This window comes from Pogoniulus pusillus, chromosome 16 (genome assembly GCF_015220805.1).
Source record: "Pogoniulus pusillus isolate bPogPus1 chromosome 16, bPogPus1.pri, whole genome shotgun sequence".
NCBI lineage: Eukaryota > Metazoa > Chordata > Aves > Piciformes > Lybiidae > Pogoniulus > Pogoniulus pusillus.
The window spans coordinates 5,018,826-5,089,411 of NC_087279.1; the positions used below are offsets into that span (position 1 = coordinate 5,018,826).

A 70,586-nucleotide genomic window follows, 5' to 3' on the forward strand; every position below is an offset into this window, starting at 1 on the left:
CCAGAGGGACCTGGACAGGCTGCAGAGGTGGGCACAAGCCAACCTCAGGAGGTTCAACAGGACCAAGTGCAAGGTCCTGCATCTGGGTCAAGGCAATGCCAAGCACAAATGCAGGCTGGGCAGTGAGTGGCTGGAGAGCAGCCCTGAGGAGAGGGACTTGGGGGTGCTGCAGGATGAGAAGCTTAACATGAGCCAGCAGTGTGCACTTGCAGCCCAGAAAGCCAAGCAGAGCCTGGGCTGCAGCAGAAGTGTGGCCAGCAGGGCCAGGGAGGGGATTCTCCCTCTCTACTCTGCTCTGCTGAGACCCCACCTGGAGTACTGCATCGAGTTCTGGAACCTCCATTACAAGAGGGATGTGGAGATGCTGGAGTGTGTCCAGAGAAGGGCCACTGGGATGCTCAGAGGCTGCAGCAGCTCTGCTGTGAGCACAGACTGAAAGAGTTGGGGCTGTGCAGTCTGCAGAAGAGAAGGCTGCCAGGTGAGCTTCTTGTGGCCTTGCAGGACATGAAGGGGGCCTACAAAAAGCTGGGGAGGGACCTTTTAGGCTGTCAGGGAGTGATAGGACTGGGGGGAATGGAGCAAAGCTGGAGGTGGGGAGAGTCAGACTGGACATGAGGAGGAAGTTGTTCAGCAAGAGAGTGGTGAGAGGCTGGAATGGGTTGCCCAGGGAGGTGGTTGAGGCCCCATGGCTGGAGGTGTTTAAGGCCAGGCTGTGTGAAGCTGTGTGCAGCCTGCTCTAGGGTAGGGTGTCCCTGGGCATGGCAGGGGGGTTGGCACTGGCTGATCCTTGTGGTCCCTTCCAACCCTGGCTGATTCCATGATTCTATGCCAGCAGCCTGGGAAGCAGTGCTGCTGCTGGGAGAGCCGGGCTGGCTGAGCCCTAAAGCCTCCAGCACTTTCAGGACTTGCCCAGCTTTCCGTTCAGCTTGGGAGAGAAGCGTCTGAAGCGTTTGACCTGCCTGGCTGCCGGCTCCCGCCCGCGGGCAGCTGCTCAGGTGCCTGTGTCTGCCCCGCTGCAGGGAGCCCTGGCGGGGGCACCGCTGGCACCGGCCGCGCCTGTCCTCTGCGCAGGAGAGGCCCGGGGCAGGGAGAAGGGCAGGGAGAAGGGCAGGGGCCCCGCGGCACCTTCTCGGCTGCTTCCCAGCCCTAGGGATGTCTCCAGCCCCGGCGGTGGATCCGGGCGGCTGGCGGTCAGTCAACAGCCGCGGAGGGGACCGGGCTGACGCAAGTGCTGCCCACGGAGAGCAGCTGTGTGGTGGTGCTGGGGGTTTAGTCACTTTCCCAGGGCAGCTTTTGTCGCTCACAGCAGTCCCCAAGGCTGGAAGTGCTCATTTCAGTGGTGCTTTGCTGTCACAGAGTCAGTCACAGAACGTTAGGGGCTGGAAGAGACCTTAAAAGATCATCTAGCCCACCCCCCGTCAGGGCAGGCTCACCTGCACCAGATCACACTGGGAGGCCATACCTGCCCCTCTTCCACCCCACCTGCTCCATTTTCCTCCCTATTCCCCCCAAACTCAGAACACCTGGGCTACTTTGGAGTCTCCTCCCACCCCAGGTGTGGCCACTTGGCCCTCCCTGCCCACTCCCCGTTTTAAGCCACTGCAGGAAAGGCAGCAGCCCCAAGCTGTGCCCGACTGGGCAGAGGGATCCTCCTCCCGTCGCCGCTGGTGAGTACCTGTGCTGCGCACTGGGTGATTGGTGAAGGGGACAAAGGCCGGGGGGCCTGGTGGCCCCCCGGTTAGATAGGAGGAGAGCTAATGGCTGTTCCAGCATCATCCGTGGGTGCTGGCTGCTTGTTCTTTGCAGCTGCAATGCTCTGCCCTTGTGTGTGTCCATGGCGGCTGCTGCTTTATGAAGGTAAACGAGCCCTGACACAGACAGGAGGCTGCTGGCGTGGCAGGGCTTTCCTCTGCATCGTCTCATCTGTCCCGAGGAGACCTGGCAGCGTTATTTCACTGAGTCAGGGCCTTCTCCTCCTTGAGTTATTCCAGGAGTGTGTTAGACTGAACCTTGCACCAGTGAAGCTGCTGCTTTCCCAACATCTTTCAAGAGAAGATAAAGCAATTGCAACACTGGGGATTCAGAGAGGCTTTCCAGAGCTTTAGCCCCAGGAGAGGGCTGAAGTGGTGCCCCAGTAAGTTGTTTTTCTTCTGAAGCTCCACTTGTGACCTCAGAGTAGTAAGCATGGGGCTGCTGAATCTGCCCTGCCCTTCTGAGTGAACACAACCTATGAGACAAGCAGGAGTGCAGATACACAGTCGTACTGGGTGCACACACTGCTTACCCACCTAGACCATAGCAACTCCACCTCTCAGCCCTCCACACACACCACTTTGGCACATTCCTCCTCCGGCAGCACATCCCAGCTCTGGATGGCAAAGTAAATCCTTCTTTGCAAATCATTGACCCAAGAGGTCATAAAAATTCTTTTATGATCTGTCAAGACAAGCTCAGTTCTTTACATGCACCCTAAGTCAGCATAGTAAAACTTTTATGATGTTTTTAATAACAAGAGCTACTGCACATGAGCAGCAACTAATTTTTAGAGCCTTGATAATTTCAGCTGAGATGTTTGGGTTTTGTTTTGTGGGGTGGGGTGGGGTTTTTTTTCTTCCTCCCGTGTTGGAAAAACACTTAGGTGAGTGCTTTCAGAAGTTAATGCCTGGAGCAAACCTTGCCCTGATGTAGTGGTCTAACTTTTGCAAACCCTGAGTATTCCTTGAAAGGAGCTCCTGCACACCAGACTGCTTCCCTGGCAGCATCTGTGCAAATGCAGAAGCTGAGCATCAGGCTCATGTTTGTGAGAGATTTGGACTTTTAGTCTGCACTATGACATTATGGCTTCAAGAAAATGAAATGCATCGTTGGTTGCAAAGCTCTCTTAAGCATGAATGTGTGTGCCCTTAGTAAAACAATCAGGGTAAGGTGAACTGAAAAGCCTTCCCTGGTCAAGGTTTTAGATGCAGCAGGGAGATGGAGGCTGGGATGTAGGAGCATAACACTGCCTATCACTGCCAGTTTGTGCTGGGCTGCGTTTGCACTTGGTTGTGCCAACTCATTAAGTTGCTGCGTCTTTATCTCGGGTCTAAGCCTCCAATTTAACCCTCCTGGCTCATCCTCCTCTAAGCCACAGGGCCCTCGTTGCGCGTCTGGAGCCCATGCCCCGGGGTTATAGCTTCTGGCTGTGTTTTGAGCGTTGAGCCGCAGCAATGTGCCATAAAGTAACTCTTCCAGCATGCTTCTGGCTCCAATTTCTCAGCCCTGCCTTGGGCTGCCAAGAGGAAAAGGGGAATAATGAGGAGTTGAAAGCAATATGGCAAGGTCTGAGTTACCCTCCGATGCAACTGCCGCCTCTGCCTGTCCCCACGGCCCTGTCTCACCCCCCGATGCTGCCAGCAAACCCAGACAGTTGCATGGGGTAACTTTCTGACACTCCAGGCTTGCCACCAGCCCCGTGCCAAGAAGCAAGGAGGCAAAACAAGCCCTGTGGGGTGCCCTTGGTAAGCAATGCATCCGGAATCCCAGCCGCTGCCAGAGGCAGGGGAGGGAGTGGTGGGGGAGGGTGTGGGCAGGTGCCATCCAGAGGCGCCTGAGCAAGCGATTGATGGTGTTGCTTCAGGAGGCTCAGCCTGCTGAGCACTGCAAACATGGCTTTGGTCCTCCAAGCTTGCTGTAGCAGCCTCGAGTGCTGACATCCACCACTGCCCGGCGCCAGGCAGCTGGGGCCCAGGCTTTCTAAAGCTGGGGGCGTTATTCCTGTGCTGGGACCCTCTCTCCTGCTGCTCTGGGAACGAGAGGCTTTAATCAGTTCTCTCAGCTGTAGCACCTGTGGGTCCAGGCTGGGCAGAGCTGATGGGATTTGCTGACCTGGAGAAGGGAATTAGATGGGTTTTTGGTTGCTTGCTTATTTGTTTTTTCTATGGAAAATCCGTTTTTCTCTGAGCTCTGCCAGGTGTGAGCTGTCCTGCTTTAACCTGAACCAGCAGTGGAACAGGGGGACACAGTCTCAAGTTGTGCTGGGGGAGGTCTGGGCTGGATGTTGGGAGGAAGTTCTTGACAGAGAGAGTGGTTGGCATTGGAATGGGCTGCCCAGGAAGGTGGTGGAGCCACCATCCCTGGAGGTGTTCAGGAGAGGCCTGGATGAGGCACTTAGTGCCATGGTCTGGTTGACTGGATAGGGCTGAAGGATGGGTTGGACAGGATGATCTTGGAGGTCTTTTCCAACCTGGTTGATACTATGATTCTATTCTATAACCTGGGCAGTCCTCAGATAGGATCATGGAATCAGCCAGTTTGGAAGAGACCTCCAAGATCATCCAGTCCAACCTAGCACCCAGCCCTATACAGTCAACCAGACCATAGCACCAAGTGCCCCATCCAGTCTTTTCTGGGAACACCTCCAGGGACGGTGCCTCCACCACCTCCCTGGGCAGCCCATTCCAATGTAAATCACTCTCTCTGAAGAACTTCCTCTTCACGTCCAGCCCCACCTCCCCCAGCCCAACATGAGACTTGAGGATGTGCTGGATGCTGTCCCCTTGCCCTTCAGTTACCTGGCAGGAGTGACTGTGCCCTGATTTCTCAGCACAGCAGCCAAGGGTTGTTACTTTCCTTGCCTGCAATGGAGCCTCAGCCATTTTGTTCCTTTTCCTTGCTCATGCACCCAGTGAAAATTGTAGACTGGTGGGGGTTGGGAGTGGGCTCTGCAGATCATGTAGTCCAAGCCCCTAACTAACACAGGTATGCTCATATCAGAGTCTTTTCCCATTTGGACTTAAGTTTGCTTGGAGCTGTTCTACACTGTCGCCCCAACTTAGAGGTTCACATGTATCATCTGAGCCCACCTGGTGGCAGAGGCATGGGATCTGTGTTCCCATGGGACATTCCCATGCAAACTCTGTCTCTGCTCACTGGAGCTCCTGGCTGTTAACTGTGTTCATGCATGAAGAGCAGATCAGCTCCGGCACACGGGTGTGAATTGATCCTGGGACAGCCAGCACTGATTTTCCAGCCCTGACAGCAGCAGGGAGCAGAAGGAGAGAAGGGGTTGATTTAGAGCAGTCTTTTTCACAGATCATCTGGTTTGGTTTTGCTGTTGGGTGTTGTTTTTTAATGAAAGAATAAACATTCCTCCTGTTGAGAAACATGTGAGTGTGAGGGAAGGAAACCCTTCCTCCCTGGGGTTTATTCCTGGACAAAGGAGGTGGAACAGCTGAGGGATGTCATGAGCTGTGATGTAACATCTTGGGTGCTGTACCACAGATAAACCCAGAACCTGGGTGCTGGGCTGGAGGGGATGCTCCAGGTCCTGGTCCAGATTATGAGAGCAGAGATTTTTGGGCCCTTGGCTAGGTCCAGCAGGGCCTCCTGGGAGAGCAGCTGGAGGGCTGGAACCAGCAGAGCTGCTGCAGTTCCATGCAGGATTTGGCCTTCTTCCCTGCAGCAGGAACGCTGCTGATGCTGGAGCACACAGCAGAGGCTGGGAATGCTCAGGGGAGCTTCGGGGAGGAACTGTTGCTGTCGATCTGTTAATTAAGATTAATGTGCTAGCTGATAAGGATGACTCTGCGCCAATTGCTATTAGCAGCCAAGATCCTGCAAGGCAGTGAGCAGCACGTTCCTGCTTCCTCAGCAGTTGGAGGCCTCTGTGGTTCAGCCTGAGGTTTGGGGCAGAAAGTGAGGTGCTGCACTGCTCCCCGAATGCTTGAGTGCAGTGTGGGCAGGCTTGCTCTGCTGCTGGGATGCTTCAGAGCTTGCTTCTATGCTGGCTTGGCAGAGGAACAGGTTTAAGCTTCTCAGATGGTGTCAAGGCAAAGCTTTGCATCCTTTCCTCCTAGGCACTGGTGTCAAAATTTCTCCACCCAAAAAGAGACAAAAATTCAAGGGGCAACAGGCACAGCCTGGAACCCAGGAGGTTCCATCTGAACATGAGGGAAATATTTGTTCTGAGGGTGCCAGAATCCTGGAGCAGGTTACCCAGAAAGGTTGTGGAGTCTCCTTCTCTGGAGAGATTCCAAACTCCCCTGGACACTGTGATGCTGGCCATCCTGCTCTGAGTGACTCTGCTGTAGCAGGAGGGTTGGACTGGAAGATCTCCAGAGCTTCCATCCTACCCCCACCAGGATGGGATTCTGTGAAATGAGATATACTGTGTAAAAACACATGGGTGCATCTGTAATCTCATTCCCTCTGAGTTGGGGTCTCTAAGGATGCTGGAGGTGCCTTATGCAGCAAGATCTGATAACCTAGGGCTTTATTTGCCTTTGTCACAACTAGTGGGGCATCATTTCTTGCAGCAGTGCCACAGCCACTGCTTGCCACTCACCTGCCCCAGCCCAAAAGGGACCTACCAAGTCAACAGCTCTGCAATCCTCAAATTAGGGTCAAAAATGTCAGCGCTGCCACTGGAACTGAGGCCTCTTCCATGCCTGCAGGTGAGCACATGCTCAAGGCTCCAGTGCATTGCTGCTTGCCAAGAACCTAATTTTAATGTTGTTTTCCCACTCCTCTGCCTTAAAAGCCTCCTTCTGGTTGGTTTCTGTGTCTGGTATCAGCTAGATTCAAGGGCTGAACTTTGTGCAGTCCCTGGCCAGCCTGACATGTTTGTCAAAGCTTCAAACTCCAGCTTTTGGACACTGCAAAAGGTAGAATTCAAAGGGGGGCTCCCTAAATCCCAGATGAAATCTCCCTGCCTCGGTCCCTTCCTGCCTTCTCTCCTTCCAGCCCTGACTGCTCCTGCAGTCACTTTCATCTCCCTGCTGTTCCCTACGAAGGCCTCTGGCGTCAGCCCTAACGAGTAACTGCTAATTAACTAATTAACCCGTAGCATCTCCCAGCGCCTGCCAGCAGTGCAGGGGGCAGGGATGGCAGCCATCCTGCCATGTGATGCAGCAGGTGAGTACAACTAGCGAGAGGAACAGCATCGAAAAGCTCCTCTTGTGTTGATGCTTGCTGGTAGTTAGGACAAAGATCCTGTTCACACAACATGGGACAGCAATTTGCCTTCACGGCCATGGCCCAGAGTATCCTGGGGTGCATTAAGAAATGTGTGTCCAGCAGCTTAAGGGAATCCTAGAGTCAGACAGGTTGGAAGAGACCTCCAAGATCATCCAGTCCAACACAGCACCCAGCCCTATACAATCAACCAGACCATGGCACTAAGTGCCCCTGACAGGCTTCTCTTGAACACCTCCAAGGATGGTGACTCCACCACCTCCCTGGGCAGCCCATTCCAATGCCAATCATGCTCCCTGGCAACAACTTCCTCCTAACATCCAACCTGAACCTGCCCTGGCACAGCTTGAGGCTGTGTCCCCTTGTTCTGGTGCAGGTTGCCTGGCAGAAGAGATCAACCCCCACCTGGCTACAACCTACAATCAGCTTTACCTCTACTCTGCCCTAGTGAGACCATACCTAGAGCATTTTGTCCAGTTCTGGGCTCTCCAGTTCAGGAGGGGTGGGAATATGGTGCAGAGAGTCTGGTGGAGGGTTACAAGAATGACTAAGGGAATGGAACATCTGTCTGGCAGAAAGGCTGAGAGCTGAGGCTGTTTGTTATCAGGAGACTGAAAGGAGGTCTTACTAATGTTTACAGACATATGAAGTGTGGGTGTCAAGACTGGGCCAAGGTCTGTTCAGTGGTGCCCTGTATTTGGATGAAGGGCAATGGACACAAAGTGGACCAGAGGGAGTTCCACCTCAACATGAGGAAAAAGATATTTCTTGTGAGGATAACAGAGCTCTGGAGCAGACCAGCAATAGAACAAGGGGACACAGCCTCAAGTTGTGCCGGGGTAGGTATAGGCTGGATGTTAGGAGGAAGTTCTTCCCAGAGAGAGTGATTGGCATTGGAATGGGCTGCCCTGGCACCGTCCCTTGAGGTCTTCAAGCAAAGCCTGTCTGAGGCACTTAGTGCCATGGTCTGGTTGACTGGATAGGCCTGGGTGCTAGGTTGGACTGGATGATCTTGGAGGTCTCTTCCAACCTGGTTGATTCTATGAATTCCAAGTGGTATTGCAGACTGCCCAGAGAATCTCCTTCTCTGGAGAGATCCTAGACCCACCTGGATCTGTTTCAGGGTAGCCTTGCCCTATGTGATCCTGCTTTGGTAGGTGGGTTGGACTCAATGATCCCCAGAGGCCACTTCCAGCCCCTACCACTCTGATTCCATAATAACATCACCTTGGTGGGAAGAAAAGCCATTTTTTCTGCAGAAAAGTAATTCACTTTACATCAAAGGTAGAAGCTTTTGGTTTTATCTTTTAAACTTAAGGGGAAAATCTGATCTTGGAGCCTCTGTTATCCAACTTTTTTTTTCCTCTCAGTGGGCACTCATCCTGCTCCCAGTCTCCATCACTTTCAAAGCTGAGCCAAAGTGCTCTTGACCTGAGGGGCTGGAGTCCTGTTGAGCACAAACACGCACAAGTCCCACAGGCAGAATGAGATCTCCTTAGCACTGCATCCTGCACAGATCAGTAGCTCGTGGTGACTGTCGGCTTCTTTCAGCCAGCCCTAATTGCCTAGCAACGTTGTGCTGTCTCTTTGGATGCAGCCTAATTTGGTTTCTGGTCACCCAGAACAAAACCTTGTGTAGGCATCTGGCAAACAGTGTGATGGGCAGGCCATGGTGGTCTGCTGGAGCACCAGGCACAAAGATTTTGTCAGCAAAGTCTGTGCTCATGGCTGATTTTGGGGTCTTTGTGATGAAATTGAGTTTAAAATTCAGGTAAGGGGTCTATGTAGCCTCCCTTCTGCCATCTCTAGTGGTGTTTAAGAGGAGGCTGCATGAGGCACTTGGTGCCAGGTTTAGTTAATTAGGTGATAGGTTGAACTTGATGATCTCAGAGGTCTTTTCCAACCTCATTGATTCTGTGCTGGGTGCCACCTGGGCTGCAGCTGAGCCTTCCAAGGAATAACCGTGGGTTTCAGTGAGAGTGTTTGTCTGGTCAGGTGATATTTGGACATGATGGACCCACAATTGGGTAGATGTGGGGCCTCGTGTGCAACACAGTGTGTACATACTGCTGGTCCTTCCTCTGACCCTCTTTCATCCTTGCTTTCTGGCCAAAGGCATGGGAGAGCATGACGATAGCTGTGACGGCTGCAATAGGAGAAGAGAAGAGGAGCAAGGAAAAGAGTGATGTTTCTCTAGCCCAGGGGAGCAAAACTTCCAGCTCAAAAATCTGAGAAATGTGGCAGCTTTTCCCTGCCAGCAAACTCTTCTGCAGTTGCATCAGTGGAAGGGTTTTAGTCATAGCTGCTCTTATGCCTGTGAGTAACTAATAGCGATGCCCAACAACATGCTTGGCATAGGGGAACTGATTTAGTGGAAAGTTTGAGTAGCACCATTTTTTTTCTAAAAGCAAAGCTCTGACCTGGCAGGACAGGTTATGAAACCTTAATTCTGGCGTCTGCTGACTGGTAAGCACTCAGCTTTGAGAGCCAAATACTGGCCCTCACCCGTGCTTCCCATGCAGGATCTGCAGAGGCAAAGCAGTCAGTCTTTGTGAAGGAAATGAAGTGCTGGTGCAGAAAGGATTTATAGGAGGTAGCATGTAGCACAAGCTGGCAATGCAGCAATGAAAAATGCAGTGTGAGACGTGGAGGGGTGCAGGACCCGGGGCTGAGGCTCCCTGTAGTGCCCAGCCATAAGCTGTGTGGCAGCTCCTGGGGCTGGGGGATAGCTCTGTGCCTGTACCCTGTGTGGCAGCTGCAGTGTGAGATGTGGAGGGGTGCAGGACCCAGGGCTGAGGCTCCCTGTAGTGCCCAGCCATAAGCTGTGTGGCAGCTCCCAAGGCTGGGGGATAGCTCTGTGCCTGTACCCTGTGTGGCAGCTCCTGGGGCTGAAGGGTGGCTGTGTGCCCACGGGAAACCAGCTGTCTCATCCCACAAATGGCTGTGGTCCTCCTGATGATGCTCAGCACTGCCCAGCTCCCTGGGGATCTGCTGGAGCTCAATGACTTCAAGTGCTCAGTCTGGGGGTGTTAAAATTTCATTATAAGCAATTTCATGTGGATGGGTGAGAGCCCTTTGCTGCTGTCACTGAGCTCACTGTCTCCCACCAGGGATGGCTCATGCCACAGACTTCTCTCCCACACTGAAATCTTCCCCAGAGGTGCCCAAGTCCCAGGCTTGGAGCCAGCTCTCTCATCCAGCACCAATTGAGGAGCTGAATTTAAATCCTGAGCCAAAGTCCCGGGGTGCAGTGATTGAAAGGTTTCCTTCAGGCCCATCCCAAACTGAAACCTTCAACCAAAATGTCCCCAGCCAGCACAGGAGGTCTGTGCCACCTCCTCTGCCTGAGCTCTCCCATCCCCTCTGCACAGCAGCTTCGGGTCCCATCCTGCACAAGTGCAAACCCCTGGCACCAGCTCACTCTCCAGAGCTGGGCAAAGGAGGCTTTGCCTTGCGCAGTGCCGTGGCCTGGGGCAGTTCCTTCTCTCAGCACCTGGGTTTTACCCTGCGCTGGCTGCTCACAGGGAGGGGAGGCTTCAGGGGACAAGGGGCCGGGTTCTGATCTCACCATTCCAACCTCACACTCAAGAGTTACTACCAGTAGTATTTCCAAGGAAACAGGGACTCACGCTCGTATCTTTTATGTGATTTCTCACATCCGGAGGTTTTCACGTGACTTTGCTGCCTATTTTTAGCTCCTCAAACATCTCTGCCAGGATGAAAGCTTTAAAGAAAACCCACCCTCAAAACAGATGAAAGGGACGTTTGCTTTAATGGTGAATTTGTCGTTGTGACCCCCTCCCGAATCCCCACGTTTCAGCAGCCTGGGGGGAAGCGAGCACAAGCCCAAAGCTGCAGTTAACCCTTTCCTTGTTTGCCCTGCCACCCACCTCCTTCCAGCAGCAAAGGCTTGTTGTAAAACAGAATTGTTTCTGGAACCAGATCCACCTACAAGTCATTTAAAAGCCTCCTACCTCAATTTCACAGGTAAAATGTTAGTCTACCAGGAATTGAGAGGAGGCATTTTCCCTTCCATCTGCTCCTGGGATGATTTGTGGGAGGACAAAACCCACCTTGGCTGTTTGTCTTTGTGCCATGAACTTTAGTGTGAGGTGGGTGGTGATGGGGATCTGTTCTGTCCTCATGGGCTTGAGGTGGCTGTGGGCATTGGCTTGGTCTTGTCCTGCCTGGTCTGTGCCAGGAGCAGAAAAGATGCAAAATGTGGAACTTCTGCCTAATGACTTGCAGAAAGTGGGTTCAGCCTGGTGCTTCACACCCCCCCCAACCCACCCAGCATGGGCTCCTGCCAAAATGGAGCCTGTTCCTCCCCACTTCTGCCAAGACTGTGGCTCCTTGTGAGCCCAGTTGGCATCTTGAGCTGCTCAACTTCCAGCTTTCCAAACCAAGCATTGTGCAGTGAAAAAGTTGTCAAGCCCTGGGACAGACTGCCCAGGGAAGTGATGGAGTCACCATCCCTGGAGGGATTTTGAGGATATGGTGTTGAGGGACATGGCTTAGTGGTGACCTAGCAGTGCTGGCTTGATGGTTGAGGAGAAAGTTCTTCCCTGAGAGAGTCATTGGACACTGGAATGGGCTGCCCGGGGAGGTGGTGGAGTCGCCATCCCTGGAACTGTTCAAGGCAGGATTGGACGTGGCACTTGGTGCCATGGTCTGGCCTTGAGCTCTGTGGTAAAGGGTTGGACTTGATGATCTGTGAGGTCTCTTCCAACCCTGATGATACTGTGTGATACTGACTTGAAGATCTGGAATGTCTCTTCCAACCAAAACAAACAATGATTAAGGAAGTTGAACATCTTCCTTCTGAGGAGAGCCTGAGGGAGCTGGGGCTTGTTAGCTTGGAGAGGAGACAACTAAGGGATGAGTGCCAGGAGGCTGGAGCCAGGCTCTGCTGGGTGATGCCCAGTGACAGGACAAGGGGCAACGTGTGGAAGTTGAGGCATAGGAGGTTCTATGTGAACCTGAGGAGGAATTTTCTCCCTGTGAGGGTGACAGAGCACTGGAACAGGCTGCCCAGGGAGGTCATGGAGTCTCCCTCTCCGGAGATATTCAAGAACCATCTGGCTATGCTCCAGCATGATCTGCTCTAGGTGCTCTGGCAATGGGGCTGGACCAGATGATCTTTTGAGCTCCCTTCCGGCCCCTGACATTCTATGGTTCTATGAAAGCTTAACAGTTAGATAGAATTCCCAGTGTCCCACAAGCAAGCCTGTGCCAAATGTACAATTTCACGTGGAATGCTGCAGAAGGGGCAGGATTGCACCCCCTTTCTGCTGGGCAGGAAGGCAGGGGTGAGAGGTGACCAGGTGAACGGCAGTACATTTCCTTCTCTGCCTTCACTCCTGTCTTCTGCACTTGGCTTTTAAGGTGAACTGCAACCGGCGTGAGATGGGACTAACTCAGACGACTTACTGATGCTGGAATAAGCTGGATTCACAGGGTCTGTGCAGCTCCAGTTGTGTATCGTTAGAGGAAAGCACTGCTGGAGGGACAATGGCCACTTTAAACCATCACAAATCAAATGCCGAGCGCAGCAGGCAGTGGGAGATAGGGAGGGAAAGCTGCCAGAACAAAGACACAAAGCCAGCCTGAAACTTGAGAAGCTGTGAGGTGTGAGAGCTCCAGCACAGCTAGGAAAAGTTGGACCTGCTTGCTCGGGACTGGCTCTGCACCATCTCAGTGAGTGAGGCTGGTCAAAGCAGGAAGAGGTTCAGTTCTGGAAAGGGACCTGAAGCCACACCGGGGTCAGAGCTTGCCTGGGTGATGGGGAGATGCTGCTGCTGCCAAAAGCCTTCCAGAATGTGATGGTGGGGGATGAACATCTCCCAGGAGAGGCCAACCCACAGGAGTCCTGTGCTGGGGCTGCAAGGTTTATGTAGGGTTGTTACTGATGTTGAAGGTGGCATCCAGTCTGGAGCTAGGTAAAAACTGTCCTCTTGTACTGGAGAGGAAAGCGAGTCAGGGAGGTGAGAAGACAGCCACATTTAAGGAATTTTGCTGCACAGACCAGATGAAGTTTCTCTTCCCCTACCTCCTTCCAACACTTTGGGACGTTACCACAGTGAGGAGCAAGCAGCTTAGGAGCACAAGGAAGAGCAACCACCAAGCATCCAGCAGCACGTCTCACCGCAACCCCTGCTAGTGTGCTGGAGGGGAGAGCCGAGCTGGAGTGCTGCTGTTTGTCCCCCTCTCTGCAGAGTGCAAACCTCCAAGTGGAAATTCAATTCTCCCCCAGCCCCTGTATCTGGTAGAGCAGCTGTAAATTACACAGAGTTGTATCCAGCTATTAGACCGAGAAGAAAAGTTGTTTGCTTTTTCACAAACTTTCATTTCCATTTTTGTCTGAATTTCAGCTTGGTTAGCACTTACTGACCTGCCTTATCAGTTAAAGCTATTCCTAGCTTAGGCATTTCAGCAACTGGCATCGAAATCTCAGGCCAGCTTGCTTGGTTTCTCTCCCCAGAAAGCTCCAACCACAGTAATTTGCCATCAGCCCAGCCCCGGTTGCAGCGCCCTGTGGTTACCACGTTGGAAGCAGGCGATGTGTGAAGTCCCAGCTTGGGTGATCCCTCCCAGGGATCCCAGGGCCACTGCCCACAGACTGGGACATCCAGCAGATCCTCCCTGTTCACCCAGAGCTACACAGAGCTGGTGCACCCCCCACGACAAGCCCTGCTCTGAAGATGGCAAATTGATGCCGGATGACTCAGGGCTAAATTTGTTCTCTCTGCAGCCCATGGCTTTCTTTGGGCTCTGCCTGCCTGGTTTCTGCCTCTGGCTTGAAGGTCAGAGCCGCGGGGCTGTCCTAACTGTCAGGATAATGGCAGGAACCTGTTCCTGGTGGTGGAGAGGGAAGCATGAAGGCTTCAACATTATGAGAAGCAGGCAGGTAGGGGCTGCTGGCGTGCAGGAATAACGCAGCTGAGAGCCGGAGGAAGCTGCAGCTGGACAAGCAATTGAGGCTGCTCCAGCTGTGGGAGGTGGATAATTTATAGGTCCTCTTGGTATTTGCTTTTCTTTTAAATGCTGCTCTCCAGGGCAAAGGCTCTTTTGTCAGGCAGCTCTGCAGAAAGCCCTAAAATCCATGACAGAGCAAGGTTTAGACCTGCCTGCCTTTAGCATCTCATTAACAGGGCTGCAGTTGAGGGCTGTCCTTAGACACAGTCCAGGCAGGTTTCTGCTGAGCATTGCCTCTGTGGATTACCTCTCTGTCTGGGCAGTCAGGATGAGGAGAAGGCTCTGTCTTCATCTTAGAGGTCCTCGTGACAGTCAGTGTTCTGCATCTCTGGTCTAGGGCCAGTCCCTTGCAGGGAAGGGGCAGCTGTAAGTGCTGCTGAGTGCTGCAGATGTATTTTAACCTTTCCATGCTAAAGCTACAAAGCTGTGGAGACCCCGTGGCCCCTTGTCACACACTTCTCTGCCAAAGGAACAGAGCTAATTGAGACGTGACAGCTTGTGAAAGCAAACTGCTCCTCAGAGAGGGAAGCTGATGAGCAGATGCAAAACCTGCTGCTTTGAGAAGCTCCTGGAGGAGCACCACAAGTCAGTGAAGGTTTTTCCCACTGTGGCTTGACTGAACTGGGTACTCCTGTGTGCAAAAGAGGGAATTTGGGCAATGCCTGGTGGAGCCCTGGACTTTTTGGTGGTCAGGATGACTGGTTCCTGGGAGAAACCTTTATTGGGCACCAAAGGATTGCAGGGGCACTAGCTGATGTAGGCAGATGGCACATGGAATCATAGAATCAATCAGGTTGGAAGAGACCTCCAAGATCATCCAGTCCAACCTAGCACCCAGCCCTATCCAGTCAACCAGACCATGGCACTAAGTGCCTCAGCCAGGCTTTGCTTCAACACCTCCAGGTGACTCCACCACCTCCCTGGGCAGCCCATTCCAATGCCAATCACTCTCTCTGCCAACAACTTCCTCCTAACATCCAGCCTAGACCTCTCCTGGCACAGCTTGAGACTGTGTCCCCTTGTTCTGTTGCTGGTTGCCTGGCAGAAGAGCCCAAACCCACCTGGCTATAGACTCTCTTCAGGTAGTTGTAGACAGCAATGAGCTCTGCCCTGAGCCTCCTCTTCTGCAGGCTGCACACCCCCAGCTCCCTCAGCCTCTCCTCACAGGGCTGTGCTCCAGGCCCCTCACCAGCTTCATTGCCCTTCTCTGGACACCTTCCAGCACCTCAACATCTGTCAGGTGATTTGGAAGAGAAAGATGAGCAAGGTTGTGGGAAAGGAATCCTGAATGCCAGGAGAAATGGTGAACTCTCTGTGTCTGAGGTAAACTAAGCTGAGCAAGAAGAATCTCCTGGCTGAGCTGGATGAAGGATGGACTCTTCAGCAGGGCTGTAGGGAACCTGTTTCTTCCTTCAGGATCATAAAAACATTGAAAAAACCAAACAAACCAACCAGACTTTAAAAAGCTTCCAACAGTTTGAAATAAGGTAAGGTTATAAATCTTCAAAATCCACTTGATCCACAGGGAGTTGTGCAGAGGGACCCTGTGCCAGCTGCTGTTTTCCCACCGGGTCCCGGCAGTCAGGCAGCAGAGCAGCTACTCAGCGTGTGCTGGTGCCACGCCAGCAGTGTGCTATCAGGATGACATCCTGAAGATAAACGACTCCTATTATTGCCTTCATTCCCGGGCAGTCCCCCGGGGCCCAAGCACAGCTCCAGCAGCTGCTGCAGCCCAGGCAGGCTGGTAGCCAAGGTGCACAGGGCTTCTCTCCACACTCCTGCGCCACTCTGTTGATCATCCAGGGGGTGTCTGCAAGGGCTCTCCACCTGATCCCCCTCCTAAAATCGGTACCCACGCTTTGGGAGAGTGCTGAGACTACTGCACAGTGTCCTTACCAGGAACAAACCTTGATGCCATCATCCTCTCAGATGGGAGATTGTGTCTTGGTGGGGGCAATATATTTAGGAGGGCTCATTGTGGCAGGACAATGAATGATGGTTTTGAAGTAAAAGAGGAGGGGGTTAGACTGGATATAAGGAGGAATCGTTGGATACTGGAATGGGCTGCCCAGGGAGGTGGTGGAGTCGCTGTCCCTGGAGCTGTTCAAGGCAGGACTGGACGTGGCATTTGGTGCCATGGTCTGGCCTTGAGCTCTGTGGAAAAGGGTTGGACTTGATGATCTATGAGGTCTCTTCCAACCTTGGTGATATTGTGATACCCTGAGGGTAGTGATGCAGTCTCCCAGGTTGCTCAGTGAAGTGGTAGATCCCCATCCCTGGAACCATTCTAGATCAGGTTGGTTGGAGACGTCCCTGCTGACTGCCTGAGGATGGACTAGATGACCTTTAAAGGTCCCTTCCAACCCAACTATTCCATGCTTCTATGTCACCTTCTGTGGCAGGACCTTCTGGAGGTGTTCTGTGTGGCACCTCCTCTGCCAGATCTTTGAGGTCTCTTCCAACCACTTGATTCTATGGAGAGTGTCTGACAAGGAGCTATGGGTTTGACTGGGGAACTTGAACAGCTCTCCTGTGAGAGACCTGGAGAAGAGAAGGCTGAGAGGGGATCTTACCAGTGTCTATAAGTATCTGAGATGCCAAGATGAAGGTGCCAGGCTCTTTTTGGCGGTGCCTAGTGCTAAGGCAAGGAACAGCAGGTACAAGGTGGAACACAGGAGGTTCCACCTCAACACGAGGAGACACTTGTTTATGGTGAGGGTGACAGAGCACTGGAGCAGACTGTGCAGAGAGGTTGTGGAGTCTCCTTCTCTGGAGGCTTTCAAAGCCTGCCTGGATGTGTTGCTGTGTGACCTGTCCTAGATGATCCTGCTTTGGTAGGGAAGTTGGACTCAATCTCTGGAGGTCCCTTCCAACCCTTAACATTCTGTGATTCTGTGACTGCTCTGAAGGATTCTTATAACAGATGTGTGCTGGACGGGCTAATCCTCTAGTTGAATGCTGCAGCTGGCAGAGCAGACGTAGGCAGCACAGTGGTGCTGTGAGAAACTGTGATGCTGTTATTTGCCACCAGCTCTCACCTCATCTATCTTTTTGCAGGGTAGAGCTGCGCCCCGCGGGCATCTTTCTCACCTACTGGAATAAGAGAGTAGGTGAAACTGGTTCCTGGCACTGTATTGTCTCCAAGGAGTGCACAGACAGAAGATGTGCTGTTGACTGTCTCTTCCCAGGTAAGCCCACTGGAGTGCTGCTGGTCCGTGTTGTGCATGGGGGTTGGGCTCTCCTTTATCCTGCCCAGCACTGACTGCTCTCCTCATTGCTGACCAACACAAGATGTGGGGGGAGGGGGCGTTGAATGTGAAGTGCTGTGCACAGTCCCATGACTGTCTCATCTGCAAGAAACAGCAAAAAGCATGGCAAGAGTTCAGGCTTGTTGCCATCAGCATGGGTGGAAAACTGCTTGGGGGTTAAATGATCCTCACAATGATCAGATTTAATGAACATCTGGAACTAATGTGCCTTCATTGGTGCAGGATGAATCCTTCATGGAGGTAGGTGCTGCCTTGTCTTCCTAGAAATAAAGAGGCTTTCTGTACAAAATTGAGTCCAGAACATGGGAGGTTTCACTTGAACTTCAGAAGGCTCTGCTGAGAGAGTGCTGGAGCCCTGGAACAGGCTGCCCAGAGAGGTTGTGGAATCTTCTTCTCTGGAGTGTGTCCAACCCTGTCTGCATACTGCCCTGTGCAGTCTGTGTAGCCTGCTCTAGCAGGGGGGGTGGACTAGATGATCTCCAGAGGTTCCTTCCAAGCTCTACTCTTCTGTGGTTCTGTGATTTGGTGATTCTGGCTTTCAGACCCCTCTCCAGCCCCATGTAAGCTCCTAACAGGTTCACACACATTCCTGATATGTAGTCTGAACTAATGGGACTGTACAGGTGGGCTGGGGTTGGTGGCTCTGCCAGACAACTGTGTCCCTGAGTTGGCTGCCATCCACGTGTGACTGTGCTACCAACCTCCTCCAGGATGCTTCCTTGTGAGCTCTGGGGGTGGCATGAGCAGCCTGGGCTTAGATCCAGCAACCAATTTATCTGCCAGCTAGGGGCATGGGGCCCAGCTCCCCACCCTGAGGGCCAGCTTCACATCTGGGGGATGCTGAGAGCTCAGAGATGTATCAAGTGATCTGAGGCATTTAATTCTATTACTCTCAATCTCTGAATAGCTGCTTTAGACACCCTTGACCTTCTGCTGCAGAACAGATCAAAGCTAAATCTCTCTATAGTGATACACTTTATCTGATTCCAAGGGGAAGCAGCCAATGAAATACTTGTTTTGAAAGTGGTGTTTTGTGTTGTGTGCTATTAAATTGTTGACACGTGGCCCTCTGGCTACTTGGCATTGGTTACACTCAGACACTATCCACAGCATTAATCTTATTTTGCCTGTCCTCCTCTTTATTCCTTGATCTTCATATTATGCTGTTTAGCAAATCTGTTGAAGGCCAAAATCATTTCAAGAGCAGGTTTGATAAGCCAGTGGAGAGCACCACAGAGCCACACAGGAATGGTGTCTTAAGTCCCAAGCATTGGGACTCAGAGCATCTTGGAGATGCTTAACTAAACTTTGCTCCTTCTTCACTTCTAGAGAGTGATTTGCCATTGGAATGGGCTGCTCAGGGAGGTGGTGGAGTCACCATCCCTGGAGGTGTTCAAGCAAAGCCTGGATGAGGCACTTGGTGCCATGGTGTGGTTGATTGGCTAGGGCTGGGTGTTAGGTTGGACTGAATGATCTTGGAGGTCTCTTCCAGCCTGGTTGATTCTATGATTCTCTCCATGGATTCACATTTCCTCTGGTTACAAGCTGAGGCAGGAGGGGTTTGTACTTTCAATAGATAATTGACTTTTGGAGCTGGTTTTCATGCACCCTTCCTTTATGGAGCTGCAGGAGGAGTGCATCAAGGGTGGGCACTTTTAGCTGTGGTGCAGAGATCTGCAGGTGCAGTAGGATGGTCCTGGACATCCCCATCCCCTGTACCCATGGGGAACATTGCTTCATGGAGAAGTGGTTTGGTTGATCTTTCCCATAGCTTGTACTACAGTCCTTTGACCAGGTCACTTGCACATTTCAACAACTCTGATGGTTCAGGGGTATGGATGATGCCTCCCTGGGCACTGAAATGAGCTGTCCAGGGAAGTGGTGGAGTCATCCACCCTGGATGTGTTTCAAGGTCGTTTGCATGCGGTGCTTAGGGATATGGTTTAAGGTGAACCTTGTTGAGTAGGGTTATAGGTTGGACTCAGTGATCCTGAGGGGCTTTTCCAATCTGGATGTTTCTGTGATCCTCTTCACCCCTCCTGTTCTCTCTGTGTCCTACGCTTTGACAATATTTCCTGGGCTCCTTCTGAAGGAGATATTTCTTCAGCAGGACTAGAGCACAATTACCACTTTGTCTGGTGTAAATCCATTCAGCCATCAGCAGGGAGAAAGAGGTTTCAGTGCCTTTCAACCATGAACCAGCAATCTGGAGAGAGGGATGTTTGCGACCATCCCTTTAAGCTGCTGCATGCCTTGGAGGGTTTATGTTGCATGTTGAGCTGGATTTATGCTGTGTTCTCTTGTGATAAACCACAAGATTTGGTGGGGAATATGGAAAAATGAAGCCTTGCTGTGTTGGAAGTGCTCTCTTGCATGCTTCCTCACTGCATGTTCTTGCTCTTTGTGTTGTAGCAGTGCCTAGATTGGAACCAGGTGAAAAAATGTGCTCAGAAAGCTCCCAGTGAAAAAAAAAAGGTTATCTAAAAAGTGTTTCATTTTGAAAGTCTAAACAATCAGCATTGTTAGAGTTTTCCATCACTATCTTTTTTAATGCAATCTCAGGATTTCCCCCCCTGCCCTGTACTTACCAAAGGCTCAGCTTTCAACAACAATTGATGGCTCCTGGGACAAAATTTTCATTAGGAGAGCATGGAAAAGTTCCAGAGGAGTGGACCAGAGTTTATGAAATGGAAGCAAGACTCTTCATGAATTTTTTTTTGTCCAAGTTTGTAGTCATTTCTGGTGCAGTTCCAGAAGCTCCCCTTAGTACTGCTGCCTGCACCGGCTGAATGTGCATCACCCCCAAAGAGCTGCAACCAGTAGCATCTGCACATGCAACTCTCCAAATGACAACCTGCCTCTGTCACAGAATCCCAGAATCCCTTCGATGGGAAAAGACCTTCAAGCTCCTCAAATCCAATCATTAGTTTTACACTGACAAGTCCTTGACTAAACCAAATCCCTCAGCTCAACACCTCATCACTGTGAATCTCTACGGTTGGAAAGGACCACCAGGATCATCCAGTCCAACCTTCATCACTGGACGATAGCCTCAAGCACCACATCCACTCTTTTTATTAGGGAGCCTAACAATTTTCCTAAGGCTGGAATGTGTATTTATACTTTCAGTTGCTAGTAAACTGCCATGTGTATAATGACAAAACAAAATATTCCTGACAAGATAAGAAGACCCAAATTGAAAAATCTTTCAGGACTATGAAGAGCTGAAGGACAACAAACTGGAAGTCCTGATCTAGGGTAGGGTGTCCTTGCCCATGGCAGGGGGATTGGAACTGGCTGATCCTTGTGGTCCCTTCCAAGCCTGACGGATTCTATGATTCTAAGTGTTTAGCACTGCCTTCACAGTATCACAGTATTATTAGGATTGGAAGAGACCTCACAGATCAAGTCCAACCCTTTACCACAGAGCTCAAGGCTAGACCATGGCACCAAGTGCCACGTCCAACCTTGCCTTGAACTGCCCCAGGGGCGGCGACTCCACCAGCTCCCCAGGCAGCTCATTCCAGTGTCCAATGACTCTCTCAGTGAAGAACTTTCTCCTCACCTCCAGCCTAAATCTCCCCTGGTGCAGCCTGAGGCTGTGTCCTCTCGTTCTGGTGCTGGCCACCTGAGAGAAGAGAGCAACCTCCTCCTGGCCACAACCACCCCTCAGGTAGTTGTAGACAGCAATAAGGTCACCCCTGAGCCTCCTCTTCTCCAGGCCTTGTCTCTCTTTAACTTGTGAGCAGTTGAAAGTATAGCTCCAAGGGAAGGAATTTGCAAAGGCAGCCTTATGCTGCAGCCACTGTTTTACATTATGTTTGTAATGACCCTCAGTGTTTACACTGTTGTACCAGCAGTCTAAATACATGTCCATGGTTTGTTTCTTTTCTGCCTCCTGTACATCGAGTTTGGCTAAACAGTTGTCAGTGCCATGCTGGCCATAAAAAAAATTAAAGAAACAAACTACCCAACCTACAGTGAAGCTGAGTAATCCTTTAGGCAAGTGGGTACACTTAACATCTCCTTGTTCTGGGGGTGATATGCACCTTTAGCAGACATAGAATCAGCCAGGTTGGAAGAGACCTCCAAGATCATCCAGTCCAACCTAGCACCCAGCCCTGTCCAATCAACCAGACCATGGCTCTAAGTGCCTCATCCAGGCTTTTCTTGAATACCTCTGGGAATGGTGACTCCACCTCCCTGGGCAGCCCCTTCCAATGCCAATCACTCTCTCTGACAACAACTTCCTGGTGGGGGATAGGTTGCAATGGATGATCTTGGAGGTCTCTTCTAACCTGGTTGATTTTTATGACACGGGGGAATGGAGCAAAGCTGGAGGTGGGTAGGTTCAGACTGGATGTGAGGAGGAAGTTGTTGAGCATGAGAGTGGTGAGAGCCTGGAATGGGTTGCCCAGGAAGGTGGTTGAGGCCCCATGGCTGGAGGTGTTTAAGGCCAGGCTAGATGGGGCTCTGGGCAGCCTACTCTAGGGTAAGGTGTCCCTGGGCATGGCAGGGGGGCGTGGAACTAGATGATCCTTGTGGTCCCTTCCAGCCTTGACTGATTCTATGCTGGGGCCCTGCCACATAGCAGGGAGCAGAGCTCATGCTCCCACAGGACTACAGAAGGAGCTAAATGCATGGCTTTTTGGAAAGGAAAAAGTAAATAATTGTGGTGGAGTGCCTGGTTGAGTTAAAAGTAAATCTCAGGAAGCAAGAGCAGAATGCAGCTCCTTACATCTAGGTTTAAAACTAATTGATGGCTCTCCCCGAGCACACAGACCTGTCTTTATATTGAGCCCGTAAAGAAAAGTTCCCTGAAAGTCACAGGAGACAAATAATCCTTCAGGAGTCACTGCTGCCACAGAATTATATTTTCAGTCATTTTTCAGTTGTGTGCGTCTCCATCCTGTCACATTAGTTTGCTAACACTTCCAATGCAACAATGAGACAAACAGAGCATTGTGCTGGTCCAAGCCAAACATTCATCTCTGCTTGGCACTGCTTCAACAGGCCTGTCAAAACTCCTCTCGAGCTGGCCAAAGCTCATTAACAGTGGTTGGATGCGTATTTAGCATGGAAAAGAGCTTTACCCGGGGCTCTGAGCAGGCAGGAAAAAGGAGGGATGGTAGGAAGCGGAGAGGGGGATGTATTCCTTACAAAGTGTTTGTACCCAGCTTTGGGATAAAAGGAGAATGTGAATATCTATTGAGGGAACAGCACTTCGAGGCAGCTCTTTGTACAGAAGAGAAGGGAATTGCAAAATCCCTGGGCCCAATGCCAGCCTTAAATCTGCCTCAGAAGAGGCATCGGTGTTATCACTTCTCCATCTGCAGGGACGTGTAAGGTTGGTCTCCCTGGAACGGGGGCAGATCTGCTGACTTGAGCTTTCCTTCTCAGCCAGTGCTTGGGGGGCTTGGGGACGTCTGGCTGGAGGCTCCTCTCACTCGTACATTGACCTCATTGCAGTCAATGGAAGGGTCTGGTTTTTGGGAGGCTAATGCAAGCCCACACAAAGCATCCGGGGTGCTGGCAGGAGCCCTGGGCAATGTGACGTACCTATTCCAACTGGGAAGCCAAGAGGAGGGAGAACAATTTAGTTGTGGAGCCTGAATGTTTGTGTTGTCTTCTGCTGCTGAGCTGATGTCAAGGAAAGAATGATCAGGGTGTGAGTGACTTTTTCCAACTCATCCATGACATTCCCATGCCCTTGCTTTCTGGACTGCCTGGTTTCAGTACCTCTTTGCAGAAGTCTCTTTCCTCTTCAGGAGTGCTGCTGTTTTACAAAGGCAAATGATCAGATATTAACAGAGGGGTGGTTGTGGCCAGGAGGAGGTTGCTCTCTTCTCTCAGGTGGCCAGCACCAGAACAAGAGGACACAGTCTCAGGCTGCGCCAGGGGAGATTTAGGCTTGAGGTGAGGAGAAAGTTCTTCACTGAGAGAGTCATTGGACACTGGAATGGGCTGCCCGGGGAGGTGGTGGAGTCGCCGTCCCTGGAGCTGTTCAAGGCAGGATTGGACGTGGCACTTGGTGCCATGGTCTAGCCTTGAGCTCTGTGGTAAAGGGTTGGACTTGATGGTCTGTGAGGTCTCTTCCAACCCTGATGATACTGTGATAGAATATTTACCTCCAGACATGTCTGTATGGAACACAGGAAGAAATCTTTCCCTGTTTCACGGAGCCATACTTAGCAGTGTCCCAGTAAATCTGAGCAGGTCTGCTCCTTCATTTGTATCTCACACTCCCAGCTCTGTTCCAGTAAGCCCTCACTCTTGGACAAGGAACAACGAAAGACAAAAAAACCATGCTAAGGAAGAAAAAGAGGAAAAGAAAAAAGCCACCTATTGCTCCTTAAGAAAGCTCTGTGGTCTGCCTGCATTGAGATGGTTCACTATGAAGGCAAATAATTAAGATGCTGGAACTGAGAAAACCTTTAAAAAGATGATGAAAGAAGCCAGTCACAGACTAATTAACAGATTGCTTGAAGCAAATGTTAACAATTAACTGATTGAGTATTTCAAGGTGTGGTTCATTTGAAGCCTAGCAGCTCTGATTGCTTACTTATTTTAACACTTGCCTGCTTGCAAACAATGGCTGTGTTCTTTCAGCCTGTCTTCTCCCTCTGCGAGTAATTGAAGGTTCTTCGAGATGGTCCTTAAACTTTTGGTGTTGCCCATCCTGATCCTTTGAAGCAACTCAGGACCACCCAGGCTGTGGCCTCTGTGCCAGGATCTGCCTTTGCCGATGTGAGTGTCTATTGAGAGCTCTTTGAAAGATGCTGGGAGGTTATTGCTGCTGGGTTGATTGTCATAACTGTCAGTCAATTATCAGTTGTTGAGTTGCAGTGTATGTGGTTTTAAAATGGAAATTACTTCTGCTGAGAAGTGCACAGCACTACTAGAAGCGATTTGAAGTCTGTGAAGACTGAAAGAGCTCAATCTTCCTTATCTATCTAAGAGCTTAATGAGCGTGTCTAGGGGCTTGGTAATCTCCTGGATGAATGTGATAGCTTCTGATGGATAGGAGGTGAAGCTGGGTCTGGCTGAAAGAGAAGACAAGGTGACTATTTCACCCTGGATGTTAGCAGTCACTCCTGGGGATGATCTACCCAGGGGCATGAGGACAGTCTGTCTGCTGAGCTTATTGCTTCAGGTCTGGCTGGGAATGAGTCTATGGCTGCAGGCCAGTGTGGTCAGGTAGAAATGTGATTTTTTTAATTGATCTTTTTTCTTATGGAATCACACTAGAATGGAGTGTGGTGGAGATATTCTGGAGGCCACCCTGTCTAACCATGCTCAAGGCAGAACTTCAGACTTGGATTAGGTAGCTTTAGTCTTGTAATCTTGTAAAGACCCTTTTCTGCTGAGGGATAAGCTCTTGTCTTAGTCCAGGCTTTGGGGAGTTAACAGGCTGAGATGCCTCTCTTCCACAAACTGGAGACAGCAGAGTTGAGAAGACATCCAGAGCAGGATTTGCTTTATCTCTCTGGCCTTTGGGTGCCTTATTTTCTCCCTGTGGATGAGCGCTGTTTCTTTATCTAGTTACCTGGCACCCTTAGCTGGCGCTCCATCGCCCGCGGCGGCTGCTCCGCTGGACGCGCTCCGCAAACAGCGCCTTGCGGGTAGCAGCGCTTTGCGCTGGGAAGAGCCCTGCTGAGCTCCGGGTTATGAAATGCTTTCTTGCCCTCACTTCTCAAGGGCTTATTATCGAAGGGCTCCGGGCTCAATTAGACTGTAAAAGCTGCCTGACACTGTGATTTATGGCAGCTTTCAAGCGAGCGCTGCTTATCGGCTGCGGAGCGTAGGAAGGGCCCCGTGCCTCAGCGCCGTGCCCGCGGGGCTGGAGCGCGGCTCTGCGGCAAGCGCTGCTCGGCAGCTCGGCTGGAGCCGGGGCCCGGGCACCCCAGCGCCTGCGCTCCCTGCGGGGAGAGGCACAGCCTGCAACCGCTGCTGCCTGTGCAGCTAGGGGGGAAGGGGCTGCAGGGCTCAGTGCTGGGCGCCGCAACACAAGAGAAATGCGGAGGTGCTGGAGCCGGTCCAGAGGAGAGCAACGAAGCTGGTGAAGGGCTTGGAGAACAAATCTTGAGGAGCGACTGAGGGAGCTGGGGATGGTTAGAAGAGAGAATAAACCTTATGAGGAGTGACTGAGGGAGCTGGGGATGGTTAGTTTGAGAAAGGACTTATGAGGAATCATAGAATCATAGAATCAACCAGGTTGGAAGAGACCTCCAAGATCATCCAGTCCAACCTAGCACCCAGCCCTAACCAATCAACCAGACCATGGCACTAAGTGCCTCACCCAGTCTTTTCTTGAGGACCCCCAGGGACGATGCCTCCACCACCTCCCTGGGCAGCCCATTCCAATGGGAAATCACTCTCTCTGTGAAAAATTTCTTCCTAATATCCAGCCTAGCGACTGAGGGAGCTGGGGATGGTTAGTTTGAGAAAGGAACTTGAGGGGAGACCTCATTGCTGTCTGCAACTACCTGAAGGGGCATTGTGGAGAGGCTGCTGCTGGTTTCTTCTCATGAGTAATTGGAGACAGAACAAGGGGGAAGTTTAGATTGGACATTAGGAAAAAGTTTTTCACCGAGAGAGTGGTCAGAGATCGGGAATGAGCTGCCCAGGGAGGTGACTGAGTCACCAACCCTGGATGTGTTTAAGGGTCGCTTGGATGTGGTGTTTAGGGATATGGTTTAAGGTGAATCTTGTAGAGTAGGGTTATAGGCTGAACTTGGCGAACCTGAGAGGCTTTTCCAACCTGGATGTTTCTGTGATTCTGTGGTATGCTGCATTTTGGAGCCAAAGGCTTGCTCCTCAGGGGTGTTTTTCCTCTGCAGCATTTGGGAGTTTTATTTCTTTCTAAAGTCTGTTGTCTGGAGTGACTTGGGAAGCACAGCCCCAGCACAAAATCATCATTCTGGTTCGTTTTCATTTTGCTCCAGCTGACACATGCTCCTTCTCCAACCTGGCTGTTGAGATTAAAATCTCTCTGGAAACAGGCTTGATTAGTATTATTCTTTGACTCAGCATCTTCAGACCAATTACTTCTCTGGAATCAAGGGCATCTTGATTGCTCCCTTCCAGCATTTGCAGAAGCTGCCACCAGTGCTCAGTTACAAGCAGCACACTGGGATACACAAGTCACATCTTGCTGGGAGCTGAGCCTGCCCTCCTGCCTGCCCCTGCTCTGGGGCTTACTCCTCAGACAGTCCCAGCCCTCTGCCTGCACGATTAGAGGGAGGTGACCTCACTGCTGTGACTCACATAGTTTCCACTCTGGCTTCCCCAGCTGGAACTGGGTTTCTGAGCCTGTGGAGAGGCGGTGAGGTGTTTGACAGCTCTGTAGTTAGGTGTTCTTGTGACAAGCCTGTTCTTAACAGCTCCAGGTTCAAGGTTCCTTTTAAATGTGTTGTAACTTTTTTCCCTTTGGGGTTCAAGCACCTCAGTGGGCTCTAAAAGCAATGCCTGGTGTCTAAATGTTCTTCCACGGTCACATACCATAGTGAGAAGCTGCTGGCTCCAGCACAACATCTGTTAAGAATCTAGTGATTACAGCTAACAGGACTTTTCACCTCAAACGAGTTTTCTGTCAACTCATTTGCATCAGCACAGTTTTGCTTGTGGCCTTGCAGGTGATGCGGGAGAACATAGCTGCAAGGCTTTGCTCTCCAATGCACCCATATCCCAAACCACTGTTGAGAAGCCTGATTGTACAAGATGCAAAGTAAAACCTCTGTGAAAGTAGCACTTAGATTTTTAAGTCGACTGAAATTTGCAGTTAAAGTAACAGAATATAAAGGACGCCAAAAGGTGAGGTTCCAGCACTGTTAGCTTGATTGTGTTGCATATCCTGTGCCTTTTTTTTATGATGTGAACCCTAACACACACATTTTACCAAAATCCCTAACTTTAATATTGGGTTGCTTGTAAAAATGCTTTCCATAAAACGTGAGTAACACACAGCCTGGCTGGAAGGGCACTAGGGGAGCGCTGGGCTGGTACATGCAGCACTGAGCTGAGCATCCCTGGTCCTGCATGGCTGTGTGTGGTCAACCTAACCCTTTCCACACCATGTGTGAGACAGGGCTTTGGTGTGTCCTGTACTGAAACACTCAGCTTGTGGCTGGGACAGATTCACTCTGAAATGGGTCAAGAACTGGCTGGAGGGCTGGGCCCAGAGAGTGGTGGTGAATGGTGCCACATCCAGTAGGCAGCTGCCACCAGTGGTGTGCCCCAAGCAGTGCTACAGGCTGGGGACAGAGTGGCTGGAGAGCAGACAGGCAGAGAAGGACCTGGGGGTGCTGGTAGAGAGCTGAAGATGAGGCAGCAGTGTGCCCAGGTGGGCAGCAGAGCCAGTGGCATCCTGGCCTGCATCAGAAACAGTGTGGCCAGTAGGACAAGGGAGGTTCTTCTGCCCTTGTACTCAGCACTGGTCAGACCACACCTTCAGTCCTGTGTCCAGTTCTGGGCTCCTCAATTCAAGAGAGATGTTGAGGTGCTGGAAGGTGTCCAGAAAAGGGCAATGAAGCTGGTGAGGGGCCTGGAGCACAGCCCTGTGAGGAGAGGCTGAGGGAGCTGGGGGTGTGCAGCCTGCAGAAGAGGAGGCTCAGGGCAGAGCTCATTGCTGTCTACATGAAGTGAGGCTGTAGCCAGGTGGGGTTGGTCTCTTCTGCCAGGCAACCAGCAACAGAACAAGGGGACATAGTCTCAAGTTGTGCCAGGGGAGGTCTACGCTGGATGCTAGGAGGAAGTTGTTGGCAGAGAGAGTGATTGGCATTGGAATGGGCTGCCCAGGGAGGTGGTGGAGTCACCATCCCTCAAAGTGTTCAAAAAAAGACTGGATGTGGCACTTAGTGTCATGGATTGGCTAGGGCTGGGTGCTAGGTTGGACTGGATGATCTTGGAGGTCTCTTCCAACCTGTTTGATTCTATGATCTTTCTCAGCAGTTATTGTAGAGCTAAACAAGGGACCTGGGTAACATTCACAGGCTAGAGCTTTTCAGACAGGGTTTCATCAAACATGAAGCCTGTAAAAAGGAAAGGTCTGGGTGGATAGTCTTGCTTAGCTCTGGAGTAAAGCACACTTCATCTAGCTTTTAGTTCAAATTACCTCCTCTTATGCACCACCAGAGATTTCCTCCTCTGTTGTTACTGTGCAAAAGGATTTGTAATGGAATGAAGATTTAATCTATTATTGATTATTGCATTATTAAAAAATAAAAATAAAATTAAGTCAGTCCCTTTGAAGGAGAAGGTAATATATTTGGAGAAAGTCTAAAGTTACATAGCAACCCTTTAAAAAGTCCTTTATTGCTGTTCCCTTTTCCCAGTACAAACCTTATTGCCAGAGACAAAAGTTTTACTTTTAGGCCAGCTTAGATCTCGTTGTTGTCTTTCATTTGGGAGTGTCTCCACCACCAGACTGTCCCAAATACCACCTTCTTTTTCTCCTTTTGTCATCTGCCAGCCTGCCCTTCTATTTGCATCTTTCTAGGGCCACATTTTTCTGCTCCCTGGGTATAGAATCATAGAATCAACCAGGTTGGAAGAGACCTCCAAGACCATCCAGTCCAACCTAGCACCCAGCCCTATCCAGTCAACCAGACCATGGCACCAAGTGCCTCAGACAGGCTTTGCTTGAAGACCTCCAGGCACAGTGCCTCCACCACCTCCCTGGGCAGCCCATTCCAATGCCAATCACTCTCTCTGGCAAGAACTTCCTCCTAACATCCAGCCTAAACCTCTCCTGGCACAGCTTGAGACTGTGTCCCCTTGTTCTGTTGCTGGTTGCCTGGCAGAAGAGGCCACCCCCTACCTGGCTACAATGTCCCTTCAGGTAGTTGTAGACAGCAATGAGATCCCTCCTGAACCTCCTCTTCTCCAGGCTAACTTAAGTTACACTAACTTAAGTTACCACCTGGGGTCCCTTTTTGATCTCTGAAAAAAACTTCAAAGCTGGATATATAGAAAAAGAACTCCACATTGATTATAAAATGTGAGATAAAAGGCTGTCATTTGGAGACATTCACAGCACTTTGGGGCAAGGGCTTTATGTCCCATACCATTGTGTTACATGCTTGAGAATTGTAGAGTGATGAAGAGCTTGGAATACCAAACCAAGCCAGCTCTGATGAATTTTTGTAAGCAGGCAGAGGCATGGAAAGAGGGCACTGAAGCAAGATAGCATCTGCCCACAAATACCTGCAGAAACAAATCTGCATGCTGGAAGAATCATAGAATCAACCAGATTGGCAGAGACCTTCAAGATCATCCAGTCCAACCTAGCACCCAGCCTTGTCCAATCAACTAGACCATGGCACTAAGTGCCTCAGCCAGGCTTTTCTTGAACACCTCCAGGGATGGTGACTCCACCACCTCCCTGGGCAGCCCCTCAGCCTTTCCTCACAGGGCTGTGCTCCAGGCCCCTCACCAGCTTTGTTGCCCTTCTCTGGACACCTTCCAGTATCTCAACATCTCTCTTGAATTGAGAGGCCCAGAACTGGACACAACACTCAAGGTGTGGTCTGACCAGTGCTGAGTACAGGAGCAGAATAACCTCCCTTGTCCTGCTGGCCACACTGTTCCTGATCCAGGCCAGGATGCCATTGGCTCTCCTGGGCACACTGCTGCCTCATCTTCAGCTCTCTACCAGCACCCCAGGTCCTTCTCTGCCTGTCTGCTCTCAGCCACTCTGTCCCCAGCTTGTAGCACTGTTTTGGGTTGTTGTGGCCAAAGTGTAGAACCCTGCCCTTGGCCTTGTTCAATCTCATCCCATTGGCCTCTGCCCACCCATCCAGCCTGGCCAGGTCCCTCTGCAGGGCTCTCCTACCCTCCAGCAGCTCCACAGCTGCTCCTAGCTTGGTGTCACCTGCCACCTCAGTGATGCTGGATTCAATTCCCTCATCCAGCTCATCAATAAAAATATTGAACAGGACTGGACCCAGCACTGATCCTTGATCAGTGCCTGTAAATTAATTTTCAAAGTCTCTCCAGCCTCTGAAGCTGTCTGCAGTGGAATTTGCCACCAGTGGGCACAGCTTGGCCAGTTTCTGGGGTGCCACAGGGATGCAAGTGCTCTGCAGTAAAGGGGTTTGGCCAGAAAGCATTGCTGTAGGGTCCAGCTTGAGGAGTCTAGGGAGACTTGTGCATCTTTGACATCTCACCTGTTTCTTTTTCACTGGCTTTCTTGCCCCTCCCTGCCTTCCTCCTCACCAATAGGAACAGGACTCACTTCCACAGGCTGGAGCTGCTCTTGCACCTGTCCTGGGTGTCCTGTGAAACCTGAGCTTGAGGTTTCTGCCCACAGAGGGATTGCTCAGAGAGAGTGGGAATGGTGAAGGAGATTTACCTCCCCCCTCAGCATGGGTTTAGTGGGACAGTGAGAGGAAAAAGTGCTGGCTGCTCTGCAGGCTATCTCCAGGAGGCTTTTCTGTGGCAATTATCACAGGGGCATCCAGCTAGCATGCCTGCTGGTGTGGAACATGCTATCTCCTCTGGAAGCAGAAAATTTCACTCTCTCATGCTGTCTGCCTTGCATCTCTCCTGAGTATTAAGATTAGCTCCAAAAGAAGTGTTTGTGAAGGCAAATGTAAGTGCAAAACTGCTTACTTGGTAAAAAGGCATAAAAGGCACAAGGGAAGGAGGAAGCATATCCATGGACCTTGAGCTGCTGGCACGTGATGATGCTAAAGTACATATGTGTGTGATGTTTCTTCCACTGACATCCTAAAGTTGCCAAGTCAGCATGGGCCAGGATGCAGATAAGTGTGGGGCTGAGGAATGCCTGCATGGAGGAAGTGTAGCTGGAAACCATATGGTCAATAAAACATTGTGGACAGGTACTTCTCCAGCAAAGTCCCTGTTAACTTGGGGTTTCTCTGCTCAGCCCTTGGTACAGAGGTGGCTCTGAAGGCCTGTGAGTGGCACTGTCCTGGGCTCAGCTGTCTCTGTCCTGGAACCAGCATGCTTCTGGTGTCACAGTGCCTTGTTCAAACCTCACCTGGCTTAGCTTCACGTCAGCATTTGGTGCTCTCAATGTCTCGTAGCAATGGCAAAGTCATGGAAACACAGAATGGTTTGGTTTGAAGGGACTTTTAAAGGTCATTTAGTCCACTCCCACCTGCAGTCAGCAGGAGCATCTTCAGGTAGAGCAGGCTGCTCAGAGCTCCAACCAACCTGATCTGGAATGACTCCAGGGATGGGGCATCTGCCATCTCTCTGAACAATCTGAGCCAGTGTTTTACTACACTCATGGTAGAAAAAAAAAGTCTTTCATCTGGTCTAAATTCCCCCTCTTTTAGTTTAAAACCATCATTCTTTGTCCTGTCACAACAGACCTGCTAAAATTTGTCCCCATCTTTCCTATAGGACCTAATAGGTATTTAAGGTCTGCAGTAAGATCTTCCTAGAGCCTTCTTTTTCTTCCAGGCTGAATGACTCCAAACTCCTCCAGCCTGTCTTCACAGCAGAGAGCTTCCAGCCCTCTGATCACTTTTATCAGCTCTTCTGGCCCCACTCCAGCAGGTCCACATCCTTCTTGTGCTGGGGGTTCCAGAGCAGGACCCAGGATTGCAGGTGGGTTCTCAGCATAGCAGGACAGAATCCGCTCCTTCCACCTGCTGCCCATGAGTCCCAAGTGCCCGCTCAGGCACCAGCCATATAACTGAGCACACTGCTGCTGTCTCCCAGGAGATGTGCTCTCCCCTGGATGCAGAGGTTGTTACGTCCTGTTAAGTACTGGGTGTTTATTAATCACCAGAGTAAGTTGACACACAAACTGCAGAGAGCTCTTTGGCAGGATGGCAACCCACTGCTGCCCCAAGGCTGGGGTAATTGATGCTCCTTGCTTTCCACGTACTGCATTTCCCTGCAGCTCTGCAAGAGTTAAAGTCCTCTGGCACGGGTGTTTGTGTGTGTGTGTGTGTGTGTGGACTCCAAGCCCAGATTATCTAAAGCACCTCGTTTAGTGGGTCGCTGTGGGAGGTGTTTGGAAGGAGGAGCTGAAGTTCACATCTGCCTGACTGACACAAGGTTTTTCCAGCAAAGCACAGAGCAAGGCTGAATTCCTGTCCCCATTAAAGTCGGCAGGGGTTTTGCCACTGACCTTGATGGATCCAGGCTTTCACTCCCTGAATATGCAGTAGCTGATCCAGCCCTTTTGTCCATCAATCTCGTGGAAGCAATCTCTGCTATAAATCCTTCCTTGAAAGGGAAGAATGGACATGACATCAAAATCTCTCCTTGTGACATCGCCTTGCAGGGGCTGGTCCTGGCCAGGAGCAATCTTCTGTGGGCAGTGTGGCTTCTGGTGGCCCTGCTCCACGAGTGACAAGTGACTTTTCAAACGTGTCTCTAAAAGCCATAGATCTGTTAGAGCAGTATCTGTGTGCTGTCTGCAAGCATGGAGGATGTGGCAGGTTGTGGAGGGAGCTTTGAAGCAATCTGCTGCTTTGCACTGAGCAAGGAGCTGCTTGTGGGAGCTCTCAAGAGGCATTGGCTCACTGGCTTGGGCAAAGTGTTGTGGATGCAGTGTTTGCATGAGATGCTGTATCTGCACAGAGGATTTGTTTGGTATCACCTGGTCTGAAGGGAAAACCATGGAGGGCAACTGAGAAAGCAAAAAGAGATGCAGGTGGTGTATGATGCCAGCTGTGGGGGACACTGCAGCAGCCAAACCCACCAGGCAAAGGCTGCCCATGCATAATACTGTCTAGAGAGTGATTTGCAGAGCTGAGGAAATGAAGGACCGCAGCGGTAGGGCAGGACATTCCCACTTTGCAAACGGCTTTACTCAGCTCCCACAACATCCCCAGGGCTGCTGGAGCCTTTTTTCCCACATCATGAGCCCCCCACTGACTTGTGGGCCTCTGGCTGGCAATTTGGGCAGAATCTGCTTTGTTTTTTGGCCTCCTGCTGCTCTTTTCTTTCCTTCTCTCCCCACCCCTTTTCTCTTTTCTTTCAAAGCTTTATTGCAGAGCAGTAAGTCTTTTCCCACCCCTGTGCCTCTCCTTTCTCCCACCTCTCTCCTAAGTCACTGGAATAATTTTTCACCTATGTATTTAAGTCTACCTAAATAACATTCACCCTGCTGTTACTTCTCAGCTAATAAAATCACCAGATTGTCTGGAAAATCAGAAGTTAAAAGTATTACAGTTTCAGGTTCCTTTGCTCCATTTTTTCATCCCGAGATTCGTTTTTCCTGTCTCTATCCAGAGACTCTTCCAAGCAGCACCAGCCTCACTGTTTGCTGAAGGTCTCGTGTGGCTGCATGTGATGACCAAGAGAGAAGATGGATGGTCAAGTCCTGCCAGGTCCCAGGCAGTGCTCAGAGCTACTTTAGAAAAGCAGTCCAGCTTTGCACAGCAGCTGACACGTTTGTACTCTCACCTTGCACATCCAGGGGCTCAGCTGGGTGAACCCAGGAGCATGTGTCACTTTCCCATGCACTAGCAAGGGGTGTTTTCCTACTCCCAGCTGCTCCTAAACGAAGCCATCTGGGGACAGGAGTAGATTAAAGGACAGTGTAGGGTCCAGAGTTGCAAAAGCACTCACTCTGCTAGCACCTGTGTGAAGTGCCTGGGCTGTAGGATGCAGTGGGACTGTGCCTGATACCCAGCAGGGAAGTGTTCTGTCTCAGAGATGAGGCAGAGCTGCAGCAAGACTTTGTGACAACCTCATCAAGGCAAGATCCACTGGGATTTGGGCTGATGAGTGCCTCCTCTCAAGGGCTACCCTTGGCTTGGTCATAAGGGTGATGTTCATAGACCATCTGGTGGTGTGTAAGATCCTCCTGTGTGCCTCTCTGCTCGCCAAGGGTGACTCTCTAATCTCCATGCTGTGGGGAGGGAAGAGTATTGCTGCAATAAGGTTTTGTGTTACTTTGTGTGGGACAAATTGGATAAACCTGTTCTAGGGGGAGGTGTCCCTGCCTGTGGCATGGGGTTGGAACTGGACAACCTTTGAGGTCCCTTCCAACCTAAACCATTCTATGATAAATGGGCTGCTGGAGTAAAAAACGTTGCAGTACAAACCAGTGACAAGAGGTCCAGGGCAAAGGTCCTAAGAGCTTTGCTTGACTCTTCCCAGAGTAACGATGGCCATTATAAATCATTTGCTCCTTTCATTAAAGTTTCAGCAAAAAGAGAAATGACTTCAAAATTTCAGATGTAAAGCACTGAAATTGGAGGAGAGGCAAGCTGGAGAAAGAGCTTTTCCAGAAGAGCCCTCTTTGGGCAGCCCTTCAGATGGCATTATCTGTCATCTTCAGGGAAAAGCTCCCTAAGAGCCTGTCTTATCAAAGTCTCCTATTGTGTCATTTAGGACAAACCAGTACAAATCTCCAGAACCAGGAGGGGAGAATTAAAATAGGTAATGCAGTTTCCACCTCTCCCTCCTTCCAGCTCAGACAGGCCATTAGCAGAGCAGAGGCGCTGATATTATTCCATCCATGGCGAGGTCCCATTGCTGGTACAAGAGTGATGCTCCAGTCTCTTCTTTAGCAGGACATGGCTTTTATTTGGGTGCTGCTATATAGATATTGATCTTTGTTTTTTTTCTTGGGCTAATTCAGTGAGTTTTTCATTTTTTATCCTTTTAAACCCATTTTCTGTATCAGTCTAAGGGGCACTCTTGCTGTGGCAGGCAGCACAGAGAACCCACACAGCAGGAGACAAGACCCTCCTGGGAAATCTCTGCTGACTTCAGATAGACCTTAATTTATTTGATAAAGGCAAAACTGTAAACAACCTAATCTCTCCCTCAGGCCTCAGAAGTCCTTCTAATTATTAGCACCAGAAGGAAGCAGAGTTAGATTCCTTCTCTGCTGAGCTAGAGGGATTATAGCCACTTCCAGGTCTCTGTCTCTTCAATTTTGTAACAGAAACATGCCTGGGTCTATTTTGGTAATCAACAAGAAATTCTGAGTCCCTGCTGGATGCTCCTAATTTGCTGGGTTCATGAGCACTGCAGACTTTTTTTTTTTAATGCTTTGTTGAAGCATATCCTGGACCAGGGATTTTTGGTTTACCACTTTGATTGCATCTCAGGGAAAATAGGGGATGTAAGGGAAATATGTGGAGAAACTCAGGAGTTTGGTTTTTTTGTGCCTTCTTTTCCCTTTTGTTCATTCCTCCCAGGTAAAGGGTTCTCTTTCTTCTCAAGCTCTTTTTATCTCAGAAGATGTAATATTCACAAGTGGGGGAAAAAAGAGAGAGAGAGAGAAAAAAAGTAAATATAAGAGGTTAATCTCCAAAGTTTGGAGGCTGGAGAGTTGCTGAATAAGACAGAGCAGTGTGAAGGTAATGAAGGGGGATAAAGGATGTCTGTCTCTTCCCCATAGGACATAGATACTGGCTGCAAGCTTTCTGTGTTTTGTGGGGCACTTCATGATATTCACAGTGTGTTTTGGCAGCCAGCTGGTGCTGCAGGCTGTACATAAACCAGCTGTGTGTATGGAGGGGATGCAGTTATCTGGACCCACAGACTTGCATTTTTTACCCTGATATGAAAGGCAAAAGTTGCATCTCCCCTGGTGCTTCCAGCCAGGCTCTTTCATTTGCTCTTGTGTCTCCAAAGCTGCCAGGCACTTCTGAAATCAGCACTGGATTTGCATTCCAGAAAGCAGATATGTTGGGTTTTTTTCTTGAAATGTGCCTGTGGCAAAGCAGAGGGTCTTGAGTAACTGTAGTACTCAGGTAGGGACAACTTCTCCCCATTACTCTGCACAATATTCCTTCCTCAGTCAGTGTACCCACAGACATTCTCCCTTCCACCTACTTTCTCCTTCTCAGCTGCCTAAGCAGCTTCCTGCTCTTTTGTTCCCTATTTCTCACTTGCACCTTCACTCCTTCCCACTGATCCACTGTGAATTTCTTCTTACATAACTTTAAACATTTCATTTGAGGGCTGGAGAGAGGTGTAGCAGGGGGAGGCTATTTTCACAGTGGACTTTGCATCATTGCATTGCTTTGATCTCAAGCAGGTTTCCTCGGCCACCCACCAGTTCCATTCAGCACATCTGAAAAGCAATGTTTCTGTGTCCCTGCCAGCCTTGCTTGTCCCTTGCACTGCTGCAGGCAACGGCCAAAGCCAGCTCCTCTGGTGCTGCTGCCAGCCTTGGCTCTGCCCACTTCAGCTGGCAGCAATTTGTGTCACTGACTGCAACTCCGAGCAGCTTCCAAGCTGCTGGAGGCAAAAACATCACCATAATTTGGAGGTCTGAGGCTCAAATGGTCATGGTGGGTGAAAGGAGCAGCTTGCACTCTGGCAAGGAGATGGACTCCTGGAGCATCACTGTGAGAACCATCAGAGCTGTCCCCATCCCCACAGCAGCTGATGGCTTTTAGCCAAACCCAGTTCTTATGCAGAAGGGGAGGGAGAAGGAAACATTTGGGACTTAATGAACCTTTTTATTCTTTAAATGCCCATTTTCATGAAGGGGTGGGGGTCAGTCTCTTCTCCCAAGTAAAAAGTGATAGAGCAAGAGGGAACAGGGTTGGAGCACTTCTGCTACAAAGACAGGCTGAGGGAGATGGGGCTGTTCATCGTGGAGAAGAGGAGGCTTCAGGGAAACCTAATAGCAGCCTTCCAGTACCTGAAGGGGGCTTACACAAAGGATGGAGAGAGACTGTTTGCAAAGGCCTGTGGTGACAGGACAAGAGGCAATAGCTTCAAACTAGAGTCTAGCCATGGTCTAGCCTTGTGCTCTGTGGTAAAGGGTTGGACTTGATGATCTATGAGGTCTCTTCCAACCTTGGTGATACTGTGAGGAGCAGATTTATATTGGAAGTTGTTTTTTACCATGGAGATGGTGGAACACTGGAACAGGTTGCCCAGGGAGGTGGCTGGGGCCTCATCCCTGTAGATTCAAGGTGAAGCTTGACAGGGCTCTGGGCAACCTGATCTGGTTGAGAATGTCTTTGCTGACTGCAGGGGGGATTGGACTAGATGACCTTTAGAGGTCCTTTCCAACCCAGGCCATTCTATGATTCTATGATAAGGGAGGTTTAAGCTGCACATTAGGGAAAATATCTTCACCAAAAGGGTTGCTAGATCCTGGTACAGGGCTGCCCAGAGAAGTGGGTGAATCTCCAACCCTGAAGGGATTTAAAAGCCATGGTGATGTTATCTGGAGGGACATGGTTCAGTGGTGATCTGGTAGTGCTGGGTTAATAACTGGACTTGGTAATCTGAAAGATCTCTTCCAACCAAACCAGTTCTGTAATTCTATGATTCATCTAAAAAACCCAGTCCAGATCTCATCTATTTAAACAGAAGTAGACTTCCTTTTCCTACCCCTCTCCAGTTCAGCTTCCACAGAGGAATGCTGACAGAAGTCCATGCATATTTTGGAGAGCATTAAGGAAGCTGTACCCCTTCCCTGGATTTCTTTTGGTGTACACAGTGAGCATACCATGCACAGAGGGGCATGAGCACATACAGATTTTAGCCCTGTTGCCTCTTAGCCAGCATGTGTGTCTGGAGATGATTTTAGCTGAGCCTTAAAACCATGCCCAAACACCTCTCTTACCTGGAAAAGGGCTCAGCACAAAGGCAACACTGGTGTGTAAGCACGCAGAGAGGTTTGGGAGGACAGCAGATGAAATGAGGAATTCCCTCCAAGGAACATGAGTTGCTGTGACCAGTGAGCAAAGCCCACCCTAGGCCATGCCATTGGCAGTGGAGCTGGATGTGGCTGTTCTTCCCTGGATCCCTTGCTGTGTGGGGAAAGCTGAGGACTCTTGATGCTTGCCACCAGCCTCAGCAGTGGCACAAGAAGTCCTCGAGCAGTGAGTGCTCTGAAGCACAGCTGGAGGGACTTGAAAGGTAGTGGAGGGCTGCTGGCTTGTACTGCATTTAAGCTCTGGAGTTGTCATCTTTTGCTGCTTACCTGAAGAGAGGGTAGATGGATTTTTCTCTCCCTTAGCTCTCAGTTTAGAAGAATTTTGTTCTGCTTTTCCCTAAAGCATTGGAGACTGACAGCAGCTAATGATGGTGCCAGGCAGCATGTTTGCTCCTGATCTATCAAAGACCTCTCCTGTGTCTCCTTGGTGTCCTGCTCAGGAGCCAGTTTGGAAGCTAGTGGCACTTTTTTTCCCAAACCTGTGCTGTCTGGCCAGCATTTGCCTCCCTTCCTAGGGTTTGCTGTGGTTTTGGCACCAGCTGAGGGGGTCAGGACACTGCCAGCAGTTTCCAGCTCTTCTCTTTTTGGTGCTCTTTTAGTATTCAACTACTTTCTTTATGATCTTTCCTAGATCAGCTATTTGTTGGAGATTGTCAGAGCTACTGGAGGCAGTGGATGCTTTGCGGGTCCTGAATCAAATGTCTGTTAGCTGGCTGCTTGCCCATGGCTAGCAATGGAGTCTGGTAGCAGGGTGGTCTCTGCAGTTCTGGGTACCCAGCACTTAAAACAGGGCTGCCTCCCTCACAGGCATAGCTGTTTCAAGGGATCAGAGGCAGCTGCAAGACACAACAAATCATCTTTCTCAGTGCAAGCTCAGAACCTGGAAGATTAATATCCTGCATTAAAATAGTATCCCCCTCCATATTCTGCCAACCCCTAGTTGTAAAGGCAGAGGATGATGAGGCAGTAGAAGCTGAAGTGTTTTTAGGAGGGCTGATAGCAGAAAGAGATACCAGTACCAAGCCTGCTTAATTTAGTGAAACAGCTTGGCTGGGACCTAAAGATCCCATGAAACCCCAAAGAGAGATTGCCATCAGATTCAGTGGCGTTTTGGATTTGACCTGATATGGAAAGGCTTTTGACTGACACCAGTGGGGTCTTGATGCAGCACAGCAGATCTCTTCTGTTCCAAGTGCCCTCCTTTCTGGTCCCTCCTCTTGCTCTCCTGCCTCAGGGCAGACGCTGGGTTTGTCTAGAAGAGCTGTTCACACCAGGAATGATGCAGCTTGCCTAGCAAGTGGAAGAGGAGAAAAAGGAAAGGATCTCTGTGTATGTGGAGCAACACCCCAGTCCTAGCACCTTCACGGTTAGTCTCAAAGCCAGCTTGAGGCTGACTCTTGCCTCTGTAAGAAGGGCTCAGACTGGAGAACGTGGAAAGTTCACAGGTAACCTTGCTGCTGCCTTCAGAAGATGCATTTGCCCAGAGCTGCTGGGAATGGAGCATTTCTCAGTGTGTAACTTATTTCAGCGCTGCTCCAAAGGCTGCTGGAATGCAGGAGACTTCCAGAGTATTTTAATAAGTATCAAAATCTAAAACAAGTGCAGACATGCTGCTTCCTGCCAATTCTCCTTCCTTCCCCGTTCAGGGTGTCAGTTGTATTGCTGGCGTTCTTAAAGCACCAGCAGAAGAAAGAGAGAGACAGGCTGTAACAACGCGAGGAGGAAAAACCATCCCTGCCCTGCTCCTTGTTTCTCCCCAACCTCTGAATAGTTCATCCCATGCTGCTCCATCCTGCTCCAAGCAGCCAGCCAGGTTTTCCCACGGGAAGCGCCTTTGGGGTTAGAAAGGTGAGACTTTAGTATGGAGTGCGTTCGCTTCTCCGCTCACCCAGGAGCAGAACGGCTGAGTCAATCGCTTGTCAGGGAGGGCTCGTTACAGCCGGCGGGGACGAGGGGGTCGGGCGGCGGAGGAGGGCAGGCTGCGCCCGGCGGGGTGCGCGGCAAGGGCAGCTCTCTTTGCTTCACCCTGCGCTGCTCCCTTGTCTCCCCTGATGCTGATGGAAGATGGGTTATGGTGGCTGGCCAGGTGCCCCTTGAAGAGTCCCCACGGCAGAGTAGGAACTCTGTGTGCCAGCGGCTGCAGGCATGCAGGATGCTCAGCCCGTCGCGGTGTTGGCCAGGACCAAGCAGCTGCCCCGAGGACATGTGTCACCTAGGGTGACCCATGGGCCGGCCTAAGGATGCCATCCCACACCTCTCCTGCTGCTCATCCGCTCCTCCCTACTCCTTCCTCGCTTCCTGACCCGACACGAGGCTTAGCGCCCAGCCCCGGGAATCGCTGCGAAATGAGGGCAATGCTAATTAGTGCAATTAGGCCTTTGCTCTTTCCCTGATGGATAATGAAGGCAGCAGCCGTCCCACTGAAGCCAGGCATCGTTCTGCCCGGGGCTGGCAGGGTGCGCTCAGCGGAGACCTGCTGGCACCTCCCCGTGCCTGTTTTGCTGACCTGAGGTTAATTGAGAGCAGGTCTCTTAACTCACTTCGCAGAGAAATTTGGCCGTGGGATCACGGCTTTCTTACAAGGCTGCTATCCCATCGATTCCAGGACAATCTGTGGGCTTCTTCACCTGGAAATGGGGCAAGGCAGCAGGAACACTCCCCAGCCAGAAGCTGATCCGGCTCCACACGACTAGAAATTTCTTCTCTGTAGCCACAGAAAGTACCTTCCCCCTCCATGGCAGAGCTAATCCTGCCCAGAGCTGGTTCAGCACAGTCTCACCTCCCCTGTATCTCTAGGCACGGGGACTCAGCCATTTTGACATTTCTGGCTGCGAATCCTGCCCTCGGCAAACACACTTGATGCTGATACAAGGTCTCTTGGCTGCCGCCGCTCGTACCCATCTGTCGCGGTGGCACCGTGCCCGTGAGCAAGATGCTCTGCTATATTTGCTGCAGCATAGGTGCCAAGCAGACCAGATGTTTTCAGCAGGAAAGTGAAATGGGGAGGCAGGGTCCTTTTTTAAAGCTCCTGGCTCTTTTGGCAGCGCCGCGGGACAGAAGCGTGCGGAGGCATCCTGCCACGTCCCTGCTGGCCCCAGCCAGCCCCCCCCCAGCTCCTCAGCTGCGCCTGCAGTGCCAGCCCCATGTCTGTGGGGGGACAGCCGCCCGCTGCTTCCAGCAAAACACCTTTGTTTGCTTGTAGAGGTTGGAGGCAGGAGGTCCCCATCCTGCTGGGGACAGCCAGGAGGGAGAGCTGATGCTGGTACAGGTACTGGTGTGGGTATTGCTGCAGGGCTCTGGCAAAAGTGAGATGAGGAGTGAGTGACAATGCTTGTGGCTGGGTTTTGCATTTCGGCACCTCTCCACAGCCTGTGAGCCAGCACTTGCTCAGACCTCAGACATGTCTCAGGAGAGACAGTAAATAAGATGTTATTTTCCTCTCTGGCTGAGTGGTAATCTTCTGCCAGCCCACAGGAGCAGGGAACTGCAGTACCTAATCACAGTCCCTTCTTCCCTTGGCAGTACTGCTCAGCCCCAGGAGCGCAAGGCAGAGCAGGCAGCAGGGCAGGAGCAGGGCAGCAGTTCACAAGCTAGAGATAGGTACAAACCACCGGATGGGGAAAGGAGGATGCTTTGCATCTGAAGGCTGCTCTAGCAGCTGGGCTGCACAGAGCTGTGCCTTTTGGGGCAAAATGTCACTTGCCACTGGCTGGGTGGGTACAGACACTCAGGGCAGCCAGGACCAGGGACCGTGTGGCAGGTTTGTGCCCCATCACCTCCAGTGTGGGCAATGAGTTCTGAAAAGCACAGGGAGAAAGAAGTGGGAGGACCTGGTTATTTTGAGGAACTTGAAGGTTTTGAGCAAGGATGTGAGGAAAAAAGCATCAGTAGCAGTTGTGAGTGTTTCAGGAAACAACTCTTATCTGTTCTTGCCAGCGGAGAGAAATCAACCCTATAGGATTACAGGCTGCTTAAATCCAGGAATAAAGGATGTTTGAAGTTCCTCTCTATTAACAAAACCCCTGGAGTTTTTTTTTCCCCTTGATAACATTCTCAGAAAAATGTTGAGGTTGGAGATATCCACCCTGTATGTATGCTGGCTCCCCTGTCAGATGGGGAGCTGAAAGAAACGTGTCTGCTGGAGTTCACAGGATCACAGGATATTAGGGGTTGGAAGGGATCCAAGGAGATCAAGTTCAACTCCCCTGCCAGAGCAGCACCACACAATCTAGCACAGATCACAGAGGAACACATCCAGATAGGCCTTGAAGGTCTCCAGAGAAGGAGACTCCACAACTTCTCTGGAGAGCCTGTTCCAGTGCTCTGGGACCCTTACAGTAAAGAAGTTCTCCCTTGTGTTGAGGTGGAATCTCTTGCACTGCGACTTATACCCATCACTTCTTGTCCTATTCCAGGGAGCAGGTGAGCAGAGCCTGTCCACCCACTCCTGACCCCCAGCCCTGAGGTGTTTATAAACATTGATTAAATCCCCTCTCAGTCTTCTCCAGACTGAAAAGCCCCAGGTCACTCAGCCTCTCCTCATAAGCCATGCCCTCCAGTCCCTTAATCATCCTTCTAGCCCTCCACTGGACCTTCTCCAGCAGATCCCTGTCCTGTCCCTCTTAAACTGGGGAGCCCAAAACTGAACACAGTATTCAAAATGAGGTCTCAGCAGGGCAGAGTAGAGGGGAAGGAGAACCTCCCTCAATCTACTGGACAGACTCTTCCTAGTACACCCCAGGATCCCATTTGCCCTCTTGGCCACAAGGGCACATTGCTGTCCCATGGATGTTATCCACCAGCACTCCCAGGTCCCTCTCCACAGGGCTGCTCTCCAGCAGATCACCTCCCAGCCTGTACTGGTGCAGTTTATTATTCCTCCCCAGGTGCAGGACTCTGCATTTGTCCTTCTTGAACCTCATTTTGCTCCTCTGTGCCCAGCTCTCAGTCTGTCCAGGTCTTGCTGGATGGCCACACAGCCTTCAGCTGTATCAGCCAAGGTTCCCAGCTTGCTGTCATCAGCGAACTTGCTGAGCAGACTGTCTGCCTTTCTGTCTGTCCCCTCATCAATGTCACTGATGAAGATGTTGAACAGGACTGGATCCAGCAGTGATTCCTGGGGGACTCCACTGGTTACAGCTCTCCAGCTGGACCTGGCACCATTGATCATCTCTCTTTAACTCTATCTTGTAACCAGTTCCTAATCCACCTCACTGTCTGCTCTTCCATCCCACACTTCCTAAGCTTGCTCACTAGGATGTCATGGGAGACAGTGTCAAAGGCCTTGCTAAGGTCAAGGTAGACTATATCCACTGGTCTCCCTGAATCTACTCATTCAGTTACGGCAGCAGAGAATGCTATCAGCTTAGTCAAGCATGACTGTCCCTTGGTAAAGCCATGCTGACTACTCCTAATAACCTTCTTCTCTTCCAGTTTTATCCTGCTGCTGAGAACCTTGAATAAGACAAATCCCAGTTAAGTTGAAGAGTGTCTGTCTACAGCCAGGCCACTTTGCCTGAAAACAAAAGTGATTCCTCAGGGTTACTGACTGGCAAAACAGGAAAATTACATTAAAACTGTGAAGCAAGCAAAAATTTGGAGTAATTCCTGCAAAGGAAAAAAAAAATCAGATCTGGTGGTTCTATATTTGTTGTTCTGATTGACTTACAAACTTAACTGCATCTGTGTTACTCTAATTAAGCAGCTCAGCGCTTCTGTAGCGTCATAGTGAGCATCTTGTCATGAAGTCAAACTCTGGAAAATAGTTTGAAGGCTCCTGAGACCAAAAACCTGTATTTTTATTGCTGTTGGCTGCTGATGTTTGTGGAAGTTGGAGCAGTGACCTGATAATTTGCCAATCACCGTGAATCGTGCGCTGTTGAACTTCTGGGTGTCCCCGGTGAAATCCCTGCTGCTTTGGATGCTTTGGGACACACAGCTGAGCTTCTGAAGTTTATAGGGAGTTGTGATGGATGCAGGAAGCTGGCACTGCTGGCTTTCAAACAGAGGGAACTATCTTTAGTGCAGAAAGCTGAACTTCTTGCTTTTTGTATGAGCTAGAGCCTGCGAGGACTAAGCCGATTTAACTGAGCCAGCTTGCGGCGTTTGTTTGTTTTTAAGCAGAGCTGGCCAGAAGACAGAGGTCCTGTAATACTACTGTGGAGAGGCCTTGGGTTTTCTTACCTTCCACTGTGAAATCCTGGGAAACATTTGTGGGTTTTTTCCTGAATTAAAACCTGTTGAGAGACAGAAATTCATCCACTCTAGACAAGAAACACCTGTGGAAGACCCACCAGGCGCTGCTGCTGGAGATGCTGACCCGAAAGCCTGTTCATTGGAGATGATGTAGTCTGTGCTAGTTTGAACCCAAACCATCACATAGTTCCACCAAAATAAGCTGGTTTCAACAGATCAGTGCTCATGGCATCTTTTTTTGATTTCTCTTTTCAGCCCATAGGAGGGATCAGAGATATTTCTGACCTGCCTGAAGCAGAGAAGGACATGCCCATGTGAAGCCCGTTCCCAGTGCAAGGAGGCTGGAGAGAGGCTAAAGGTGAGAAAGAGACTCCTCTTGGCAAAAGCACTAGGAAGCAGGTAGGGCTGTGTAAGCCTGGAGGTGTATTTAATGAGATTAAAGTTCCCTAGTCACTCTCTCTTGCTTTCTTCCAGTTCTAATTAACTTCCACTTGAACTCCCCTCCCAAGCTGCCAACCTTGCCAGAGGTGTTGGGGATGCCTGTGGGAACACAGTCAGGCTGGAGACATGGCTGCACCCCTACAGCATCCAGGGCTGACAGTATGAGCCTATGGGGTGTCCAGAGGCAGGTCAGTTGATGTGATGGGGTCCTTTTCTCCCAGTGGGACCCTGCAGTGCCCCAGGGACACAGAGTACACAGTATAGGAGTGTAACAGGGGACCAAGCAAGGGTACAAAAACCATAGAATCGCAGAACAGAGCCCTAGAATTGTTTTGGTTGGAAGAGATTTCTCAGATCAAGTACAACCCAGCACTGCCAGGTCACCACTAAAGCAGGTCCCTCAGCACCACATCTCCACATCTTTTAAATCTCTCCAGGGATGGGGACTCCACACCCTTCCTAGGCAGCCTGTGCCAGGACTTGACGACCATTTCCTTAAAGAAATGTTTCCTGATACCCAACCTAAACCCCCCCTAGTGCAACGTGAGGCCATTTCCTCTTGTCCTGTCACTTGTTCCTTGGGAGAAAAGACTAACCCCAATCTCACTCCAGCCTCCTTTGAGGGAGTGGAGAGCAAGAAGCTCTCCCCTCAGTCTCCTTTTCTCTAGGCTAAACAAGCCCAGTCTCGACAATTAGTCCTCACAGGACTTGCTCTTCTGACCCTTCACCAGCCTTGATGCCCTCTGTGTGTGCTCCAGGAATGAGACATGGAGGAATTTCAGAGCTGAAGCACCTGCTCTCCTGCCTGGGGCTAGTTTCATCAGAAATCAGGATTCTAGTTTCTCTGCACCACTTGGTCTTCAGTTCCTCCCCTTTTTATTCCTCCATTAAGAAGTTATGATGAGGCTTCTGACCTATCTCTGAGACCTTCTGTCATAAGTAGAGGATTACTTCTGTCAGCAGGGATGCTGTTCATGTTCTCATCCTGTGTGGTGTGGATGCCCAGGGGTGGTGGGCATGGAGAGCTCTAGCAGTGCAGGGCTATTCACTCTGCCGGGCTGTGCCAGGGCTGGAGGAGCAGCTGTCTCCTCTCCTGATGGCAATACAGGCAGAGCCCTGGAGCAGAGGAAAAAGCAGCAGTGCCCTCTTGTTGGAGGGGATTTGCTTCGTGTGGCAAATGCAAGAGATGGGACAATGAAAGAGAAATCACTTAAACACTCATCCCCCTTGCAGAGGAGTGGACGCTGGGGATCATCTAGCCTACCCCAGCCTGTTAAAGCAGAGTCACCCAGAGCAGGCTGCCCAGGATCACATCCAGGCAGGTTTGGAGTCTCTCCAGAGAAGGACATTCCACAGTTTCTGGGCAGCCTGCCCTGTCACCCTCCTAGTAAAGAAGTTTTTCTTTATCCATTTATTCTCCATTCCCTCCCAGTTGCCCAAGACAGAGGAGAGGTCATTGCTGCCCCCTGCCCAGCCACCTGCCCTCTCCCCAGCAAACCCATCATTGCAGTGCATGGGCAGCACGCTGAGCTGGGGGCCACCTGCTCACCCTGTGGAGTCTTCCCAGCTGCTTGGTCCCTAAACCCCTTAGGAAAGCTGGGCTCTGCACAGCACCCAGCACTGTGAGGCCATGGCTCAGGATCAAGCCCCTGGCATGCAAAAACCCTTGGGAGTGGTTCAAAAAACTCTGCTGCAGCTATTGCAGTTGCCTGCCAGGTACCCTGCCTGTGCCTTGGCTGCCCACCCAGCACCAGCACCGTGGGGTCTGCACCAGCAGACAGACTGTGTCAGCATGGCAGATACCTTCCACTGAACCTAGAGGCACCTGGATGCCACAGACCTCCTCCACGAGCAGAGGCTGTCCTCAGGACCCCCAGTGCCAAGAGATGCTTTCCCCACAGCCTGGCTGCTCCTGGTACCGCTGAAGGAGAAGCCATCACCAAAAAGGATATTTTTTTACCATCACCTTGGTAAAACCTAAAGGCTAAAAGTCCCTTGGCAGACAGAGAGCTATTCTTCTCTTTCTGATGAAGAAACTATTTCCTCATACATCTGGTTCATATTTTTCTTTAGGGTTCTGCCAGAAACAATTCTGAAAACAAAACGCAGAGCCCAGCCGAGCGAGTGTATACATTCCTGAAGGATTCCTTCACCACTCCTCTCCAACCCAAACCTACCAGTCCCCCTCACAAACTTCTCTTCAAATTACTCCCCTCTCCCCACCTCCCCTCCACTACCACCACTTTTCATTTCTTTTTAATTAGTTTTCTTTTTGATATGTGAAAGCATATGGCCTGATTAGCTCTGGAACACTGCTGCCTGCATGGTATAAAATGATCTACATTTAGAAAATAATTACACTGAATAGGAGGAGAAAAATATTTCATCACAGAAAATGTCTTTTTTTTTTTTTTTAATATAGATGTGTATATAGAGAGAGGGTTTTGGTTTTCTTTCTTTCCCTCTCCCCTTTCTAATTGTTTAAGCCAATTATCTCTCCGGTCAGATTTGTCTGGAAAGCCTTATTAATGACTGCGTGACACCAGCCTCGTGCTGGGGCCTTGCAGCTCAGAGAGGTTGGCTTTTCCTTCCAAATCCAGGTTTTGGGATTAGAAGAGGGGAAGAAGTGGTGAGTGGTGTTTGAGCCAGCCTTCGGCTGCACGCATCCTGCTTTTGGTCCGCTGCTGCTGCTGCTGCTGCTGCTGCTGCACATATGTGGGCAAGTGGCCAGGGTGGGTTTTTTTTGCTTTTGTGAAGCTGAGTGGGTAGGGCTGGGGAAAAACAACAACAAAACCCCCAAAAAACCAAACCTAAGAATAAGAATAAAAGACAAGGGAGAAAGGGAGAGCGATATCCCAGTCCCCTGAAGCCCTGTTAATTGGGAGGGAGGGGATGGGAAGTCACGGGTGGGTGCACCCAAAGGCTGCCTGTACCACCTGTGAGATGGATGATACCCACGGTGTTGTCATAGCACCAAACTCCTGCTCCCGTGCCTGCTGCCGAGGAAGCAGAGCAGCTGAAAGCCATTGGCTTCACCTAATTGGGAACAGAGGCGCTACCTCAGGAAAGAAAAGAAATGTGTAGCCCCAAATTATTTATGTTCCTAGTGAGAGCAGAGCAATTGCTGCTTGACAGCCAGCCTCTGCTCCCTCACCAAGGTACCCAAGCGATGCCTGAGCTGGAACACCACGTGTTTTTGCAGGCAGTGCTGTGGAAATATTTGCAAACACTGTATTGAGAGAGGGTTGTGCTGTTGTTAGTCTGTCCTTTATGCAGAGAAAAAGACATCAGGGGTGGGAGTAGGAGAGTAGGACCCCTCTTTATCTTCCCCACAAAGATCCCCAGGCTTTTCAGCTCTAGTTTAGTGAGGTGGTGGTGTCAGGGGTGGATGGCAGAGGGTGAGTAGTGGTGTCTGGGAGGTGACCTGCAAACCACTCAGCATGTCTTGATGTACTTTTTAACCTGCTATCGATGTTTATTCCAATGCCTGTGTGGGTGCAGGGAGCCCTGCTTGCAGCAGAAGGAGAGGGGGGGCTTTGGCTCTGAGGAGGAGGACCCCTCAGTCTGGATGCCATGTGAAGGGTTGAGAGGAGGGATGCAGTTCCTGGCAGGGTTATGAACCAGAGCCTGCTGCTTTCCCTGCAGAGAGTTGCTTGCTTTCACTCCAGTAATTGCTGCCTGCTTGGAAATGCTCCTGCTAAAAGACCAAAATGACTGATTACAAAAATTGGAAAGGATTAAAATCTCTAAAACAATGCAAAGGGAAGAAAACAGATGAGCTAGCGAGGGAATAGGCTTATCACTTCTTGAGCAAACAAACAAGTGAAAGCTCATTTTCTGAGCCAGCAAATGAATGATTAATGAACCAACCCACGATTAACCCTTCCTCTTGAGCTCACCTACTCCGGGTAACCGCTTTGCACAGCGGCTGCTCTGTTTCACGTTGGAATAAAGACACCATTAGGCTGTCATAAATCTGCTGCTCAGGTTGCATTTCAAAGGGCTTCGACCTAGCAGGTAGAAGCGGGGAAGGAAGAAAACAGGGTTTAAAGATGGTTCCAGCTGCACACCACTTGGGATGCAGCGTTGTTTCAAGAGCCACTGGTTTGTGTGTGTGTGTCCCAGCCTGGCTACAAACAAACCTCCTTTGACAAGGGCACAACAGATTTTAAAGTATGAACTTGTCTTTTAGCTGCATTTTGTTAAATGATTAATTTGCCTTATATTAACTTAAAATGAGCTCATTAAAAGAGTTCTTTTTTTTTTCTTTATTTGAAAGCACTGCTCATTATACTATCATTTTAAGTAATTAAATCAGAATAAATGGCTCTGTGAAGCTATTTTAATGTAACATCTAATTATATCTGACCTAGACGCTGAACTATAATCATTAACTACATGAACTGTGTAATGTTCCACAGACTCTTTAATAATTTATACAGGCTGGATTCAGCTGCGTGGAGTTGTAAGCTGAAGCCCTGAGATGCCATGCACCTGTATTGGGTGCTGGACAGCTGATGGAATTTTGCTTGTCAAGCTCTTTTTAGCCTTGACTTGGCTCCAGGGGGTTTTGCCTGTAGAGCTGTGCTGGCTGCAGGATTGGCCTGACCTGGCTGGAGTTGCTGCTGCTTTACTGTGTGTGTGGAGATGACCTGGCTGGAGTTGCTGCTTCTTTATTGTGTGTGTGGAGATGACCTGGCTGGAGTTGCTGCTTCTTTATTGTGTGTGTGGAGATGACCTGGCTGGAGTTGCTGCTTCTTTATTGTGTGTGTGGAGATGGAACATGTATGTCTTGGTCATGTGTGTGCCTTGGGCACATATGTGATGTGAGTTTTTCTTCTGCAGGATGCTAGTCAAGGCAACGTGTTTATACCACATGTATTTAAAGTGTGCCAGGTTATAACTTCAGTGTTTTCACAAGGTGGCCAGGCTCAGTTGTGAGAAGCTTTGCTTTTGCTGCACTAAACTGTGGACTCGCTGTTTGCTTCCCATGAAGGCTGAGTCTGTGCTTCCATTGTAACCAAATTTTTCTCTGCTCTGTTTGCATATAGCTCCCAGATTTGTTTTTTCCTGAAAGACTTGCTCAAGTTAGATTCACTCCTGAAAAATCAGCTTGTCTGCTGAAGGACAAATTGCCGTGCCAGATTTCTAACCTTCCCCTGACTCGGAGAGCAAAGAGAGGGGCTGGCTGTTGCCATTGCAGTAGCTGGTCCATCCATCTTCTGCACAACACGGATGGGCTGGGTGCCTGGTTGGGAGGCAACAGAAGTACCACGTTGTGGCCTATCCAAAAATTGCTGGTGCCACCTATTGGTGGAAATCTGCAGATTAAGACGTGATTAATGTGCAATTATTACGCCCTCTGCTTATCAGTCCTCCTCTGACAGGTGGGTCAAACCAGCCCTACTGTTAGTGTTGCTCCCGGTTACCCTTGGCAAGCGCTGTTTGCATTCCTCCTGTACCTTGGGCGTGATTTGCAAACAAGCGGCTTTGCTGCGGGCGAGCAGCAGCTGGTGGACAAGTGTAGCCTTGGGACATGTGTGTGTGAAGAGGGCAGGTGGAGCTGCTCCTCACAGCAGGGCAGGGCAGACCTAAAAGCCAAGCTTGTGTAAATGGTGCTGCTGGGTGTGTTGATCCAGCTTAGGAAAGGTGTTGAGCATTCCTATTGCTGCAGCCTGCGGCTGGGGTGAGGACAGGAGAAGCAGTGTGGAACTTAGGGGTGGTGATGCAGCACTGCTGTGGGCACCTGGAGAAGAGGAGGCTAGGGGCAGACCTCATTGCTGTCTACAACTACCTGAAGGGTTGGTCTCTTCTCCCAGGCAACCAGCAACAGAACAAGGGGACACAGTCTCAAGTTGTGCTGGGGGAGGTCTAGGCTGGATGTTAGGAGGGAGTTGTTGTCAGAGACAGTGATTGGCATTGGAATGGGCTGCCCAGGGAGGTGATGGAGTCACTGCCCCCGCAGGTGTTCAAGCAAAGCCTGTCTGAGGCACTTAGTGCCATGGTCTGGTTGATTGGACAGGGCTGGGTGCTAGGTTGGACTGGATGACCTTGGAGGTCTCTTCCAACCTGGTTGATTCTATGATAATGTGATTCTGTGACCTCCAGATGGAGGCCCACATGTTGGGCATGGAGATGGATAATTTTGCCAAGCAAAAGAGACGTGGGAATGGATGCAAAGGAATGGATTTTTCCAGCCTCAGGGGATTTTCCAGGAGGGTTAATTCTCTGCCTAGCGTCCTGCTTCCTGCTGCCTTGTTGCAGGAGACCTTTAGCCAAGCCCTGATAGGCAACAAAAAGCCCTTCTGGCCTCCTGCCTGGTGTGCTTAAGCAGTTTTATAGCTGTCATATAGAACAGCCCTATATTAGCATCAGGTTTAATACTCCCGGGAAGCATCCAGCCACAGCACTGACATCATGGACTAAAGGCTCCAAAGGTTCACTTGCTTAAGTGGCTATTTGTAATAGAGTCTTTTAATAAAATCTCATTAAAGGAGAGCTCCTGACCGAGCCTAGTTCCTGAGATTGCTGGAACAGAGCATCAAAGGCCAACCTTGTGAGCTGCTTTAAGAGGCATGGGGGAGAAAAAGGGCCCCTGAAAGGACCTGGTTAGAGCTGGAGAGAAGTGCCTGGCACTTGTTCATGCTGCTCTTGTCTGTACCCAGAGGAGTAAAAGGTCTCTGTAGAAAGCAGAGCAGAGATTGAGCAGTGCAGAGGGAAAGGGCAAGAGGTGCTGCTGGCTGTTGCATGGGGACCACCTTGCCCAGGAAGGACTGATGGGAGTCAAGAAGGGCTCAAACTCCTCTCCAATTTTTCTTCCCCACCACAAGGTCCTAAATGCTGATCAGTCTCAGCCCCTAAGCAAGGGGCAAAGGCTACATGGCTGCTCCTGAGTTAAGATGCTGGGAGGATGATGCTCCCAGGGCTTCCTTTACATTTTCTGTCTCAGTTTGGCTGAACTTCTTTTTTTTTTTTAACTGCATGATTGAAGAATAATCTGAATTCCAGGGAAGAGTTTTCTAAATGCTTGTCTCCTCTGTAATTTTTCTGTCATGCCATAGAGAGGAGCTGCATGAAAGACTACAGCAAAGAAATTAGTCTCTACTTCAATCCCAGTTTTTTTTTGTTCAGGTGGGTTGTGGTCTTTTTTTTTTTTCCTCTTTTTCCTTTTTTTTTTAATACTTAAAAAAATCACTCTTTGATGTGAAAATTGTATGCACTTAGGGATATGCTAATATGAAAATGATTGGAGGAACGTTGAGCATGGAGAACAGCTCATTTCCAGGCACTCTCCTTCACCACCTGCATCTCCAACAACCTCAGTCCCATCTTTCCATACGCAGCTCACCATCTACAACCGTGCTATTTGTGTGGAAAAAGCATCAGTAAGTTTGCAGATGACACCAAGCTAGGAGCAGCTGTGGAGCTGTTGGAGGGTAGGAGAGCCCTGCAGAGGGACCTGGCCAGGCTGGATGGGTGGGCAGAGGCCAATGGGATGCGATTGAACAAGGCCAAGTGCAGGGTTCTACACTTTGGCCACAACAACCCCAAGCTGTTCTACAGGCTGGGGACAGAGTGGCTAAGAGCAGCCAGGAAGAAAGGGACCTGGGGGTGCTGGTAGAGAGTAGCTGAAGATGAGGCAGCAGTGTGCCCAGGTGGGCAGCAGAGCCAATGGCATCCTGGCCTGGATCAGGAACAGTGTGGCCAGCAGGACAAGGGAGGTTATTCTGCCCCTCTACTCAGCACTGCTCAGGCCACACCTTGAGTCCTGTGTCCAGTTCTGGGCTCCTCAGTTCAAGAGAAATGTTGAGATACTGGAACATGCCTAGAGAAGGGCAAGAAAGCTGGTGAGGGGCCTGGAGCACAGCCCTGTGAGAAGGGGCTGAGGGAGCTGGGGGGGTGCAGCCTGGAGAAGGGGAGGCTCAGGGCAGAGCTCATTGCTGTCTACAACTACCTGAAGGGAGACTGTAGCCAGCTGGGGTTGCCCTTTTCTGCCAGGCAACCAGCAACAGAACAAGGGGACGCAGTCTCAAGTTGTGCCAGTGAGGTCTAGGCTGGATGTTAGGAGGAAGTTGTTGGTAGAGAGAGTGATTGGCATTGGAATGGGCTGCCCAGGGAGGTGGTGGAGTCACTGTCCCTGGAAGTGTTCAAGAGGAGACTGGATGAGGCACTTAGTGCCATGGTCTCGTTGATTGGCCAGGGCTGGGTCTAGGTTGGACTGGATAATCTTGGAGGTCTCTTCCAACCTGGTTGATTCTATGATTCAAGGCAGGTTCACCTAGAGAAGGTCACACAGAAAAAAACATCCATGTGGGTTTGTGCACTCAGTCCAGATAGAGCTTAAAGCTTTTCATCTGATCTTCCTGATCTGTAGTGCTAGAAGTGGTCCCCAGACCCTCTCCTGCTTTTAGGCTTTACACAGATGAAAAACTTGCTGCTGGCTGAATGAAAACTGCCTGTGCTGGCCACTGGTTTTTGAGAGGATGCAGCATGTTCCTGTTGTCTGCTTTCAGAGATGTTTTGCCTGTAGTTCTTCACATATGTGAAATGAGATAAGCCAGGGGAAAAAAAAGAGGATAGTTGTGAAGTAGCAGCCGGGATTGTATCTTTGTATTTTCTTTCCTTGCTGGCTTCAAAAGCAGAATCTGGAGTCAACAAAGGCAGAACTGGTATCATCACAGCTAAGGATGAGTTTGTTTGGAGCAGGTGCCCTGCTGCGTGCCCAGTGTGCTGCAGAGATAGGAATTGCTCTTGCAGAAAGCCTGAAAAGCAGGAGATGTGTTTTGTCTGTGAAGCGGCATGATGGCTCCTGAGTGCTGAGCTTTAACGTGCCTCTGCTGTAATATTCTGCTCCTCTAGTGCCCTGATTGCTTCTGGTGTGTTAGTGCTGGTGGCACTGCTGGCTGATGCCAGGGCAGCAGCTCCTCATGTAGTGGGGTTTGGTGACATCTGCACAGCAAATGCAGTTCCTGTTCAGCAGCCAACATGATGGTAAACTTTAAACTCTCAGCGAGCAGCTTCTGCCTGTGCTCGCAGTCTGAAATGGGCAGAGAAGGCAGCTTTTCGCTGGTTAGCTCCAGTTCCCACATTGGGGCATAGCCTGCCTTGCTTTATTAGTGCATTTCCAGGTGGTATTCTTGATAGGTAATATGGCTTTGAGCTGTCAGCTAAGGCAGAGGCTGCTGGCACAGCAGTAGCTTGTGCTGCTATCCTGGGATTGAGCTTTCCCACCGTGGCTCACCCCACAGAGAGCTCTTCTGCAAGCTACCATCTTCCTGAGATGCCCTTCTAGAACGTGGGTGGGATCAGCAGTCTCTAGTACATCTGAGTTTGCTGGAAATCCTTGCCCTTGCATTGTCTCTCCCTTTCTGTCAGGGTCTGAAGGAAGGGGGAAATGATTTTTTTTGTGTGTGTCTTCCTTTTCCTGTTTGTTTCTCCAAATGACCACCTGTTGAATCACAGGTAGCCCTGCTGGAGAGCAAAAAGCCACCTCGAAACTAGCCTGATAAATTGAGCTTCCAACTGCTTTGTAGGACTACTTCCAATCCATTAGATGCATTAATCAATTAAATCCATTTTGATTTTGAGGGATGCCAGAGTTTGCACCCAAGTTCCATGGAAACTCGCCCATCCCATGTCACACCTGTTGCTTTTACTTGTGTCTTACTTAGAATCATAGAATCAACCAGGTTGGAAGAGACCTCCAGGATCATCCAGGCCAACCTAGCACCCAACACTATCCAATCAACCAGACCATGGCACTAAGTGCCTCATCCAGGCTTTTCTTCAACACCTCCAGGGATGGTGACTCCACCACCTCCCTGGGCAGCCCATTCCAATGCCAATCACTCTCTCTGACAACAACTTCCTCCTAACATCCAGCCTAGACTTCCCCCAGCACAACTTGAGGCTGTGTCCCCTTGTTCTGTTGCTGGTTGTCTGGCAGAAGAGACCAAACTCCACCTGGCTACAACCTCCCTTCAGGTAGTTGTAGACAGCAATGAGGTCACCTCTGAGCCTTCTCTTCTGCAGGCTGCACACCCCCAGCTCCTTCAGCCTCTCCTCATAGGGTTTGTGTTCCAGGCCCCTCACCAGCTTTGACCTGCACAGGGATACCCCAAGGGATGTCCACTTAGTTCCAGATTTTTTTTTTCCCTAATTGAAAGAGGTATCAAAAATGCCCATGAAATGTTGAATGTGCATCACAAGAAGGGTACCAGGTATGGCAGTGAAACCCCAAGCACAAGACACAGGCAGGCACGTGCACTTATCGCACTTGCTCAAAGCAGAGCCGCTGGTGAGCGCTGCAGGATGGGTGACTGATGCTCAGAGCTACATTACACAGTCCAGCAAAAGCTGAAATCCAATATTTTGGGGTGGAGACACTCTCCACGCCTGGTTTCCATCGGAAACTTGCTCCAGGCTCGTTTTGTTTCTGGCAGGAGCACAGTGGGCTCTCTGTTTGCTCGGGCTCTGGTCCTGCGGTACGGTTCAGATCCTTAGCCTGCAGCTTGGGTTTTGGTTGGCATCAGTGTTAAACACATCATTTGCTCTAAAGCTTGTGTGCAGGTTTGAGGGCTTGGCTACAGGCACCAATTTTCTGCTTCCAGTCATAGAATCATAGAATAGTCTAGGTTGGAAGGGACCTCAGTGATCATCCAGTTCCAACCCCCTGCTGTAAGGCAGGGACACCTCCCAGTAGAAGAGGTCACTCAAGGACTCATCCAACCTGGCCTTAAACACCTCCAAGGAGGAAGCACTCACAACCTCCCTGGGCAACCTGTATCTCACCACCCTCACTGTAAAGAACTTCCTCCTAGCATCCAGTTTCAATCTCCCCTCTGCTGGTTTAAACCCATTACCCCTCATCCTGTCATTACAAGACCTTGTCAATAGTCCCTCCCTTCCTGTAGCCCCCTTCAGATACTGGAAGGTCACTATAAGGTCTCCTCCTCTTCTCCAGGCTGAAGAGCCCCAACTGTCATTGCCTGTCCTCATAGCAGAGCTGCTGTAGCCCACTGAGCATCTTTGTGGACTCCTCTGGACTGGCTCCAACAGTTCCATGTCCCTCTTGTGCTGGGGGCTCCAGAACTGTACAGAGTACTCCAGGTGGGGAAGTCCTAAATTTAAATCACTTGGTGGCAACATTTTAACCTTTCCAATGGGCAGAGGCAGACTGGCAGGTGAATTTTCCCTGCTAGCAAGGCCAGCTTTGAACAAGAGGTTTTTGAGTGTATTTTATTTTTGAGGGGGTAGTGTGTGTGACAAATAACATCTTAATGTAAAGCACTGGAGAAACAGACTGAATCTATGAAGCTTTATCATGAATACATCAGTTAAAGCAAGCTTTGACTTCCCTTAAATGTGTCATAGACACATAGAACTGTATGGGTGGTTTGGAAAGGTTTGTGTAAGCAGTTTTGATCCTGGGATGCTTGGGCTTCACCTGGGAATGGAGATATTCTGGCTCCAGAGAGCTGTTAGAGGAGAGCTATTTTCAACGTGGGTGTGTTGTGAATGTGTTTAAAACTGTAGGTCCTTGGAGCCTGCTACCTGCGCAGCGATGAATCAGAAGGAATAAATGCGAGCGTCCAGAAGAACAAAAGGAACATTAAACAGAGAATGCCCTCTTTGCTGGGAGACAGCAAACTTTCAGAGTCCATAAATAAAACCTCCTCCTCTAATAAATGTTCCAGAGATAACTGGAAAAAATATGGAAATGGTCACTGGGTTGTAGGGGAGCATATTGCAACTCTGCCTAGTGGAAGGGCTTGAAGCCTCTGCAGTTGAGTTGATTCATAGCCCTTTGTAATGTGCCGGTTATCCCCGATCGCAGCAGGTTTCGTGCACAAGTACTACACTATGTCAATGTCTAGTTAATATTTTAAGGAGAATGGAGAACAACCAGATTGTAGTTTGATGGGGGTTCTTTTCTCTTTTTTTCCCTCTTTTTTTTTCTCTTTTCTCCCCTCTTCTTTCTTTTCTCCCCTCTTTCTTCTTTCTTTTCTCCCCTCTTCCTTCTTTCTTTTCTCCCCTCTTTTGTCTTTCTTTTCTCCCCTCTTTCTTCTTTCTTTTCTCCCCTCTTTCATCTTTCTTTTCTCCCCTCTTTCGTCTTTCTTCTCTCCCCTCTTCTCTCCCCTCTTCTCTCCCCTCTTCTCTCCCCTCTTCTCTCCCCTCTTCTCTCCCCTCTTCTCTCCCCTCTTCTCTCCCCTCTTCTCTCCCCTCTTCTCTCCCCTCTTCTCTCCCCTCTTCTCTCCCCTCTTCTCTCCCCTCTTCTCTCCCCTCTTCTCTCCCCTCTTCTCTCCCCTCTTCTCTCCCCTCTTCTCTCCCCTCTTCTCTCCCCTCTTCTCTCCCCTCTTCTCTCCCCTCTTCTCTCCCCTCTTCTCTCCCCTCTTCTCTCCCCTCTTCTCTCTTCCCTTTCCCTTTTTCTTTCCCTTCTTTTTTTCTCTTTCTCTTTTTTTTTTGGCTTTTTTCCCCCCTTCATCTTCTTTCTTGTTTTTCTAGAAATAGGCTACTGATTGGAGTAAAAACCTGGACAGAAAGGACTGCTCGATGTGCTAATCGCCTAAGATACAACTTCCTTTGAACTCATCAGGAAGAGAAGAAGCAGGAGATGAGTCACTGCCCAGCAGCACGGGTGGTGAATGGATGGTCTGAACCTGTGCCAGGATGGAGCAAACAATAGGAGGATCCCACGGGGCTGCAGGTAGGCTGCTGAGCCAAACTGGTGCAAACTGCCTGTGTTTATGCTGCTTGGTGTAGCTCTGCTCTGTGCATAGAAAACATAAAGGTTTGTTTTGTACATCCTTTTTATCTTGGGAGATTCTTCTTATCTCATCATGGCATCCTGGCCTGCATCAGGAACAGTGTGGTCAGTAGGACAAGGGAGGTTATTCTTCCCCTGTACTCAGCACTGGTCAGGCCACACCTTGAGTACTGTGTTCATTTCTGGGGTCCTCGATTCAAGAGAGATGCTGAGATGTTGGAACGTGTTCAGAGAAGGGAAACAAAGCTGATGAGAGGCCTGGAGCACAGCCCTGTGAGGAGAAAAGGCTGAGGGAGCTGGGGGTGTGCAGCCTGGAGAAGAGGAGGCTCAAGGCAGACCTCATTGCTGTCTACAACTACCTGAAGGGAGGCTGTAGCCAGCTGGGGTTGGTCTCTTCTGCCAGGCAACCAGCAACAGAACAAGGGGACACAGTCTCAAGTTGTGCTGGGGGAGGTCTAGGCTGTATGTCAGGAGGAAGTTGTTGTCAGAGAGAGTGATTGGCATTGGAATGGGATGCCCAGGGAGGTGGTGGCATCGCCATCCCTGGATGTGTTCAAGAGGAGCCTGGATGAGGCACTTAGTGCCATGGTCTAGTTGATTGGACAGGGCTGGGTGCTAGGATGGACTGGATGATCCTGGGGGTCTCTTCCAACCTGCTTGATTCTGTGATCTTTCTGCTTGTAAGCAACACAACCTCCATTCCTGTGTTTCACACAAACCCAAGAATCCTTGCAGTGTCTCTGGGATGGGTTTTAACAGCCTTTTTTCACCCAGACCATGCTGAGATGGTCAGGTGTACTCTGATCCCTTCACAGTCCTCCTGTTCACTCAGAATCCTTCCTGCTCACAAGTGACCATGTGCAGTGTTGGTGTCAGCCTGGACCAGGCGCCTGGCTCTGTCGATGAGAGACACAGACGCTGCTTATCTGCTTTTCCATCCCAAGTCTGCCAGAAGTCCCGTGGGCTGGCTGATGGTGGGGAGGAAGGATATGTGTGGGGTGTTTTGTGTTGTTTGGGTTCTTTTTATGCTGAGCTGATGGAAAGAAGGCTAAAATTGGTGTATGGTCTGTGTTGTCGTCCAGGAGGATATCCTGTCAGTAATCCATATCTGTTCTGGCCCCTTGTGTTTATCCAGAGAAAGATGATTCCTGGTATCTCATTAAGGGTGGTCGGATGACAAGCAGCATGCAGAGTTCACCTGGTGCCTTCACCCATTGCTGAATTTGCTGTCAACGTGCAGCTATAAGGCTGTTGCCTCTGAGCTCCTGTCTGACCACAGGTCACAGCATTTCAGCGTGGCAGAGGGTTGAAGAGATCTCTGGGGGTCACCTAGTGCAACCACTCTGCTGAAGCAGGGTCACCCGCAGCAGCTTGCCCAGGGCTGCAGCATCTGTGCAGGTTTAAAATCTCTCCAGAGCAGGAGACTCCATGAACTCCCTGGGCAGCCTGTTCCACAGCTCCAGCACCCTCACACCAAAGAATTTTCTCCTTCTGTTCAGGTGGAAAACCCTCTTGGGTTCCAGTTTGTGTCTATTGCCCCTTATCATGTTGCTGAGCATCACTGAGAAGAGTCTGGCCCCACCCTCCCGCCCACACCTTTTAGCTCTTGCTGAGTATTGATCAGATCTCCTCTCAGGCTGCTCTTTTCTAGCCCCAGGGCTCTCAGCCTTTGCCACTCACAGACCACCTCTAGAGCCCTCACTGGACTCTCTCCAGTAGTTCCCTGTCGCTCTTGCACTGAGGAGCCCAGAACTGAGCTCCCCTGAGAACGCAGTTGGCTGAGTGCTTAGAAGGGGGAAATTACTCAGCAGAAAGGGGTGTACCAGGGATAAGCTTATGTATTGTATCTTCAGGGGGTTTCCTGCCCCTTGCAGGGGGGAAAAGCCCTCTGGGGACAGAAGAGGGGGCTGACAAGGCACTTGCTTAACAAAGCTCTCCAGCTTGATGGAGACTTACACTGGTCTGGGCTCTGCTGCTTCACTACTTGTAGCACTTGCTGCCTTCCAAAGCTGTCAGTGTTTAACGTTCATGCTGTGCTCTCAGGTTAGCCACTCTCTGAATTGAAGGGACTACTTAGAAGTCTATATTAAGTAACATTAAAAGTTGAAATGGGCTGCTCAGCCTTGTGCTTTGGTAGATTTTTCTGACTGTGCAAATAGCAGGAAAGAAATCCCAGCCTTGGCTGATTCCCCTCTATCAACCTGAGCCTGGTTTGTGCCATGAGTGATGAGGATGTTGTGGTTGAGATAAGCTTGTGCAGACACTGACCTGCAGCTGCTCTGTGTGAGTATGAAAACATCCATCAACCCCTCCTGATTTCTTTGTACCAATGGATGATGCCATCCTTTATAGCTGATAAATCTATATGGGGAATCTGAAGAAGTGGGAGAGGCTGAGGGAGATGGGATGGTTTAGCCTGGAGAAGAGGAGGCGCAGGAGTGACCTCATTGCTGCCTACAACTACCTGAAGGGAGGCTGGAGCCAGGTGGGGTTGGGCTCTTCTGCCAGGCAACCAACAATAGAACAAGGGGACACAGTCTCAAGTTGTGCTGAGAGAGGTCTAGGCTGGATGTTGTTAGGAAGTTGTTGGCAGAGAGAGTGATTGGCATTGGAATGGGCTGCCCAGGGAGGTGGTGGAGTTGCCATCCCTGGAAGGTGTTGAAGAAAAGCCTGGATGAGGCACTCTGTGCCATGATCTAGTTGACTGGACAGAGCTGGGTGCTAGGTTGACCTGGATGATGTTGGAGGTCCCTTCCAACCTGGCTGATTCTATGATTCTATGAGCTAGCAAGGTTAAGTCACAAACTCTTTCATTCCCTGTGGCTGGATAGTTGTTGGTTATCTTATCTTGAGTTATTTTGAACTTATTTTAGTCGAAGTGACCCGAGCTCTTCCTGCAGATTCTATCTTCATGTAATGGTTGAGAGCACGATGACACATAGCTGTGTAAATGCAATTTAACCTTAGGTTAGAACATCATTGGTGGCTTAGTGGTGGGTGGTTGAAAAATTATCACAGTATCACCAAGGTTGGAAGAGACCTCACAGATCATCAAGTCCAACCTTTTACCACAGAGCTCAAGGCCAGACCATGGCAACCAAGTGCCAAGTCCAATCCTGCCTTGAACAGCTCCAGGGACGGCAACTCCACCACCTCCTCGGGCAGCCCATTCCAGTGTCCAATGACTCTCAGTGAAGAACTTTCTCCTCACCTCAAGCCTAAATTTCCCCTGGCACAGCCTGAGGCTGTGTCCTCTTGTTCTGGGTCTGGCCACCTGAGAGAAGAGAGCAACCTCCTCCTGGCTACAACCTTCTCTCAGGTAGTTGTAGACAGCAATAAGGTCTCCCCTGAGCCTCCTCTTCTCCAGGCTAAACAATCCCAGCTTCCTCAGCTCCCATCCTGTCTCCCATCACCCATGTCTCTTGCCTGGAGAAGAGGAGGCTCAGGAGTGACCTTATTGCTGTCTACAACTATCTGAGGGGTGGTTGTGGCCAGGAGGAGATTGCTCTCTTCTCTCAGGTGGCCAGTGCCAGAACGAGAGGACACAGCCTCAGGCTGTGCCAGGGGAAATTTAGGCTGGAGGTGAGGAGAAAGTTCTTCACTGAGAGAGTCATTGGACACTGGAATGGGCTGCCCGGGGAGGTGGTGGAGTCGCCGTCCCTGGAGCTGTTCAAGGCAAGATTGGACGTGGCACTTGGTGCCATGGTCTGGCCTTGAGCTCTGTGGTAAAAGGTTGGACTTGATGATCTGTGAGGTCTCTTCCAACCCTGATGATACTGTGATACTGTAGTTTCTGCACATTTTTTAAGTAGCATGTAAGCTATGGCACTGACTTCACATCTTTAGTTTCTTCATCCCAACTTCCCTAGGTCATGACAACTACACAGATCATTATTCTGTCCTTCCCACCCTCAGCTCTAGACCTTTGTTCTGTCCTTTACTCAAGAATACCCCAGAACTTTTAACATGGGAGTCACACATATGCCACCTTTTAGAACTTGTACATTTACCAGGGAATGAAAATTACATGGTAAAAACAGGTCATGTACTCATTTAAAGGGGAAAATAAATCAATAAATATCAAGCAATATTTCTTGTTAATATTCTGATGGCTTAAAAAAGCTCATCAAATCCAGAACTGAGGAAAAAAAATGTAGCATTACTGGAGACTCAAGATAAAATTGGGTGCAAATAATACAAAGGCATTGAGAGCTTATGAGAAAGATTTTTTGTGCAGTGGAGGAAAGTCTTTTTTTTTTTGCTTAAAGGACACAAACAAAAGGATGTGGTTTTGGAGCAGTGATGCTTTTCCAGGGCTGTTTGTTACGATCACATCTTGCTCAAGTGTTGTGTTGGGGTTTTTTTTTGGGGGGTGGGGGGAGTTAGGGAGCTGGGCACCTGGAAAAAGCATTGGTGTGGAGACCAGCTAAGTGAGAAATTGCGAGGTGTTGGTTTTGGCAGGTTTGTCCTGTGCTCTGCAGGGCTTTTCAGAGCTTGTATTTCCATTGTATTTGGTGGGGGGCTGTCACCTGGGTGAATACCTTAACCCCAGAGACACCATTCGACGCGCAGCCTGTTGTCAGGGCTACAAAGAGTTGCAGATGTGCCTGTGTGAGAAATGCTCGGCAAACAAGCAGAGATTTCAGGCAGAGGGGACTGTCACATTCTGTTACTGTCATCTTCTGGCAGTGTGGTTGTGCCGGTAACACCCTGTCAGCTATTTCTGGCTGGAGCGGCAGTGATTTATGGCAAGCAAGTGACCAGCCAGCTGCCAGCCAGCTTCACACACGGTCACATGGGAAGCTGGCATGGCTGTTCTGCACAGTGCCTGTCTCTGCAGCACAGGGATAGGCATCAAATGCAGATTTCGTGCCCAGATGAATCTTCTCCTGTGCTAGGGAATGGTAAAGGTAGGAAGAGACCTCCGGAGATCACCTAGTCCAACTTTCCTGCTAAAGCAGGGTCACCCACAGCAGGTTGCCCAGGACTACAATATCCAGGTGGGTTTGGAATCTCTTCAGAGAAGAAGATGCCACAACCTCTTTGGGCAGCCTGCTCCAGGGCTCCAGCACCCTCACACTAAAGAAGTGTTTTCTCATGTTCAGGTGGAACCTCCTGCCTTTTGTCTTGTCACTGGGCATCACTGAAAAGAGTCTGACCTCGTTGTTTGCAAGCCTGCCCTTTAACTCTTGCTGAGCACTGAGAAAATCCCTTCTCAGACTGCTCTTCTCCAGCCCCAGGTGTTTCATCTTTCCTCCTCACAGAGGTGCTTCAGTCCTTTTCTCACCATTGTACCTGAACTCTCTTCTGCAGCTCCCTGTCTCTTCTGAGCTGGGGAGCCCAGAGCTGGCCCCGGTACTCCAGATGTGACCTCACTAGGGCACACTTGTCTAAATATACCCTGGGAGACCATCTGCCTTCTTGGCCACAAGACCACGTTGATGGTCCATAGTGGACTTGTCCACCAGCACTGCCAGGTCCTTCTGTGCAGGGCTTTTTTCTGCCTGCTCAACCACTCACCTCTGCTGCTGCGTGGAGTTGTTCCTCCCTAGCTGCAGGCCTCTACGCTCACCTTAGGTGAACTGGACACAATAGTGCTTTGAGTGTCCCAGTGAGGAGAGACACCAGTCAGCATCCCAGCCCCCTGCCCACGCTGCAACGCTACTCCTCCACGTGTGCAGCTGCTGGCAGGTTCAGCAGTTTGGGGTACCTGACCTGGTCTGACCTTCTACCTCCTGCCAAAGGATCCCTTCCCCCTGCACACACCATGCTGAACCCCACATTTAGCTCTTCACTTTTCCAACATTTCCTGCCTTTGACATCCCCCTCCCAACCTTTCAGCATAGAAGTGATAACATCTGGTGAAGGACCAAAAAAGCAATAGCACTTGGAGAATATCATCAAGAAAAAGATGAAGCTCTGTGTCTACTGAGTAGGAGCCTGTAGTTAATTCCCTTATTCCAAATGTTGTTTCTGGAGTAGGTGCTAATCAGTGGGCCTTTGCTGATTAATTACAAGACTTTGTAAAACAAATGATGTGCATAATGCGGAGTCTGGGAGAGCAGTGGGTAGGAGGTCCTTGTTGGTGGTGATGTAGTTTCGATTCAGGCTGACAGTCTGCTTTGGTGGGAGCAAATGAGGCAGAAAAGCCCACAGCAGGGCCCTTTCTCCTGCTGCTTTGGAGAGTGGGAAGGTGCATTTTGGAAGGTAAAAAGTAACTAAGACCATAACATCCTCACTTGACTGGGAAAGATTCAACCTGTACTGGAGAAGCTAACAGTGGTTGGGCTGTTACTAGCAGTACAGTGGGAAACAGGGTTGTGTTGTCTTGAAGCATTAATGTGTGACCTCCAGGTGATGCTTCAGAAACATATACAGGTGCTCTTCATGGTTCTTTGAAACCCAGGGTAGCTTTGCCACTGTTTTCTGTAAGAAAAAGAGGATATTCCAGGATCACTGATTTAAGAACTCTTTGGCAGTAACAAGGGTGATCTTATTACTGTCTACAACTACCTGAAGGGGCATTGTAGCCAGGTGGGGGGTGGCCTATTCTCCCAGGCAACCAGCAATAGAACAAGGGGACACAATCTCAAGTTGTGCCAGGGTAGGTATAGGCTGGATGTTAGGAAGAAGTTCTTCACAGAGAGAGTGATTTCCCATTGGAATGGGCTGCCCAGGGAGGTGGTGGAGTCGTTGTCCCTGGAGGTCTTCAAGAAAAGACTGGATGAGACACTTAGTGCCATGGTCTAGTTGATTGGATAGGGCTGGGTGCTAGGTTGGCCTGGATGATCTTGGAGGTCTCTTCCAACCTGCTTGATTCTATGATTCTACTACAAACTGCAAAAAGAATCCTTCTTCTTTTAAAGCTGTAACTAGTGTAAGACTCAAACTTGAGGTTGAGGAGGCTTCTTTGGTGATGTTTCTCTTTCTGCATTTGACAAAGTTAACAGTGATTAATTCTAAGCTTGCTTTCCACAGTGCCTGGTATCATTTCTGCAGACTCTCCAAAGAGATTGGCCCCTTGGGTTAAGCATCTTCCTCGATATAATTTGAATTCTTTAAACTTCCAACATTCCTACTAACCTTGTAGCTGGTAAATGCTCTGGGTCCAAAGGTGAAATTGAGAAAAAGAGAAGCTGTGTACAAGAAGATGGACCTTTGTAAGAGGAATGCTTTATCTCCCAGGGTGGAATCACATTATCTAGCTTCAATCTTCAGTCCATGTTTGGGACCTAGGTGAACAGAGCAGCACGAGTAATTAGTGTCTACTAGACAGGGAGGATCGTTTGACACTAAGCTTTTACATTAAGGCTGCAGGAAGCGTGCCTGGACTCTCAGCATGAATATGATCAGATCCATATGAGGACAGGGATATCAAATTCCCCAGCTCCCCACAAAAATGTTGTGATTAATCACGCTGAGAGTTGCAATTAGAGCAAATAAAAGCAGCATGTTAGAGAAGCTAAGGAGGAGGTGATGTGCATGTTATTAACGAGCAGGAGTTTTTGGCTTTGTAGTGTTTTTCAGCAGGGCTTGCTTGAAATGTGTCAAACAAATTGAACTGAGATAAATGAAAAAATCAGCTGGCTGCACATTACCCACGAGGATTTGAAATGAGTGGTGGGGAGAGGAAGAAAGAGCATAATTACCCAGAGGAAAAGGGCTAAATCTATGGAGTGAAATAGTTATTAGTGTTAATTGTGGCCATCATCGCACAGCGATGCCGCGTGAGATCTTGCACACGTACGGTACTGGAGGGTGGTTGCTGAGATGGGAATGGGCATCTGGAGTACTGGAGGCCACATCTGGAGTGATGTGTCCAGTTCTAGCCCCCCCCCCCCCCCCCCCCAGTTCAAGAGGAACATACAACTGCTTGAGAGTCCAGCATAGAGCCACAAGGATGCTGAAGGGAATGGAACATCTCTGTTATGAGGAGAGCCTGAGGGAGCTGGGGCTGTGCTGCTGGCAGAAGAGGAGGCTGAGAGGTGATTCATTCATGTTTAGAAACATGTAAAGGTGAGTGCCAGGAGGCTGGAGCCAGGCTCTGCTGGGTGATGCCCAACGACAGGACAAGGGGCAATGGCTGGAAGCTGAGAAACAGGAAGTTTCATTTAAACATGAGGAGCAATTTTTCCCCTGTGAGGGTGACAGAGCACTGGAACAGGCTGCCTAGGGGGGTTGTGCAGTCTCCCTCTCTGGAGGTATCAGAAACCCTCCTGGATGCATTCCTGTGTGATCTGCTACAGGTGATCCTGCTCTGGCAGGAGAGGTGGACTGGGTGAGCTCTGGAGGTCCCTTCCAGCCCCTGACACTCTATGATTTGTTCTCCTTGAAGGAGATGGGTTCATCAAACTAATTCCAAATGTGTGTCCTTGGTAGAGGTGAGGAGCAGAGGAACATGGGAGACGAGGAAGAAGAGAATCCTCAGCCACTGACACAGCACCACATTTGCAAGAAGCATCCCAAACTTAGCTGGTCCTGTACTGATCTGCTCCTCTGAAGCTTTTCTAGCAGCAGAATGAGACAACACTGACTGCAACCTGCTGGAGCTTAATTAAGCCATTGTACAACACCTTTCCTGAGACTTGCTTAAACTTTGACAGCAACACTTGGTCTGGCTTTCTCTGCCTCTTCTTCCATTGGTTCTAATCCTTGTGTTGGCTGGGGTTTCTGTTGGTTCTCTCCAGCGTGTTTTATGGCTGTGCAAACCTCCTTATCTGGTTTTGTGCTGTGTGCTCACAGAGATTTATGGGCTGAAGTATCAGATTCAGAGCAGGAAAGGGGGGAACAGAGCTAAAGCCCTTACAGCCCTGGATTCCAAGCACTGAAGGAAATAAGCCTTTTAAAGAAATGAGAGGAAAACCTGAACTAGACCATGCATGTGAAATCCCTGTGCTCTGGTCTCTGAAAATGAGCAGGGTGGGATTGCCAGCCATGTCCTGTGGTTCAGGCTGAAGGAATTAAAAGGCTGACAGTAGGAGATTGTGCAAGAGCTCCTCACTGTGTGCTGCCAGTCCTTTGCTCCACATGTGCTTGTAGAGTCGGGTTTTGAAGAGTGCAGTTAAGAACTTCAAACCTGAACTCCTGCATAGAACAGGCTGCCAGACCTGATGCACCTGATGATACCCACACCATGGCAGTTGGTTGGAGAGCCTGGCATGGCCTTGCTGTTATGCAGCAGTGATCTGTTAGCAAGTGGTACCTTGAGCCTTGCTTGTGTTCAGATGTCTTTAGTGTAGGGGAAGTGAAGAAGCCACAAAGATCTGTCAGTCCATGAGCACCATGCACTATGGCTGACCATGTGCCCTGTGTCTGTCCAGTTTCTCACCACTGTAGGACTCTATGTGGACACATAGACACATTGCAGGCAGAGGTCCACATTGTCAATGTGGACAATGAGCTGCTGGGCTCTTCCTCCCTTGTGAAGTGCCAAGCATCTCCAAGTGCTGGGATGATCAAGTGCTGTAGATGGATAAGCTGGAATTTATGCTTTACTGCTGTGGATGAGTTGATGCTAGAAATTGAAGAGACCCTCCTCTTGTGCCAGGCTTCATAAGGCTGAAATTCTGTCTCCTACAAAAATGTAGGCTTAACCCAGCTTGCCCACTGGTATGGAGTACTTCTAGGTGGTGAGAGTAGTCACTTCTGACTGGGCACTTGCAGAGGACCAAACCCACTCTGTCCTTTGAGAGCGAGCTGTGCTGCTGCCCTGCATCAGCTGCCTTGGCCCTTGTTCAGCACTGTCCCTCAGGAAACTCCTTGCCTGGTTTTACAACCCTTTTTATCATCCATGTAAGTGGCTTCCTCCTGCTTCCTTGGCCTCAAGGTCAGGTTGTCTCTTCTTGGTCTAATGGAGTCCTGGTCATATTTATGAGGTGTTTGTGTACATCTTGCCACTCGGCCTTTGAAGCTGTTCTCTTCTCTACCTGAGCCTGCTTCAGTTGTCTGCATGGTTATTAGTTGTGTTTGAGTGCTGTGTGGATCTGGATGGTGTAGTTACTAATTTAGGGATTGGAATTGGTTTTTTTTTAGGGCTTTAAAAATAGATGTGTATAATGCAGAACACTGAGGTAAGCAAGAGCTAAGTGCACCAGCTCGTGGCCCCTTCCCAGCCAGGCTGGCTTGGCAGAAGTCTCATTTTTAAGCACAGAGGAGAAGTCATCTGCAGTATTCTACTGCCATAAAACCAAAGGACTCTTGCCTCTGGGTCATAAAGTCTGAGCATCACAGTTTCTAGCCACAGCAGACCAACAGTTTTCATTATCACAGTTATTCAGAACTCCTGCAAGTACTCAGTGTTTCACTGCAGTGATTGTGTCCTGTACTGCTGACCTGAGCTCTTTGTGTCCCCTGACACAGGCCAGGACATGTTCTGGTGTTTATCTCAGTGATGAGGTTGGCTTTATCCAACTTGCCAAGTGTCTCCGTGTCTTCTTAGCAATGCCTGCTCCTTATGGCTGGCTGCAGCCACTTACCTGTTCAACTGCCTCCAAAATGCTCATTTTAAGTAAAACAATGCTAATCTGGAGCAGATGCCTCAGTGCATCTTGGAGAAAATTGCTCATGTCTGCAGACCTGTCATCGCTCTGCTCACAGGCACATTTTGCTTGCTCATGTGCTGGCCACCTGTATCTGGTGATAACACACTGAAGACTTTCACCTGCAAAGTCCAACCAGTGTCTTTGTTCTCCATCTCGTGAGATTCCTTCCATGATCTGGAGCCTTAAATGTGCAAGAAGGTCATAGAGACCTGCCTCATTTCTTTGTCTGGGTGCCCATGTAAACCTAAATGATTTCTTTCTGCCTAAGAAACTTGTTATGACAAGGCTTTGTCCATAATATTTAGTGGCTGCCTTGTCTCTTGTCTAAAAGGAGTTGGTCTACAGCACACTGGCTAGGCTACCTCACAAGCCCTCCAGCTTAATGATGTGGGTGATTTCTTGTGTGGTTCTCAGCTTTATAACTCTTCCTTGAAGTTCAGCTTCTGGAATGGTCATTCTTTGCAAGCCCAACTTTGAGCATCACAGGCATTTGTGAGATTTCACTCAGTGGCAAGGAAAGGCCTTCAAGCACAGGGAGGAGGATTCATATGGAAACACCTCTTCCCACTCTTCATAGAATCCTAGAATCAACCAGGTTGGAAGAGACCTCCAAGATCATCCAGTCCAACCTTGCACCCAGCCCTAGCCAATCAACCAGACCATAGCACTAAGTGCCTCATCCAGGCTTTGCTTCAACACCTCCAGGGATGGTGACTCCACCACCTCCCTGGGCAGCCCATTCCAATGCCAATCACTCTCTCTACCAACAACTTTCTCCTAACATCCAGCCTAGACCTCCCCCAGCAGGACTTGAGACTGTGTCCCCTTGTTCTGTTGCTCGTTGCCTGGCAGAAGAGACCAACCCCACCTGGCTACAGCCTCCCTTCATGCAGTTGTAGACAGCAATGAGGTCAGCCCTGAGCCTCCCCTTCTCCAGGCTGCACACCCCCAGCTCCCTCAGCCTCTCCCCACAGGGCTGTGCTCCAGGCCCCTCATCAGCTTCGTTGCCCTTCTCTGAACACCTTCCAGCACCTCAACATCTCTCTTGAATTGAGGGGCCCAGAACTGGACACAGCACTCAAGGTGTGGCCTGACCAGTGCTAAGCACAGAGGAAGAATATCCTCCCTTGTCCTACTGCCCACACTGTTCCTGATCCAGGCCAGGATGCCATTGGCTCTCTTGGCCACCTGGGCACACTGCTGCCTCATCTTCAGCTACTCTCTACCAGCATCCCCAGGTCTCTCTCTGCTTGGCTGCTCTTAGCCACTCTGTCCCCAGCCTGTAGCGCTGCTTGGGGTTGTTGTGGCCAAAGTGTAGAACCCTGCACTTTGGCCTTGTTCAATCTCATCCCATTGGCCTCTGTCCACCCATCCAGCCTGTCTAGGTCCCTCTGCAGGGCTCTCCTACCTGCTCCTTGTTGCTATACACCCAGTTTGGAGGGGAATTGCGTGCAAAAAGATGTCCCAAGACTGTAAGGACCTGTTCTGGTGGAACTTCCATGCCAGAGTTAGGACTTCATCTTGCCCAAACGTCTGTGATGCACTTGAGTATGGTGTGTCTGTCGTGGAAATTACCTGCAGATGAAACTCTTGGCCACCAGTGCCTTCATCCTAAAGGAGCTCTGATTATCCACAACGAGATCAATCCAATGTCTAGAAAAGAGAGAGCAGGTTTGCAGCTGAGTCTAGAGGCTGTGAGAGCACTGCCTGGGGTGGAGTGTGGTGGCTGACTGAGCAACCTGGCTGCATTGGGTGGGAAATGCAAGATGGAGAAACCACCACCTGTGCCTTTGCACATTCTGATCTGGCTATCCCCCTTAAAGGTGAGCATGGGGTTTGGCTGGGTGCACCTGGTAGTCTTGGTTATGCTCTTTCCAGATCAGTGCTTTACATGGACGATGTGGTTTATGACTCAGGGCAGCCCTTTCCTATGCTAAGCCTAAATGCCAGTGTCCTAACGTCTTGGGGAAGTGCTAATATCAAGAGATGGGGGTAGATGCTGTTTACTTGGACACTTCTGTAATTTCACTCTCTGGCTTAGGAGTAAGAGTGGGAAGTCTAAGGAAATCTGAGCTTTTGCCATGAGAACAGAAGCATGAGCCTGTTCCAGCCCTGTGTCCAGCAGGACTTGGGCTATTTTAAAGCAGCCCATGAAAGACAACTAAGTGAAGCAAGGCCACTGCTGGGAATCCAGCATCTGATGGTCTGCACCTCTGCTGGGAAAATTATAAGTGCCCACAAAATCAAAAGAAAGGCAGATCCAAGCTGTAAGATGCATAATTTCATCCTTCTTAATTCACAAGTCATAAATTTGACTCCTCTAGTGTGAATTTGTGGTGTGGTCAGTCACCTTCACCCAAAGAAGCACTGTTACTGTTGTTTTGGGTAGAATCTTATGTCATAACCTCCTCTGCAGTCCTCTGATGCAGAACCCTGTCCACCTCTGCATTCTCTTAGCCACAGGTACCATCTCCCATGATGAATGCAGCTCCTCTACTAGAAGTGTCAAATGAGGTTTCAGTGCAGTGAACTAAAAATGCAACTGGAAATTAAATCAGGAAGGCTTTCTACCCAGAAAGAAAGCTCTGCCAGAGCTCTCTGTGGCTGGGTTACCTGCTCAGCACTGAGTTGCTGTGCTCATTAGCACCACTCCTCTGCAATCGTTTGCAGCCCTTTGTGTGCATGATCTCATGTAGTCAGGGATCCCACGGCAGCCTTGATTTTCTTTTGACCCATCATCTGGCAGAAACCTCACATAGTTCAAGCAGACTTTGTTTATTTGTTCAGTGCTTTGGCCATCAGAGCCTGCTAGTGCTGCAGTG

General features: G+C 50.0%; 1 long non-coding RNA gene across 1 annotated transcript; it reads left to right on the forward strand.

The window, feature by feature from the left end:
- The first annotated feature begins 1,603 nt into the window (after window positions 1-1,603).
- On the forward strand, window positions 1,604-57,261 carry LOC135182193 (uncharacterized). The gene is made up of 4 exons (XR_010305086.1): window positions 1,604-1,667; window positions 16,987-17,117; window positions 44,272-44,374; window positions 56,962-57,261. It is a non-coding gene; the product is annotated as an uncharacterized LOC135182193 (long non-coding RNA).
- Window positions 57,262-70,586: the final 13,325 nt, after the last annotated feature.